Genomic DNA, 72089 nt, shown 5'->3' with positions numbered 1-72089 from the left:
ACAGGGAGAGTAATTCTTACCTTGTACAGTTATTTTATTTGTTGTTTTGAATTCAAGAGACAATGTTTGTGAAAAATATATTTAGTAAATTATAGGTGCATCCTCCATAAATGATAGAAGCATCTGGACCTGAAACTCATGATTTCTTATCTCCTCTCTACCACCCCCATAAACCTGCTCCTTATTTTTTGTTTCTTTCAAGGTTATGGCAACCATCAGTCACCCTGTCTGGAAAACTACATCATCTTTAATGCCTCTTTGTCTTTGCTTTCAGCCCCATCACCACCCATACCTTCAAAATCAAACCAGTTATCAGAACCAATCAATTCCACTTTTACGATGTCTGTCCTGTCTCCACCTCTTCATTTCATTGCATCAACCATAGATAAGACCCTCGCCAACTGTCACTGGAACTATCTTCTCTTTCTTAATTATTTAAGTAAAATTTTGAATAATAATACATATATATCTGATGGGAAATGTTTTAAGATATAAAAGGTTATATAGTGAAAAGTAAATCTCCCTTCCACTATTGTCTCCCAGCCATCTATCTCCAGTTCAGAGGCAGCCACTGTTACAAGTTTCTTGTATATCTTTCCAGAAGCTACAAATCTGCCACACACACACATATTTTTCACACGTGATAGCACACTATGCCCATTGCTCTCAACCTTTTTTTTTTTTACTAACAATATATTTTGGAGATAGTTCTATATTTGTACCCATAAAACATTCATTCTTTTCAATGGCTTCATACTATGCCATTGTATGGATAGCTTAACTTATTTAACCATTCTCTACAGACGTTTAGAGTCTTTCCATATATAAGTATGCAATGTGTGTGTGTGTGTGTAATTTTGAACAAATGTGCACATATTTGTAGTATAAATTCTTTTTTTTAATCAATTAATTTATTTATTTTTGTCTGTGTTGGGTCTTCCTTGCTGCAATCGGGCTTTCTCTAGTTGCTGCGAGCAGGGGCTACTCTTTGCCGTGGTGCGCGGGCTTCTCATTGCGGTGGCTTCTCTTGTTGCAGAGCATGGGCTCTAGGCGCTAGGGCTTCAGTAGTTGTGGCACGCGGGCTCAGTAGTTGTGGCTCACACGCTTATTTGCTCTGCGGCATGTGGGATCTTCCCAGACCAGGGCTCAAACCCGTGTCCCCTGCATTGGCAGGCGGATTCTTAACCACTGTGCCACCAGGGAAGCCCCATAAATTCTTAAAAGTATAAATTTCTGGGTCAACATACAGGGATACTTTAAATATTGATAGATATTAATGTTTTGTGAAGATCTGTTCATCCACCGGCTGTGTGTAAAAGTGACTGTTTCTCTGTACCTTCACCTACTAAATCTATCACCAGACTTCTTGAGCACTGCCAATCAGTTAGATGAAAAAATGGCATCTTCCTGTAGTTTTGAGTATTCTTAAAGTTTCTACTGGGTTGAAACCTTTTCCCTGTACTTTTATTTACTTTGCATTCGGATTGTAGGATGTTCATCACAACTATTTTAATAGCTTCCTCACTGACCTCCCTATCTCCAATTTTTAACCTTTGTAGACTTTCCAGATAACATCTTGAGAATTACATTCTTAAAAACAGTCCTAATCATGTTGCACTCAGCCCCTAAATCACCAGTTCTGAAGTTCTTTGTTTCAGGACCCCTTTACACTCTTAAAAATTACTGAGCTTTTGTTTATGTATATTTACCATATTTGAAATTAAAACTGAGAAAGTTTTAAAATATATTTTAGTTTCCTTAAAATGATAGCAATAAACCAACTGTGTGTTAATATAAGTGACATATTTTATGAAAAATAACTATATTTTCCAAAATAATAAAACTAGAGAGAAAAGTGAAATGCTTTACATTTTTGCAAACCTCATTCGTGTCTGGCTTAATAGAAACAGCTGGATACTCATATCTTCTGCATTCAATCTATTGCAATATGCTATTTCGGTTGAAGTCTATGAAGAAAATCTGGCCTCACAGAGATATATTATTGGAAAAGGGAAAGTATTTTAAAAGCCTTTTGGGATGTGGATATTCTTCTTTGGTATTATACCAATAAGCAACATACACATAGTAGTTTATGAAAGGTTAGTTTCAGTGTGGAATCTGAAGCCATATCAATAAATTCTGTATTCTATTGCATTAAAATTCATTGGTCTATCTTATACCTTGAATAGATGCTCCACCCAAGAATAATTTTATAACATCATGCATTGGTCATGTGGAAAATACTGATTCATTACATTACGCTAATCTTCCAAATGCTGACACATTTCATTATAAAATATCAAAAATCTCATTCATTAATGTCCCATAAATCTTATCATAAAAGTCTTCAAGTATTGCAAACCTGTCAAGGTTATGACAGTAGATACAAGTTTTCCAAAGTTATAATTTCACATGAAAACTTGAAACAAATACTGTCAGTTGTTTTCCTTGAGGTAATAGTCTCATTTCATTCCATTTTGAGGACATGTCTGCCAATTACGCAAGTCTGTATAACCATCATTTGTCAATCATTCTTTCAAGTAAAAATGGTGTTACGTGAAAAAAGCCAGATCTGCTCCCAACTCAAACAATATCACAAGAGCTTTTCCTTGAAATAAACCTCATACTTTGATACGCAGCTCAGTTGCTTTATGCCTTCATCACATTTTGCCACAAAGAATATTAAAAAGATATGTCCTCGAGAGTCGAAATTTAATAAAATTAAAATTAATCATTTTTACTGCTTCATCAAGAACACTTGTTTTACTGGGATTATGTGACAGTAAAGAATATAGATTCAGGGACTTCCCTGGTGGTCCAGTGGCTAAGACTCCACGCTCCCAATGCAGGGGGCTTGGGTTTGATCCCTGGTCAGGGAGCTAGAGAGATCCCACATGCATGCCGCAACTAAGAGTCCATATGCCACAACTAAGAAGTCCGCATGCTGCAAGTAAAGATCCTGCATGCCACAACTAAGACCCAGTGCAACCTAAATAAATAAATAAATAAATAAACAAATAAACAAATAAGAGACAAGGATGGAGCTTTAAAAAAAAAAAAAAATGGAACTTCCCTGGTGGTGCAGTGGTTAAAAATCCACCTGCCAATGCAGGGGACACGGCTTCGAGCCCTGATCCAGGAAGATCCCACGTGCTGCAGAGCAACTAAGCCCATGCACCACAACTACTGAGCCTGCATGCCACAACTACTGAAGCCCGCGTGCCTAGATCCTGTGCTCCACAAGAGAAGCCACTGCAATGAGAAGCCCGCACACCACAACGAAGAGTAGCCCCCGCTCGCCACAGCTAGAGAAAGCCTGCACGCAGCAACAAAGACCCTATGCAGCCAAAAATAAATAAAATTAATTAATTAAAAAAAAAAGAATTATGCTAAGTGAAATAGGCCAGTCACAAAAAGACAAATACTGTATACTTCCACTTATATGAGGTATCTATAGTAGTCCAATTCACAGAAACAGAAAGTAGAAGGGTGATTACCAGGGGCTAGCGGAAATGGGATATAGAGAGTTATTGTTTAATGGGTGTAGAGTTTCAGTTCTGAAAGATGAAAGAGTTCTGGAGGTGGATGATGGTGATGGTGGCACAACAATATGAATATACTTAACACTATTGAACTGTACACTTAAAAATGGTTTAAGATGATAAATTTTTATGGCATGTGCTTTTTACCACCATTTTTTTTTTTTTTTTGGCTGTGCCATGTGGCATGCAGGATCTTACTTCCCGACCAGGGATCGAACCCATGTCCCCTGCAGTGGAAGCACAGAGTCTTAACCACTACCACCATTTTTAAAGGCAAAATATTTATTATTATTAAAATAGTTTTAACCTTATGGACACTCTGAAAAGGTCTCAGGGACTTGCATGGACCACATCTTGAGAACTGTTGCTATAAATCATCTGTGGTCTCCCGATTACCTTCAGAATGAAGTCCACACTCCACAACATGGCCTTCAGGACCATTCGTGATCTGGCCTCATTTCCTTTCTCTGCGTCTACTTCTCTGTGCTTCAACCACACAGACAGTTGCTATTCCCCAAATACAAAATGCACTTTCACACTTCTCTGGCTTTGCTCAAGCAACATTCTAGGGACTACCTTCTTTTTTTTTAAATTTAATTAATTAATTAATTTTTGTGGGGGGGCTGCGTTGGATCTTGGTTGCTGCGTGCGGGCTTTCTCTAGTCGCCACGAGCGGGGGCTACTCTTTGCCGCAGTGCGCGGGCTTCTCATTGCGGTGGCTTCTCTTGTTGCAGAGCATGGGCTCTAGGTGCTAGGGTTTCAGTAGTTGTGGCATGCAGGCTCAGTAGTTGTGGCACACGGGCTTAGTTGCTCCGTGGCACGTGGGATCTTCCCGGACCAGGGCTCGAACCCATGTCCCCTACATTGGCAGGCGGATTCTTAACCACTGAGCCACCAGGGAAGTCCCCTACCTTGTTATTTTATTTAAAATCCTACTCATCCTTTAGGGTCCAGCCCGAATACCTGTCCCCACCAAGTCAGGAAAGATTGCCCTACCTGTGTGCTCTCTGGATATTTTGCTTGTATCTTTACCTTCTCATTTATTTCCTTTGTTTTATAATGTAGTCATTTGTCTATCTGTCTTGCCAGTAGATTGTAGAACTTCCAGAGTAAGAGCCTGTTTCCCTCACAGCATATTCAGCAAGGCACCTTCTTAGGTGAACTTGGGCAAATTAGCTGCCATCCTAACTTCGGTTTCCTCATTTGTAAAGAGGGAATAATGATGCCCATCCTGCAAGTTCCTGGGAAAATTCAATAAGGTCACGTCTATGGATACCTGGCCTAGTGCCAGGCACATTGTAGGCCCTCAATAAATGAGAAGACCTTTGCTTCCCTCAGTATGTGTTGAATGAACAGATGAATCAACAGATTTGATAGGAAGCATTGTAAAATTCACAACAAGGGGATTTAGAGAAACGTTTGTGATCTTGATATTGGTTATTAATAAATAATACTAGGATTATGAAGGCCTAACATTTGCTGTTAGAACACTTGGAGCAAATTCTTTGTTTCAAGGGAAATCTAGTCTTGTCTCCATGGTCCTCTGACTTTCCTCATGCAGATTTGGTCTCATGATTCTTTTTAGGCTTCCATGGAGAACCCTGGGCACTCAAAATTTGGTAGAATGATGTTTTCAGCTGTTGCTGCAAGTCTCACAAAATCTATGAGATATTCAAAATTAAATGAGATATTTTAAATATTCAAAATGAATAATTGTCTCATTCTAGGAATATATGAGAATGCAAGATTCTAAGATTCCTTCAAGTTCCAAAGTATTTAAAACTCAAAAATTTAAGTGGAAGACAACATATCCTTGGATCCCCTCAAATTCAGTGGTTTTAAGAATTAGGAAGAAATGACATATACATATTCAAGAACCAAAGAAATGCAAAATTCAATCAATTAATTAATATGAGTAGAATGTGAGAAGAAGGAAGAATTAGGAAATGTGTATATTTAACATGGGCTTGTTATCATACTCCACTTGAAGTTAATGAGTATTGATTTAACAATTTTAAGGAGGGTTCAGTATTTCTGTGGTCATTCATAACTTCAGTAAATGTCTCCCTTTCTGGTCTGCATTGTTTCTATTTTTTTTTTTTTTCTTTTTTTTTGGCCGTGCAGCATGCGGGATCCTATTACCCTGACCAGGGACTGAACCTGTGTCCCCTGAAGTAGAAGCACGGAGTCTTAACCATCGGATCGCCAGGGAAGTCCCCTGCATCTCCTAAGACTGGGAAGTTTTAGAATTTAATACAGAAAAGTGTAAGAGAATCAAACTATGTTATTACTATTTGTGTGTTAAGAACGAATATATGCACAATTGATATTTTATATACCTTTATGTTAAGAGAAATTGCCTCTAGATTGAAAGAGCCTACCAAATGAATGAAAAGAAGCTCACTTTAAGGCACACATTCTTGAAATCTCAGATTACAGGGACTTCCCTGACGGTCCAGTGTTTAAGACTCCATGCTCCCAATGCAGGGGGCATGGGTTCGATCCCTGGTTGGGGAACTAAGATCCTACATGACACGTGGAGCAGCCTTAAAAAAAAAAGAAAAAAAAAATAGTGGTATGAGCATATGATTAAGAGACATGAAAGTAGATATCAGAAAAAAGTATAGGTAACACGGTTGAGAGTCTGGGGAGTGGAATTAGTGGGTGGGGACTGGGAGACAAAGGATGACTGGGTTTCATAAGCCAGCTCATACTGATATTTTACTTACATGTACATTAAAACCTTTATATTAATTTTAAAAAATTATAAATGATGCTGCAATATATATATCTTTACACTCACTTCTGATTATGCCCTTACCATCAATTCCAAGAAATAAAATTTCAAAGTTGGGGGCATGCATATGTTCAAGGATTTTTGTTTTTTGGGGTTTTTTTTTTTTTTTTTGGCTGTATTGGGTCTTCCTTGCTGTGCGCGGGCTTTCTCTAGTTGCGGCGAGCAGGGGCTATTCTTCGTTGCGGTGCATGGGCTTCTCACTGAGGTGGCTTCTTTTGTTGTAGAGCACGGGCTCTAGCTGCTTGGGCTTCAGTAGTTGTGGCACTTGGACTTAGTTGCTCCACGGCATGTGGGATCTTCCTGGACCAGGAATGGCACCCATGTCCCCTGAATTAGCAGGTGGACTCTTTTCTTTTGTAATCAATTTTTTAAAATTAGTTAATTAATTAATTTATTTTTGGCTCTGTTGGGTCTTCGTTGCTGCATGCAGGCTCTCTTTAGTTGCTGTGAGCGGGGGTTACTCTTCCTTGCAGTGTGTGGACTTCTCATTGCGTTGGCTTCTCTTGTTCATGAGCAGGGGCTCTAGGCGTGAGGGCTTCAGTAGTTGTGGCGCACGGGGGTTTGTTGCTCTGCGGCATGTGGGATCTTCCCAGACCAGGGATCGAACCCGTGTCCCCTGCATTGACAGGCGGATTCTTAACTACTGGCAGGTGGATTCTTAACCACTGCACCACCCAGGAAGTTCCTGTTCAAGGTTTTTGATACTAGCTGCCAAATAACTCTCTAGCAGGGCTAGGCTGATTTGCATTCCCATAAACAGAGGGCTGGCCTGGCCCATCACCTCCCCCACCAGGTTGTCAGCAGCTCCAAATCCAATTTAACAGGTTATTCTTATTTGCCTCTGGGGTCATTCCTGTACCTTCTATTAGAAGCCAAGATTTTGAGCTGGGAAGTTTATTTGGTGAAAGAGAAGCCTGGACCAGCAATTCTATTCTGGCTCTGCTGCTGCCTGACTACATGGTTCTGAACACATTTCTTCCTTTTTCTGACCTCAGTTTTAGCATCTGTAAAATGAGGTGCTTGGACCAGAACAGTACTCCTCACAATTTTTCCACTAAGGCCCTTACTTTGAACATCATGTTTTTATCTACTGAACAAATTGCATTTACTAAGAAATTATTTATTCCCTTTTCTGGTGTGTATTACTCAGAGAAGGGGTGACAGTCAATGAGAATTTCTGAATAGCAGGGTAAAGATACCTCTTGCAGCCTAAGTTAATTAGTAAATTCAAGCCAAGAGAATTTTATTACCCAGCTTGCACAGCCTAGCTGAAGCAAATATATAAACTATGTTGCAATCCTCACAGACTCCCTTTGCCATTTTCAGATTCCCCAGGGTGAATGGGGTGGGATAACTCTCTGAGATCCAATAATTCATTTTTCCCTCCCTATACCCCCACCATTATCAGACTTTACTCTGTGAAGATTGCTCCCCCACCTAAATCAGTTTAACAACTGGCCTTGTGCATATTTGCTGGAGCTAGCCTACAAGCAAAGGCCACTGGAGCAAAAATTAGCATTTTGCCCTATAAGGAAAGAAGGAAGGAAATAAGATTTATTGTGAAGTTAATGAAGCTTAAGTTTCAGGGCCCCACACTTGCAGGGACCCCATGAGAGGTGGGAGTCGCTGGGAGCTGTAGTCTGGAAGTTGAGGAGAGGAAGCAGTTTGCAATGAAGAAGCATTTCTGGAAATTGCCTGAAGATCTCAGAAAAAAGTATCTGAAACTGAGTCTTCAATAATTTGTCTTGATTTCTTTTCTCATTCTAAAGAAATATTCACGTTCATAGTTAATACTGTACTCATAATTTTGTATTCTTTTTCTTGGAGAGGGCCTTCAGAACTGTAGAAGCTCAGGTCCTACAAAACCTGGATCCACTGCATATATAAAAACACATCCCTCCCAAGCTAGATAATAGCTAGTGATCTGGCTTCTTCACGGGAAGCAGAAGAGAAATGGTTCTCTTGTTTCCTTATCTTTGACCAGCATATCCAGGCAGGTAGGCTCCAATACCATAACATGGAGCACACGGGTAAAAAGAGACTCCTGTGTAGTCCCAGATTATTCCAGCTACCTCACTGGGGACACTGAGAGTCTGTGTGAGTGACTGACCATTCAAATAATTTCTCAATTTCTTCTTGACCGTTGCTTTCAAATTTCCCTCCCCCCTGTTGTTTTTCCTTCCCTTCTAATACATTTCAAAAGCAATGTGTTGGCTTTTCTATGCGTGGCACATTTGAAGGCATGCAATAAATAATTGTTAAATGAATAACTTAGAAGAACAAATCCTAGCCTTTCTGGTTCTCAGTCTCTGACAAGAGTGCAAACAAACTATAAAACTACAAAAATATGAGCAGGCGTAGGAAGGAGGAGTGTTTATTCACTGAACCAGTGATTTGCAAACTGAGTGTGCTTTTGAGAGTCTTATTTGAAATGCAGATTCCAGGGCTGTGTCCCTGGAGGTTGGAATCAGTAGTTTGGGAAGGGATTCAGGAGGCCACATTTTGATTAATGGCCCCCGGTGATTCTGATGTAGGCCACTTCTCTTTTTTTTTTTATGTTTAAGACAGTGCCTGCAGTTTTATTTATTCATTTATTTATTTATTTGGCTGTGTCGGGTCTCAGCTGTGGCGTGTGCATGGGCTCCGTAGTTTTGCAGCACGGGGGCTTAGTTGCCCCGCTGGCATGCGGGATCTTAGTTCCCCCACCAGGGAGAGAACCTGTGTCCCCTGCATTGGAAGGTGGATTTTTAACCATTGGACCACCAGGGAAGTCCCTGGGCCACTTCTTGAGAAACACGACGAAAGGGACTGGGTCTGGCTGGGTACAGAATTTAATTATCTCTTGCAACCACTCCCTATGTTGCCAATTCTGGTCCAAGATCTATCTGGAGGTAGTTCCAGGGAAGATTTGGTCCCTTGGGATTGTGGTAATCCTTAATTTCTTTTCTTCAGGCAAATATTCACAGCTGCTATAGTGATAAAAATGCAGATTTGGAAACTCAGACAGATCTGGGTTCCAATTGCGATATCTCTCTGAGCCTCAATTTATCCATAAAATAGGGATACTATTGCTACTCATAATTAATGTGAGGATTAAATACACTGACTTAAGTGAAAGTGTTGTATGCAATGCCTAGTATGGACTAGTTTTTCAGTAAAAGTTTGTTTTTAACCTCATTTTTTTTACCTGAATACCATCAAGGATCAAGTTTCCCCTGAGAACTGAGATACCTGAAATTCTCCCATTTAGATATTTACCTCTTAGGCTTCAGCCTTTAGCCCCTGTTGAAATGTAAATGACCCTGAAATTAGTAGCTAGATGCCCCACTGTTATTTATGACTTAGTCAAAAGTGGTTCATGAATTGTTTTGAGAAAGCGAAGGCAGAAGAACAGCTTGGGAGTGCCATAAAGGGAAAGGAAGGAGGGGAGAGGGTGAGGGAAAGGGGACGAGTGTAGGAAAAAACTGAAGGTACCTGAAAACAAACTTTTCCAACATTATAGTCTTACATGGGGCCAGGGAGCCTGCAGAGGACAATAGTTTTCAGCTAATACTCCTGGTTGTCATGTGAAGAAATGTTCAAGGAGTGCTAGACACTAGGGAATTTTACCTCAGCTGTTGGTGAAAAGGATGTTCTTAGTGTAAAGGTGCAAAAATTTTAACAGCTTTGCTAAGGGAAAGTTTTTCTTTGAGAAAATATCTTGATAATCCTCTTAAAGTAGAAGGTGAAACCCTAGAAGAATGACTGTGGCTGGATAAACCACTTCAAGCAAATTGGGGACTTTGGTTTTGCCCCTGAGAGGGAGAGGAAAGAAGAATGGGATGGGACAGAGAAATGTGGAAATGGCATGAGGTTGGAGACTATGTGGAATGAAAATGGCTGGTATAAATTCCTTAGCAGTGGGGTAGCCAAATAACATTAGAAAAAGGAATGCCTGGTGTTCACACTGAAATTTTTGGTGGTAAAGTAATGAAGGTAATGATGAATAGCTACTGTGCTGGATTTTCCCATATCCATCTTTTTTTTTTTAATATAAATTTATTTATTTATTTTTGGCTGCGTTGGGTCTTTGTTGCTGTGCACAGGCTTTCTCTAGCTGCAGTGAGCGGCAGCTACTCTTCGGTGTAGTGTGCGAGCTACTCTTTGGTACAGTGTGCAGGCTTCTCATTGTGGTGGCTTCTCTTGTTGCAGAGCACGGGCTCTAGGCACGCGGGCTTCAGTAGTTGTGGCATGTGGGCTCAGTAGTTGTGACTCGCGGGCTCTAGAGCGCAGGCTCAGTAGTTGTGGCGCACGGGCTTAGTTGCTCCGTGGCATGTGGGATCTTCCCGGACCAGGGCTCGAACCCGTGTCCCCTGCACTGGCAGGTGGATTCTTAACCACTGTGCCACCAGGGAAGCCCGGCAACTAATTTTTTTTTTTTATAAATTTACTTATTTATTTTTGGCTGCGATGGGTCTTCGTTGCTGCGCGTGGGCTTTCTCTAGTTGCAGCAAGCGGGGTCTACTCTTCATTGTGGTGTGTGGGCTTATTATTGCGGTGGCTTCTCTTGTTGCAGAGCCTGAGCTCTAGGTGCCCGGTCTTCAGTAGTTGCAGCACGTGGGCTCAGTAGTTGTGGCTCGTGGGCTCTAGAGTGCAGGCTCAGGAGTTGTGGTGCGTGGACTTAGTTGCTCTGTGGCACGTGGGATCTTCCTGGAGCAGGGCTTGAACCCGTGTCCCCTGTATTGGCAGGTGGATTCTTAACCACTGCACCACTAGGGAAGCCCTCCCATATCACCCTTAGGATGCTTGCACTCCAACTTTGGCAGAGACTGCTGATGGTCTCCCCAAAATCCAGCCTCCCCTTCTTTAATCTTTATAGAAGCTTTAGCTGAGCATAGAGCTACGTACTATGAGACTACAGTTACCGGCTTCCATTGTAGCTAGGTATGGCCATGTGACTAGGTTCTGACCAATGGAATATGAGCAGAATGAATGAAATGTGCAACTTCCAGGTGTGTCTTTAAAAACAAAGAGTATATTGTCCCTTTTCTACTGAATGTGGATGAAATGGCAGGCTCTAGAGCACCCACCTTAGCCATGCAAAAACCAAAACTTCCATTGTAGCCACAGCAGCTACTTGTTAAACAGAGCTATTAGATACAAGAAACCTGGGTCTTTTATCAACCTTGTGAAGCAAATTGCCTTATCAGCTCTGGACTGTGCTGTCTATACCTTTTTGAGACAAAGAAATTAATTTCTATCATGTTTTAATATTTTCTTTTTGTTACAGCAACCAAACTTACCTCCTTAACTAATATACAAAAATGCATTATGTTTGTTCTTAGGCAGAACTTTTAAAAGCGCATTTATTTTTTCATTATAAAAATAACATACCAACAAGTGAAATAAGTACTTTTGATATGATGAGAATGGTACTCTATTTCCGTGGTCTTCTTCCCCTAAACCTATAACTCCAGTCCAACTGGGAGAAAAACATCAAACAAATCTTACAACTGACTATCCCCCAAACTATCAAGGTCATCAAAAACAAGGAAAGGCTGAGAAACTGTCACAATCAAGAGGAGCCTGAGGAGACATAATGACTAAAACTGTTGTCAGCTCTCCACATCCATGGGTTCCATATCCACAGATTCAACCAACTATGGATCAAATATATTTTTGAAAAATTCCATAAAGTTCCGAAAAGCAAAACTTGAATTTGCTGTGCACTGGCAACAGTTTATATAACATTTACTTTGTATTAGGTATTATGAGTAATCTAGAGATGATTTAAAGTATACAGGAGGATGCGTGTAGGTTACACACAAATACTATGCTATTTTATATAAGGGACTTCAGCATTTTCGGATTTTGGTATCTGCGGGAGTCCTGGAAACAAGGGACAACTGTATGTGGTATCCTGGATAGGATCCTGGAACAGGAAAAGGATATTAGGTAAAAACTAATGTCCTTTTAGGACGGAGTTAAAGTATAAATGATCCTTTAAGTAAAGCATGAATAACACTTCACTTAAAGAAAAGTATGGACTTTAATTCATAATAATGATCTATATTGGTTCGTTAATTGTGACAAAATATGTTAATAATAGGGGAAATTGAGTGTGGCGTATAAGAGAACTCTCTCTTCTATGTTTGCAACTTCTCGGTAATCTAAATCTACTCTAAAATAAAAAGTTTATTGAAAAAGTAATAAAAAAATAACATGCCTCAAAATGCAGTTTAAAAAAAAAATAACATGCAGCGTTTCAGAAAATTTGGAGTACAAATTGAAATTTGAAAAATCTTCCCAAATCCCTTGGTGGTCCAGTGGTTAGGACTCTGTGCTGTCACTGCGGAGGGCCTGTGTTCAATCCTTGGTCGGGGAACTAAAATCCCACAAGCCACGCATGGCGCGGCCAAAAAAAAAAACCAAAAACATCATTCCAAACAACAACAAGGTCCTACTGTATAGCACAGGGAACTATATTCAGTATCCTCTGAGGAACCATAATGGAAAAGAATATAAAAAAGAATGTATATATATGTATAACTGAATCACTTTGCTGTACAGCAGAAATTAACACAAAATTGTAAATCAACTATACTTTAATTAAACAAAAAATTACCCCCAAAATTTTGCTGTATCTGTCTCTGTGTGTTTTGAATGAAAACTACCATACTGTGTACACAATTTTCTGTCTTGATTATTTTACTTAACATTTATCATTGAGCATTTTTTTTGAATGGTTTAGCAAACTGTGGCACATTTATTTACTTATTTATTTATTTATTTATGGCTGCGTTGGTCTTCGTTGCTGGGCGCGGGCTTTCTCTAGTTGCAGCGAGTGGGGGCTACTCTTCGTTGTGGTGCGGGGGCTTCTCATTGCGGTGGCTTCTCTTGTTGCGGAGCACGGGCTCTAGGCACCCGGGCTTCAGTAGTTGTGGCTTGGGGCTCTAGAGCACAGGCTCAGTAGTTGTGGTGCATAGGCTTAGTTGCTCCGCGGCATGTGGGATCTTCCTGGACCAGGGCTTGAATCCGTGTCCCCTGTATTGGCAGGAGGATTTTTAACCACTGAGCCATCAGGGAAGTCCCCATTAAGCATTTTTTAAATTTAAGTATTTATTTATTTATTTAGGCTGCACCAGGTCTTAGTTGCGGTACATGGGATCTTTTAGTTGCGGCATGTGGGATCTAATTCCCTGACCAGGGATCGAACCCAGGCCCCTTGCATTGAGAGTGCAGTCTTACCCACTGAACCACCAGGGAAGTCCTATCATTAAGCATTTTTATGCACATTCATTTTCTAGCCCTTCAAGAGGACTAGAAGCAATGACACTACAATAACATTGAATACCCTTGGAACAAGGAACACTTAGACAAATGACTAATTACAAGGCTGGGACAGAATAAGCCTGCAAATATTTTGTTGTGCCAGAAAGTAAGTAGTGCTCAAAGAATGATGGGACATGTCAAAAGTACACATGAGCCAGCTTGAAGAGGCTCCCACTGGTCAAATCTAGAACAATTTGAAAGTCAACACTCATGATTAGTCAATCATTAGTGACAGTAATGACAACCCAGTGAATAAAATAAAGAAAGCAGTTTTAACAGTTTACTCTTTCTATTTCCCCATACCCTTGACAATACTGGATATTAGCACTATTTTACGTTTTGCCAATCAAAGGATAAAAAGTAGTAGCTCACTATTATTATAGGTTTTGAAATCACTACTTACTAATGAGGAATATTTACTGACCATATGTGTTTATTTCTTCAGGGAATTTTTGATTCATATTCTTTGCCAATATTTCAACTGGTTTATCTGTGTTTTTCTTTTTGATTGTTAGAAACTCTTATATGTTATGAATATTAAGCCTTTGTCTGCTACATATGTTGCAAAATTTTTCTCCCAGTCTTTTGCCTAATTTTAAAATTTTGCTGTAGTATTTTTCAAGGGTAACTGTAACATAATGGTTGAGAGCATGGACCCTGGATCTAGGCTACATGAGTTCTAGTCCGGGGCTCCACAATTATTAGCTGGTCTTGGGCAAAGTATTTAATCTTGTTGTGCCTCAGTTTCCTTATAGTAAAAGGGAAATGATAATAGTGCCTGCATCATAAGATTATTAGGATGCTTAAATGAGTTAAGAGATGTAAAGTGCTTAGAACAGAAACTGTCACATATAAAGTGACAAATAATTGCTGGTTATTATACTTCAGGTGGAAAGATTTTTGTGTGTGTGTGTAGTCAGTCATGGCTTCTTGATTTTCCCTCTTGTGTAGGAAGGTTTTATGTACCCCAAGAATTTAAAAATAAATGTCTTCCAATATTTTCTCATAGTATTTTTATAGCTTGTTTTCTATGTCAAAATCTATAACAATATGCCAGGCATTGTGTTGGTTGCTAGGGATACAAGGATAAGCAAGACTGAAGGTCTGTTCCTTGCTCTCCTGGATCTTACAGTGTAGTGGAGTAATGGACAAAAACCAAGAAACCAATTAATAAAATGGTAAATTAGATAAGCATCATGAAACAAAAACATTATTAACTTTTCTACATATTTATAATCTCTTACCTCCTCCCCAGAAAGGTCTCTTCTCCTTGTAATGTAGTTTATACTTAGCATGAATAAAGCAAATAGATAAACAACAAGGACCTACTGTATAGCACAGGGAACTCTATTCAATATCCTGTGATAAACCATAATGGAAAAGAATATGAAAAAGAATATATATATATATATATATGTAAAACCGATTCACTTTGCTTTACAGCAGAAATTAACACAACATTGTAAGTCAACTATACTTCAATAAAATTAAAAAAATATTTTAAAAAGCAAATAGAAAGAAAAGGGGGGAGAAGGAAATACGTCTAACCCAGCAGCTTTTGGTAGAGTTCATCCCCTTTCCTCCATCTTTTCTGTCCTATATATTATCTCCACTGTTCTATGTTGTAGTGGAGTTTCCTTGTAACCTTTTAAAAAATTTTTTTCATCAAGATGTAATTGACAGGGCTTCCCTGGTGGCGCAGTGGTTGAGAATCTGCCTGCTAATGCAGGGGACACGGGTTCGAGCCCTGGTCTGGGAAGATCCCACATGCCACGGAGCACCTGGGCCCGTGAGCCACAACTACTGAGCCTGCGCGTCTGGAGCCTGTGCCCCGCAACGGGAGGGGCCGCGATAGTGAAAGGCCCGCGCACCGCGATGAAGAGCGGTCCCCGCACCGCGATGAAGAGTGGCCCCCACTTGCCGCAACTAGAGAAAGCCCTCGCACGAACCGAAGACCCAACACAGCCAAAAATAAATAAATAAATAAATAAAGTAGCTATAAAATTTAAAAAAAAAAAAAAAAAAAAAAAGATGTAATTGACATATAACATTATATTAATTTCATGTGTACATAATGATTTGATTTTTGTATATATGGTAAAATGATCACCACAATAAGTCTAGTTAATATGCATCACCAAACTTAGTTAGAATTTTTTTTCTGGTGATAACTTTTACCTTGTAAACTTTCTTCTTTTTTTCTTTTGGCCGCACAGTGTGGCTAGCCACCGCAGTGAAAGTGCCGAGTCCTAACCACTGGACTGCCAGGGAACTCCCCCTACCTTGTAACCTTTCAACAGTGCCTTTGCCACTGTCCCCTAAACAAGCTCTTAGGAGCTTGAAGGCTTTGGTGCAGAGCCAAGAAGAAATTACAAATATTGAAGAAGGATAAGGGCTAAAGAAAGACGTGGACTGGCTCAAAATGGACATCAGTGACCTTTCAAAGCACAACAAGCTGAATTTCAAGGCATTGAAATCCATCTTTTGTTTCTATGATTATGGATTCTGCTCACCCTTCTAACTCACAGATCAGTCCTTGGTCTCCGGTTTGAGGGCTGCTCTCCCTCCATTCAACTTTGCAAACAATCTCATTTCCATGAATTGAAATCTCTTCATACCTAGAAATTGAGCCACTACAGTTTCATCAAAGCAGAAATTCTGACCAGATGGGTTCATTTCTCTTCTTTCAAGGATGGGAGGTACTTTATTCTTTTAAGAACAAGCATTCAGGTGGCCAAGTAGGAGAATGGTATAAAGTTTGAATGAATGGGAATAGTGGTTTGTCACAATGTATCAGGGTGGCTGAGCTATTAAAGATCTAGGCTGGGCTTCCCTGGTGGTGAGGTGGTTAAGAATCTACTTGCCAATGCAGGGGACATGGGCTCAAGCCCTGGTCTGGGAAAATCCCACATGCTGCGGGGCAACTAAGCCCGTGCGCCACAACTACTGAGCTTGCGCTCTAGAGCCCGCGAGCCACAACTACTGAGCCCGCGTGCTGCAACTACTGAAGCCTGTGCGCCTAGAGCCCGTGCTCCACAACAAGAGAAGCCACTGCAATGAGAAGCCTGCACACCGCAATGAAGAGTAGCCCCGCTCGCCGCAATTAGAGAAAGTCCACGTGCAACAACGAAGACCCAACGCAGCCAAAAATAAATTAATTAAATAAATAAATTTTTAAAAAATGAAGATCTAGGCTATGAGTTCCAGTTGTCATCTATATAATGGAGTTCAAATCTACATTCTAGTAAAATCATAGAATACGTCTTTACAGCAGGTCTCATGTGCTGTTCTGTGTGTTTTAAATACTCACTTAATCCTCCTAATTCTAAAAGCAAGTACTGTTATTATCATCCCCATATTACAGATAAGGAAACCTCCCTCAAAGCCCAGAGAGGTTAAGAGACTTGACAAAGCCATATAACTAGAAACTGGCAGACCCAGTATTCAAACAGTCTGGTTCTAGAAAGCTATATACTGCTTAAAAGCTATGCTTACCTCCCAGGAGTGAGTTTTTTCTGTCCTGAAACATTTTTGGTTTTGTCGTTGTTTTTCTTTTATTAAAAAGGAACTGATTTCCTTTAAATGACATATAAAAAAGACATCTAGGGTACACCACTCCTTGAGAATTTTGAGAGGATGAGAAACAAGGGATAGATCAATTTTCTTATGGAGTTGGATAAAGCATCCCAAGAAAAGGTGCTAATGTTTCAGAATTAAGAGTTTTGAGCTTTTTCAAAATCATGGTTTCAGACTTTTAAGGCTGAGGTAATTTTCTGAAAAACTTTTTAACCCGGGAAAGGCAATGGGGTTGAAGAGGCCATTCTCCCCTGAGTGGGCCACAGTGGGAAAGAGAAAGGAGGCAGTGGACAGTGGTGGATGAGTGCCAAAATGATAACTCACAGGGGTTGGGGGCGGGTGATAGATTTAATCCAGTTTTGTGAATTCGCTGTTCAGAATTTTAGCCCATTGCCTCCTGGTGTCATCGCTTGCGTGACTGCCTCGTTTCCTCCCAAATAATTGGAGCCAACTGTAGAAAACAGAAGAAGCAAGCTGTTTGTGAGGTGGATCACCTGGCTGCTTTGGAAGCATCAGATTCTCACCCCCGGGAGGGCTTTGAAGAGGCAGCCGGCACGGCACGTGGTTCATGGTCTAAATTCAGCAGCAGTGAAAAGGCAGTGGGGGAGGGGTGGCAGGTGGGTGATGCAGGACTTGGGGAGGAGCTACAGAGCAACCCCGGGATCTGGCTTCCATAGGCATTCCTAGGAATATCTCTCCATTTGCCCCTTTGGTTTACCTCTTTTCCCCCTCAGCTTTTATCCGCTGTCCAATCGGATTTGTGTTTATCTAAAGTCAACCCCCGCTGTCAGACTCAGCCCCTGTTGTCAGCCATCCACCAGGCCAGATGAATCCTGAGTCGTATTTCCAGCCTTGGTCTGGTTGGGGTGATTCACAAAGAAGCCCCAGGGGAGGAGGAGGATGCACTTGGCAGGGTCTATTAGTGTCTGTGAAGAGGGCTGAGAAGAAACGCTGCAGCCTCAAGTGCGGGGTGGAGCTCCTGCCCCAGGCTTTCCCTCTTGTGAGTAGTGTTCCTTGAATTAACCCCAAGGAGAACGTCTTTTCATCCATTATGGTAGAATGTCAGAGAAGACTTAATTAAGCTCAGTAATAACACATTAGACTTTTCCTTCAGCTAACACAGCCATTGTTTAGCCAAAGACATCATGTACTTAACCTTTATCTCATATCTTCTTACTCCATGAGAATTTTGCAAATGAAGGAGACTCAGAGTCCAGGAGATTTGCATTTTCATTTCTTTCATTTATTGGTGTAAGTTCCTAGAGGGGGAAGGAAACTCATTTACTGAGCACCTAAAATTGGCTAGATCTGGGGGCTATATTCTTTCTTACACTATTCTATTTAATCTATTTAACCCTTACAACAATGTTAGGAGGGAGTTATAGGTCTCCCAGGTTTTTGGGTGAGCAAACGGAAACACTCAGTGAAGTAACTTGCTAGGGACACACAGCTTTAATGCCGAGGTTGGGATTCAAATCCAGATCTATAAAAATTCCACAATGCATACTTTCTTCAACATACTTTGCTTTATTTAACAGTCATGAAACATTCATTAAGCATCTAAGATATGATTTCACGGGTTGAATTCACAGATGAAAGATGCAGTCCCTGACTTCAAAGAACTCACAGCCTTGTGGAGGAAATCTGCAAGTCAGCAGACAATAGAAATGCAATGTAGAGTGATTAAGTACAATGACAGACTAAGAACAAAGTGTTTAGGAACAAAAAAGGAGCAAGTGGCAGGTCCTGCCTGAGGAAGTCTGGGGAAGATGACCTTTAATTAACCAATGTCCATTACATTCCAGGTCATGTGGAGCATGGGGGTGCACAGGAATAACAGCCAAAATTTTGTGGTGGGCACTGCACTAAATATGCATTATCTATCTCATTTAATCCTTACAGCCTTGATCCTGAGTTGAACTTTGAAAGATGGCAAAAGGAAATGGAGGCACTCAGCCTCTTCCTGCCCTCCTCAGCCCATGGTACTACCTCTAGGCTGTTAGGAGAAGATAATGAGAGCCTTGAATAGTGAGACTTAACCTGGAGCAAAGGCCTCATTCTGGGCCTGAGGGCAGGCAGATGAGACAAAGGCTCTTTTGCTGCCCATGCTGCAGTCCTAGCGACTAGCAAGGGAGGGCCAGTGCCCAAAGTGGCTTTCACTACAGTGTCAAAAGTCCAGGAAGCCTATCCCCTTTGTGGTCTGAAGGATATTAAAATTCACTCCAGCTTGCCCCAGATACACCCCTGCCGTGCCTAGCCTGCCTGCCAAAAACCAACCAGCCTTGATGATCTTGCCTGCTTTGCCCTACCCTTCTAGATTGTTCCCTTGTGTTCTCTCGGGAAATGTCACTCAAGCTGTGCTTCCATTGTGTCCTTTACTCAATGAAGTACTCAAAGTAGAGAGGTTATTTTCAAAACTGTCCTCGTCCAACCAGAGTCACCACATAAGAGCCCTAGTTGGGTTCCCAGAACTTGGATGTCACATTGATAATAATAACTAAATCCAATTGAGAATTTACCAGAAGCCAGACTCTGTTAAGAGTATGACCCACTTCACTTAATCCTTAAGCCAACACCAGGTGGCATTATTACCCTTATCATTTTACAAATGAGGAAATTGAAGCTCAGAGAGGTTCAGAAACTTGCCCAAGGACAAATGACCTGAGATGTAGATGGAATGGGAACCTGGAATCTGTTTCATTCCATAGCTGACCTATGCTGCTTTCAGTGTCTGAGATGAAACTAGGAATGTCAACACATAATGCATGAGGCATCTACAGCCAACCTTGAACACTCAAGCCCATGAAAGGAATTTAATTGATTAATACCAACGTAGTATTATTCAGACAGGTAAGGTGATACTTCAATATACCAGGGTCCCTTTTAAGGAGATACTTTAAAATTTGGGGGCTTCCCTGGTGGTGCAGTGGTTAAGAATCCGCCTGCCAATGCAGGGGACACAGGTTCAAGCCCTGGTCGGGGAAGATCCCACATGCCGCGGAGCAACTAAGCCCATGCACCACAACCACTGAGCCTGTGCTCTAGAGCCTGTGAGCCACAACTACTGAGCCCTTGCCCCACAACTACTGAAGCCCGTGCGCGTAGAGCCCGTGCTGCACAACAAGAGGAGCCACTGCAATGAGAAGCCCACGCACCGCAACGAAGAGTAGCTCCTGCTGGCCGCAACTAGAGAAAGCCCATGCACAGCAACGAAGACCCAACACAGCCATAAATAAATAAATAAATAAATAAATAAATAAATAAATAAATAAGTGTAAAATTTGTCCTTTTGTAGTATATAATTTAAAAAAGTGACTTAAACTTAAACAATTTATTTTAGATTAACAGATAATTAAAGGTAGCATTATACAGTTGTTTTTATAAGTCCTCAATAACACTCATAAAGTACTTTTACATTTCCTCACTTAGTAATGCATATTGTTTAATTCACTTTAAATTAATCATGTAAGGGGACTTCCCTGGTGGCGCAGTGGTTAAGAATCCACCTGCCAATGCAGGGGACAGGGTTTGATCCCCAGTCTGGGAAGATCCCACATGCTGGGGAGCAACTAAGTCTGTGCGCTGCAACTACTGAGCCTGCACTCTAGAGCCCGTGAGCCACAACTACTGAGCCTGCGTGCTGCAACTACTGAAGTCTGCACGCCTAGAGCCCGTGCTCCAAAACAAACAAGAGAAGCCACCACAATGAGAAGCCCACGCACCACAACGAAGAGTAGCCCCCGCTTGCCGCAACTAGGGAAAACCCGCGTGCAGCCCGTAGCCAAAAATAAAATAAAAAATTAAATTAATCATGTAAGAAAAATATCATTTGTCCACCAACATGTTTTTTTTTTTTTTTTTTGGCCGAGAGGCATGTGGGATCTTAGTTCCCTGACTATGAATTGAACTCATGCCCCCTGCAGTGGAAGCACGGAGTCCTAACCAACGGACCGCCAGGGAAATCCCTCCACCAACACATTTACAACATTTTAAATGTTATTAACGGTAAATACACACGGTTAAATGTATTTTAACCGTGTGTATTTAAGGTGTGTTGAAATTTAAATGGAAATATAATCATATGTCAAAAAGGACATTCGTAACTTGGTGCTTGGGATTCTTACGGTTTACTTGTTTATGAATTTTTGCATCTTATGTTTCTAAAAAAATCAACTATTTATATTGTGTTTCTAATTAGTCATCTTAAGAGAAAATATTATGTTTCTAAGAGATAAAGAGTGACCTTTTTGGGCTATTATTTGTAAGCACCTTTCAAATAACATTTATGAATATAGGTAGTCTTTATTCCCCCATAAATGAATAACAAGCCCAACTGGATATAGTTGTCCCTATGGGCAGGACACCATAGTGTTTAAGGGTATGGAGATAGACTGCCTAGGTATAAATCTTGGTTCCACCACTAAATAAATGTGTGACTCTAAATAAGTAATCTCTCAGTACTTCAATTTCCTCATCTTTAAAAAAGCAGTGAAATAAGAAAAAAAAAATTACAGGCATATCTGGGAGATATTGTGGGCTTGGTTCCAGACCACTGCAATAAACCCAATACTGCAATAAAGCGAGTCACATGACTTTTTGGTTTCCCAGTGCATATAAAAGTTATATTCACACTAGTCTGTAGTCTATTAAGCGTGCAATAGCATTATGTCTAAAAAAATGTACATACCTTAATTAAAAAATGCTAAAAATGCTAACCATCATCTGACAAGGCAGCGTTGCCACAAACCTTCAATTTGTAAAAAGCATAATAAAGAGAAGCACAATAAAACGAGGTATGCCTTATAAGGTTGTGAAAATTAAATGATTAATGCATGTAAAGCCCATATGCATATAAAGTCCATTTTAGAAAATCCAGAAATTACAGAAAAATAGAGACAAAACCAGAAATCACCCAATCTCAGTAACTTGATGGGCAGTGGCTAATCCTAGTGGTGCTTCTGTACAAATTAGAAAAGTTGGCCCTTCCTCAAGATACTTGACTGCCATTAGCCAGGAAGTTATCTAAATGGGGGTACTGTTTAATAATTACACTGGGACATCAGGCATAAACCAAGTGTCCTGAGCAAAACAGGACATTTGGTTACCTTGTCTGTGGATGAAAGTGTAGGATGTTTTCAATTTGAGGCTATTAATGATTGTGTTGAGATGAACAAATCTGTACATAAAGTTTTTTCTGTATTTAGAATTTAGGCTAGATTCCAGCACCTAGCAGGCACACAGAGAGGATTTGTTGAATAAAAATGAATGAATGAAAAAAAAAAAAAAAAATGAATGAATGAAAGGGGGGAAAGGACTGGAGGGAGAGGCAGACTGAGACGGAAGGAATAGAAAGGAGAGGATGAATTTGCTAAATAGTATGCTACATTATTTTCCAAAAGGGTTATATCAGTAGTGGCTGTTTCAATTTGTGTTAACATATTTTTTTTATTTTTTAAATTTTATTTATTTATTTATTTATTTTTGGCCGTGCTGTGCAGCTTGTGGGATCTTAGTTCCCTGACCAGGATTGAACCCGGGCCCTTGGCAGTGAAAGCACAGAGTCCTAACCACTGGAGCGCCAGGGAAGTCCCCAATTTGTGTTAACTTAGATGAAAAATGGCATCTCATTATTATTTGCATTTCTGTAATTATCAGTGAAGATGAATATTTTCCATATGTTTGTTCATTTATTTTGGCTGTTTTTTATTGCGATTTTATAAAATTATATAAATTCTTTATAAAGATATTAACCACTTATAATTTTTCTTTGCAATTATTTTTTCAGTTTAACTTTTAATTTTTGTCTCTTTTTTTCACATGGTGATTTCCAACCTTCATGCAGGGAAATTTATTGACATTTTGTTTTGTAATTTATTTTTATCATATTAAATCTTAGAAATTTCTCTTCCTGACAAAGATCTGATATTCACTTCTATTTTTTTCTCATTATTTCTTTCAGGATTTGATTTTAAAATATATTTACCTCGTTAATGTACTTACCTGGAATTTGGTAATTTTTTTTTTGTAAAATAGTTATTTTAATATCATTTGTTGACTATTCCTTTCTCATTGATTTCTGATGTCCCCTTATAGTAAAAATTCATATATATGGGATCTGTCTCTGCGCTATCTTCCTCCATTTGGTAATTCTTTAAATTCTAACTTTTTTGTGATGTTTAAAATCAATCCAGGAAAAGAATATGAAAAAGAATATATGTATATGTATAACTGAATCACTTTGTTGTACACCATAAACTAACACAACATTGTAAATCGACTATACTTCAATTAAAAAAGAAATCAATCCAAGTGGTCAATTTAGCTTCAGTCAGAGTGATAACTGCCTTCAAGACTATAGTACCTGCGTGGAGAAAGCCTGGAAGGACACTTAGTTCACTGTGGGGGTGAGAGGTGATCAGGATCAGGTAGAACATCATAATCACTTGAAGCCAAGACTCCCCACCCTCCCCCCATAAACAGATAGAAAAACAAATAAATAAATGTTCTACAAAATACAGCATGTTTTCCCTTAACAAAGGAAAGCCATAACAGAGTGAGACACTTCAGTTAATCCAATGTTTGTTATTGAGAGAGGTGATCTAGATTCTGATTAGATCTGCTGGAATATTTACCCAGGTATTGAGACCAAGCCTCCCCATAGGTTATTTGCTTGGAGGCTCAATAACAATAGAGTGACGGAGTGTGTGCAGCTAGCTGCTTTCCAAAGAGATGGAGGAAGTGGCATTGCCACTGAGACACCTAGTGGTGAGGATCTTTACTGCATCGTTAGAGTTTGCCAGCTGGGCCCATCTAGGAACCCCTTATTACCGGGGAGGGTGGGTTTGGGGAGCTTAGGTGCCCTCTTTTCTGCTCCAAAATAACTTGAGACCTCTATTGTTTACGTGAAGCTACAGAGATAAGTGCTGATAGATCCGGAAACTGAATAGCCTCTTCAAAGTTGGATTTATGAAGCTAAATTAACACAAATTAAGCTGACCAACATGGTAACTCAGGCCCTGGGATAGAGTTGAAGACATAAATTTAGCCAATTCAATTAATATTCATTAGGGAGCAGCAATGTGTTTCATCAAGCATATTATCTCCATCCCCTACCTCCTATGCCTCATAAAAAGTCAAACCAGAGGATAATTATACTTTCTATTTATTGAAATTATAGTTTGAATTGTAAGTTCACCCATATTCAGAATATTACAGGCTGAAGATTGTTCTACATGCCATTCAGCATAATTTTCCACACATTTGAACTATGGAGTTATGTTTAATATCTGAAATTAGTCATTTATGACTAGGGGCATTCTTCAATGGTTCAGAAAAGGGAGATTAATGGATTTGTTAATTCACTCAAAAATATATTGAGTATCCACCACTAGGTTGCAGGGATTTGGTGGTTAAGAGAATCTCAGTCATTGCCCTCATGAGCTTACAGACTAGAGGGTACAATTTAGAAACTCTGTACAATACAGTGGGATGAGTGTTATGAGAGTACAAGTACAGGGTGCCAATCAAATGAAGCAACTTTGTCTTTCTTTGGGGTCACAGATGGCCTTCAGAGAAGGGTAGGTATAAGTCAAGTCCTAAAAGATGGATAGGAGCGAACCAAAAAGTGGTAAGAAGGTAGCTAGGGAAAGATTATTTCAGGTGAGAGCAAGTTAAAAGAACTAAAAGGCAGCCAGTGTGACTGCAACAAAGAACGCAAGAGGGAGAGATGACTGGAGAGAAATGTGATGGCCAGGAAATGGAGGTTCACCTTAGGAATTTAAGAGTTTGTATTTTTCTCCTATGGGCAATACGAAGATAACAAGGGGTTTTAAAGAGAAGAGTAAGAAGCATCAGATTTGCTTTTTTAAAAGATAATTTGATTGCTGCCTGGAAAATAGAAAGAAAGAGGGCAATTGTGACACCATTTTTAGGAAGCTTTTGCAAAGGTCTAGGTGTGAAATCATGTTACCATGACAGCTTGGATTACAGTGGTGGTTTTTCAATCTGTAAAATGGGTAAAACAATACTATCAATCTCAGCATTGTAATGAGGATTCAATATAAAGTACTTGCTACAGTATCTAGCATATAGTAAATGATCAATTAATTTTGGCTATTGTGGGACTTCCCTGGTGGTCCAATGGGTAAGACTCCGCGCTTCCAATGCAAGGGGTCCGAGTTCAATCCCTAGTCGGGGAACTAGATCCCGCATGCATGCTGCAACTAAGAGTTCGCATGCCACCACTAAGAAGCCCACATGCCACAACTAAGACCCGGTGCAGCCAAAATAAATAAATAAATATTTAAAAAATTTTTTGGCTATTGTTATAATGTTGGCTATTATTTGAGGCAGATATTTCTTATCATATTCAAGAATTTTCCTCTGGTACACACACTAAACTTTTAACAATAGGGTGTGAGTGAGTGAATGAGGATTGGATTTTACACTAGAAACATATTCATTACTTGAATCTTTTATAGGTAACGTGTGTAATGTACTACTCATGTAATTTTTTAAAATTAATAACTAAGCATGTAATTGAACCTAAGAGTCAACATCCAGAATGAAAGAGGAAAAGGTACAGCAGAATGGCTAAGAGCCTGAAATTTAGTCAGAGAGATCTGGATTCAAATCCCAACTCTATCATTAGCTGTGTAACTCTGGGAAAGTTACTTAGCTTCTGTAAACCCCAGTTTCCTCATCTGTAAAATGGGAATAATTATAGTATCTAGATCATAGCATTATTTTGAAGATTGAGATAATGGAGTGCCTGGTACAAAGTAAATGGTCACTAAGTGGCAGCTACTCCATTATGTGAAATGGAGGAAATTAGCACATTTCCACTTCCAGATGTGACTGGTATAATCTGAACACTTCTTCACCCAATAAAATAATAAAGTTTTTTTTATAAGAATTATCCTCCTGTTCCAAATTAAAAAAAAATTCAAAAGTCAGTGAGTGTTGAATTTTATCAAATGCCTTTTCCTCATCCAAATGCTTTTTCCTATTTGATTTATTGATGGGATGTATTAGCTTAATACTTTTCCTCTAATCTTAATAACTTTCCTAATATTAAGACATTGCAGGACTTCCCTGGTGGCGCAGTGGTTAAGAATCTGCCTGCTTGGGGGCTTCCCTGGTGGCGCAGTGGTTGGGAGTCTGCCTGCCAATGCAGGGGACATGGGTTCGAGCTCTGGTCTGGGAGGATCCCACGTGCCGCGGAGCAGCTAGGTCCGTGAGCCGCAACTGCTGAGCCTGCGCGACTGGGGCCTGTGCTCCGCAACAAGAGAGGCCGCGATGGTGAGAGGCCCGCGCACCGCGATGAAGAGTGGCCCCCACTTGCCACAACTAGAGAAAGCCCTCACACAGAGACAAAGACCCAACACAGCCAAAAATAAATAAATTAAAAAAAAAAAAAAAAAGAATCTGCCTGCCAATGCAGGGGACACGGGTTCAAGCCCTGGTCCAGGAAGATCCCACATGCCACAGAGAAACTAAACCCATGCACCACAACTACTGAGCCTGCGCTCTAGAGCCCGCGAGCCACAACTACTGAAGCCCGTGTGCCTGGAGACCGTGCTCCGCAAGAACAGAAGCCACTGCAACAAGAAGCCCATGCACCACAACGAAGAGTAGCCCCTGCTCCCTGCAACTAGAGAAAGCCCATGCACAGCAATGAAGACCCAACACAGCCAAAAATAAATAAATAAATAAATTAAATTAATAAATAAATTAGTAAAAAAAAAAAAAGACGTCCCAGTATTCTTCAAAAAACCTTACTTAGTTGTGGTGGATCATTCTTTTAATCTACTGTTAAATTCAAGGACAGACTTTCTTTTAAAAGCCATTACACAAACGAAAAGATGCTCAACGTTGTTAATTTTTAGAGAAATGTGAATCAAAACTATAATGAGGTACCATCTCACACCAGTCAGAATAGCCATCATTAAAAAGTCTACAAATAACAAATGCTGGAGAGAGTGTGGAGAAAATGGAACCCTCTTTGGTGCAGCCACTATGGAAAACAGTATGGAGGTTCCTCCAAACACTAAAAATAGAGTTGCCATATGATCCAGCAATCCCACTCCTGGGCATATATCCGGACAAAATTATAATTTGAAAAGATACATGCACCCCTATGTTCATAGCAGCACTATTCACAATAGTCAAGACGTGGAAACAACCTAAATGTCCATCGACAGATGAATGGATAAAGAATATGTGGTATATACATACAATGGAATATTACTCAGCTATCAAAAAGAATGAAATAATGCCATTTGCGGCAGCATGGATGGACCTAGAGATTATCATACTAAGCGAAATAAGTCAGAAAGAGAAAGACAAATACCATATGATATCACTTATAAGTGGAATCTAACATACAGTACAGGGGGCTTCCCTGGTGGCGCAGTGGTTGAGAATCTGCCTGCTAATGCAGGGGACACGGGTTCGAGCCCTGGTCCGGGAAGATCCCACATGCCACGGAGTAACTAAGCCTGTGTGCCACAGCTACTGAGCCTGCACTCTAGAGCCCATGAGCCACAACTACTAAAGCCCACACACCTAGAGCCCGTGCTCCGCAACAAGAGAAGCCACTGCACTAAGAAGCCCGCACACTGCAACGAAGAGTAGTCCCCACTTACCGCCACTAGAGAAAGCCTGCACACGGCAACAAAGACCCAACACAGCCAAAAATAAATAAATAAAATTTAAAAAAAAGAATAAAATACAGTACAAATCAACATATCTATGAAACAAAAACAGACTCACAGATATAGAGAACAGACTTGTGGTTGCCAAGGCAGGGTGGGTAGAGGAGGGAAGGAATGGGAGTTTGGGATTAGCAGAGGCAAAGTATTATATGTAGGATGGATAAACAACAGGTCCTGCTGTATAGCACAGGGAACTATATTCAATATTCTGTGACAAACCACAATGGAAAAGAATGTGAAAAAGAATATATTATATATATATATGTATATAACTTGAGTCACTTCGTTGTACAGCAGAAATTAATACAACATTGTAAATCAACTATACTTCAATAAGATTTATTAAAAAAATAAAAGTCATTACAAACCTTGCCTCTTCGAGAAGAATACATTATCCAGACTTTTATTACTGAACTCAATTTGTCTTCTGGGCTATAACATTCAAGAGCCTCTGACTTTTTTCGTAACAATAGCTAGTATTTATTGAGCACTTAGCAAGTATACTAAACACTTCACATACTCCTCACAACTTCCCTAAGGAGTGTGGGAGAAAAGTGAAGGACCTTGGGACAAGGCCCTGGAGATGAAACCAGAGCCTGAAAACTGTTACGTTTTCATTCATTCATTCAGCATATTTATTAAGCATCACTGTCCTCATGCCTGTTAGGTACCAAAGGTACAGCCTTAAAGAACTCTGACAGAGGGACTTCCCTGGTGTCACAGTGGTTAAGACTCCGAGCTCCCAATGTAAGGGGCCAGGATTCGATCCCTGGTCAGGGAACTAGATCCCACATGCATGCCGCAACTAAGAGTTCACATGCCACAACTAAGGAGGCCGCCTACTGCAACTAAGAGCCAGCGCAACCAAATACATAAATTAATTTAAAAAAAACACAAAAAACATTGACGGAATCCCAGCCTAACAGAGAAGACAGACAATAAACAAGTGAAGAAATAAACAAGATAAATACTACAAATTGTGAGGAGAGCTCTCATATACATCACATCACATATAGGATGGTGTAACAGAGGGTGGGAGGGCTTTTCTGTGTGACATTCAAGCTGAAATAGAAGAATGAAGAAGTCATAACTCTGCAGAAAGTTGGGGGAAGAACACTTTGGGCTGAGCAAACAGCAAGACCAAATAGCTTGAGGCAAAAAGCATGCAGACAAAGTAACTTGATAAATCCTAAGAAAAGATTAGGGCTCCCTGTGGATGGGGTCTGAGAACTAGAGAGATAAGACTGGGAAAGCAGGGACTTCCCTGGTAGCGCAGTGGTTAAGAATCCACCTGCCATTGCAGGGGACACGGGTTCGATCCCTGGTCCAGGAAGATTCCACATGCCGCAGAGCAACTAAGCCCGTGTGCCACAACTACTGAGCCCACGCACCGCAACTACTGAAGCCCGTACGCTCTAGGGCCCGCATGTCGCAACTACTGAGCCTGCATGCTGCAACTACTGAAGCCCACGTGCCTAGAGCCCGTGGTCTGCAACAAGAGAAGCCACTGCAATGAGAATCCCGTGCACTGCAATGAAGACCCAACACAGCCAAAAAAAAAAAAAAAAAAAAAAAAAAAGAGATATACTTTGGAGGTAGAACTGATTTTTTGATTTCATGCAGAGGATAAATCCCTGTTGTTGTTAACTATATGATGCCATTTATTATGCTGGGGAACACTGGAAGGAACAGGTTAGGTTGATAAAATCATGAGCTCCAGTTTGGACATATTAAATCTGATATGCCAGCTAGACCTCCAAATGTAGGTGTCTAATAAGTAGTTGGATATATAAGTTGGGAACTCAGAGGAGAGCTCTATCCTACCATGGAAATAAAATGTAAAAATTATTAACATTTAGGGATTTCCCTGGTGGTCCAGTGGCTAAGACTTCGTGCTCCCAATGCAGGGGTTCGATCCCTGGTCGCGGAACTAGACCCCACATGCTGCAACTAAGACCTGGTGCAGCCACATATATAAATAAATAAATATTATAAAAACAAGATTATTAACATTTAGATGGTGTTTGAAGTCTTGAAGAGACTATCTAGATAAGAGAACCTAGTTGTTAAAGCGGGCCCAGAACTGAGCTCTGAAATATCTCATCATTTAGGGGTCCTAAGACAGAGAAGTCAGCAAAGGAGACAGGACACTTAGGCAAGAGGAAAATCACGAGGGTATGGTGTCACAGAGGCCAGTAAGAAAAGTGTTTCATGAAAGACACAGTACCACCTATGTTGAATGCTGCTAACACGTAAAAAGAGATAGTATAGAGAACTCTTTATTGAATTTGGCAACATGTGGCTTATTGGTATCCTTCTCAGGTTTAAGAGGAGGGTGAACAGATTGAAGAGGAAACAGAGGTGAGGAAATGGAGACCTCTAGTGTGGACAATTTGTTTTAGTATTGTTGCAAAGAGGAGTGAAGAAATGAGATGACTGGGTAAATGGGAGGGTTTGTTTATTTTTAAGATGGAAATGATTCAGTAGAATTAACTGATGCTACAGCAAGGAAAAATCCTTGAGAAGGTATGGGCGTGGTGGTGTGGGATCCACAGCATTGGGGGTGGGGTTTGCCCTTTGGTAGGGGCAGAGACACATCTTTCATGGTACCAGGAAGGAAGTCAGAGATGATGGGTGCAGATGCAAGTAGGCTTGTAGCTTCTAGTTGGATGAGAATGTTCCTGATTTTTGTTTTCTCAAAGAAATATGAGGAGAAGTCATTAGTTATGGTAGAGTGAGAGAAGAGGGTGTAGGAGTCTGAACAGAGAAAGCATGAAATACACTATCTCTGGAAGTGGGAAAGTGAACTTACTAGAGAAATTCAGTAAGATTGCCAGGGAAAGTCTAATGCTCTTTTGTGGTCTGTGGTCAAAATTTAAAGTGAAAGCCTCAGCCCTTGTTAAAGAAGGTGAATTCTTTGGTCCAACCAGAATTGGGGTTTTACCGGGTGAGTATAATGGGGAAAGAGAAAAACAAGAGTTGTGGCAATCGTAACATCTAAACTGGGTGACACGTTATGAATATAAAAATTTGAGAGTGAAAAAGTCATACACTTAATGGTTTGGCGTTTTGTTTGTTGTTTTTTGCTTTTGGCCACGCAGCATGTGGGATCTTAATTCCCCGACCAGGGATCTAACCCATGCCCCCTAAAGTGGGAGCACGGAGTCTTAACCACTGGACCGCTAGGCGAGTCCCGGTATGGAGGTTTTGACGAAGCCAAAGAACCAAAGTTACTATGTTAGTTGGGATACTTGAAATAGAGGTTTTTTAGGGATGTTATTCCTGGCAATAACAAACAGGAATAACTATATATGATGTGGGTGGGGTGGCTGACATAGGATGGAGGGAAAGATTATTGGAGGTGAGGAGATAAAGGATTAACAGAGTATTGGGTGGTCATCCACACAGATGTTAAATGATGTACAGAAGTAGAAAGAAAGACAATGAGCCATGAGCTAGTATTAACTGAGGGAGGAATGATCCACCCAAAGGTCCATAGATGACACTAACTAGGAGAGGTATTAAGGGAAATGGCTCATGCACTTCAAAGTAGTTGGAGATTTTGAAGTAAGTAGGATGCTGTCCATTTGTTGACTCCATATAGATATATATATTTTTTAAAAAATGAATTTATTAATTTTATTTATTTATTTTTGGCTGTGTTGGGTCCTCATTGCTGTGCGCGGGCTTTCTCTAGTTGTGGCGAGTGGGGTCTACTCTTTGTTGTGGTGTGCGGGCTTCTCACTGCGGTGGCTTCTCTTGTTGTGGAGCACAGGCGCTAGGCGCGCAGGCTTCAGTAGTCGCACGCGGGCTCAGTAGTTGTAGCTCACAGGTTCTAGAGCACAAGCTCAGTAGTTGTGGCACACAGGCTTAGCTGCTCTGCGGCATGTGGGATCTTCCCGAACCAGGGCTCGAACCTGTGTCCCCTGCATTGGCAGGCGGATTCTTTTTTTTTTTGGCAGGCGGATTCTTAACCACTGCGCCACCAGGGAAGCCCCATATATATATATTTTTGAATTTTATTTTATTTTTTATTCAGCAGGTTCTTATTAGTTATCCATTTTATACATATCAGTGTATATATGTCAATCCCATTCTCCCAATTCTAGATATTTTAATATTGTAGTTTTAAAGTATCTTAATCTGTTCATAAAGTGTTTTGAGGTAGAATTAAGAAAAATGTTAAATTCCTCTGTGATTCGTGTTTGTAAATTATTAGTCTATATACACACACAGAAAATCAAGGCCTTTCTCTTTGAACAAAGAGGGCACTCAAGCCTATTGAGACATTTATACTGCTAGACCAAACCAGTACGCCAATGAGGTTCCAAAATGAAATCAGTAAGATTGTGTGTGTGAAATCGGTAAGATTTTATTTCTCTAAGTTTATTGGCCCAGCACAAGGCGGAAGAGATAGCAGGCACTTAATTTATGCTTTTGAGCCGGAGACTGCTGTTCTTTCTGGGGAAGGACACCAGCAGGCTGCTCGTAAGGACAATCAAGAAAGAAAGGAGCCGTCTAACATCTCTCCCCAGGAGCTGATAGGGCCCTGGGTATTTGCTTTCACGGGAAAATTGCTCTGGCGAACCCATTCAAATATCTCCCAGCAAATCACCGTGGCCTACAGCCAACTCCTTTTCCACTCATTGGCCGACTGGAAACTTCAACCACTCCACGCCTCCCGCCTCTCATCGGGAGCCAATAGGAAAGATTAGTTTTTCGTAACTTAGTGTCATCAACTACAGCACTTGCAACTGGCTTCTGGAGCTACCGATCGAGAAGTAGGCGGGGCCGTGCCAGCCGGCCTATATAAGAAGAGGACAAAGGCGGCGCGCCGCCTGTGTCATCCGCCATCTTGTGCGAAGCAAGGTGGCCTCCACGTTCCCCGAACGTCTTCTCCGCTTCTGCCTCGACCGCCCCTTGATCACAGACATGTCTCGGGACCGGTTCCGAAGTCGGGGCGGTGGCGGTGGCGGTTTCCACCGACGCGGAGGGGGAGGCGGCCGCGGCGGCCTCCACGACTTCCGCTCCCCGCCACCCGGCATGGGCCTCAATCAGAACCGCGGACCTATGGGGCCCGGCCCGGGCCAGGGTGGCCCCAAGCCTCCGATCCCGCCACCGCCTCCGCACCAGCAACAGCAGCAGCCACCGCCGCAGCAGCCGCCACCACAGCAGCCGCCGCCGCTTCAGCCGCCGCCGCACCAGCCGCCGCATCCGCAGCCGCCGCATCCGCAGCCGCCGCCGCCGCCACAGGACTCATCTAAGCCTGCCGTCCCTCAGGGACCCGGCCCGGCTCCCGTAGTAGGCAGCGCTCCCCCGGCCTCCGGCTCGGCGCCGCCCGCCACACCCCCGACTTCGGGGGCCCCCACGGGGCCAGGCCCCACCCCGACCCCGCCGCCCGCTGTCACCTCGGCGCCCCCCGGGGCGCCCCCGCCCGCGCCGCCGAGCAGCGGGGTCCCCACCACCCCCCCTCAGGCTGGCGGCCCGCCGCCTCCACCCGTGGGGGGCCCGGGCCCCGGGCCTAAGCAGGGCCCAGGGGCCATCGGCCCCAAAGGCGGCAAAATGCCAGGCGGGCCGAAGCCCGTCGGCGGCCCAGGCCTAAGCACTCCTGGCGGCCACCCCAAGCCGCCGCACCGAGGCGGCGGGGAGCCCCGCGGGGGCCGGCAACACCACACGCCCTACCACCAGCAGCACCACCAAGGGCCGCCGCCCGGCGGGCCCGGGGGCCGCAGCGAGGAGAAGATCTCTGATTCCGAGGTGAGTGTCTCCCTGAGCTACGGGCCGGTTTCCCTAAGATGGCGGTCGGGCTCCCCCCCCCCGCCCTCCATTTTGTTGGAGACCGGAAAGGGCGCCTGCGCGCGTGGGTGGGGGGGCGGGGCCGGCTGCTGGAGTGAGGGGCGGATGGCTCGGGTCTGCCAGCTGCCCCCCCCTCCGGGGTAGGCCTCCCGGCTGGCGGAGAACTGACGGAAGGAGGCGCTGAGAAGCTATGAAGGGCCTTGTTAAAGCTAGCGGATCCTGGGAGCCAGAGTAGGGTGGAGTACAGCGTGAAATGTAGGATTGGAGAGATCGAGGGAGTCCTGGTCTTACACGCGCAGGCCCAGGGCTTGTCGACAACGGAATTTTGGTCGTTTTCTTTGTTTAATATCCCGCCACCATTTTAACTTTTGCCCACTATGATTTTGATTTTGACACTTAGCATAAACGGCTGACGAGGTTCCTGGTATAGAGTTTACTCTATAGAGAGGTCTGTGGCTGTTCTCGAGAGTATTCTGGATGGTTTAGGCTCTTTGATGTTCGGACTGATTACATTGGAAATCCCGTAAATGTAGTAGCATCTTTGACTTTAAATGGAACAGGAGCGCAACGTGACTGTAACATACCCAGTTTGGGAAAAACGAAAATTATTATTGGGTCTTCCTGTTTGCAGGGGAAACTGGTATCTGAAAATTCCTTTCCTTTTTTCACTAGGGGTTTAAAGCCAACTTGTCTCTCTTGAGGAGGCCTGGAGAGAAAACTTACACACAGCGTTGTCGGTTGTTTGTTGGTAATCTACCTGCTGATATCACGGAGGATGAATTCAAAAGATTATTTGCTAAATATGGAGAACCAGGAGAAGTTTTTATCAACAAAGGCAAAGGATTCGGATTTATTAAGCTTGTGAGTTTTTTTGGATTTGTTTGGGGTTTTTTTTTTGGTGAAATTAAAAGGGTCTTTTTTTTCCTACAACAAACATAGTGTTTTTTAAACCAACAAGAATAAATTAATTTTTAAATTTTTCATCATTGACACAAAAGTTGCAGCTGCTGTACAGTGCATAATTGTTGGTATCTAAGAAAGGAAGGGAGTGGGCGGGTAAGGTATTTACCTCCCTCCCCTGAATGGTGTAAGGGAGGGCTGCCTGGAGATAGTTGAGCTGAGAGGTGTCAGAAGAATAGGATCGGGAGTTAGGCTTATGGCAATTTTAGGGTGGGCATTAGCCAGTTTTGAGGTCATTAACGTGACTGTATGTCTTGATGCTTTCAGGAATCTAGAGCGTTAGCTGAAATTGCTAAAGCTGAACTTGATGATACACCCATGAGAGGTAGACAGCTTCGGGTTCGATTTGCCACACATGCTGCTGCCCTTTCTGTTCGAAATCTTTCACCTTATGTTTCCAATGAACTGTTGGAAGAAGCCTTTAGTCAGTTTGGTCCTATTGAAAGGGCTGTTGTAATTGTGGATGATCGTGGAAGATCTACAGGGAAAGGCATTGTTGAATTTGCTTCTAAACCAGCAGCAAGAAAAGCATTTGAAAGATGCAGTGAAGGTGTTTTCTTACTAACAACGTAAGTTTTTATGTTTATTCTAATAACTTTTATTTATTAACTTGTATGAAGAAAATGCAATGAAACTGGAACAAAATTAAGATGGAACCATTTTTGTTGTTAGAACTCCTCGTCCAGTCATTGTGGAACCCCTTGAACAGTTAGATGATGAAGATGGTCTTCCTGAAAAACTTGCACAGAAGAATCCAATGTATCAAAAGTAAGATCCGTTGAACTTTTGGACAGTTTTTAATTTAAGTGTAAACGAGAACTTGCTAGAGTAATTTTTCAGTTTTGCTTAATATATGCAAAGTTCTTTGAAATGGTTGGGCATAATGAAAACCTCAGGCTCAGAAAGCTAGACGTTTTGAAGCAGTTACTCAAATACCTAGTGTTGTTTCTGAGGTAGGTATATTTCACATGCATTCTTGTTTTGTTCTTATAATTGTTAGGATGTGTTGTAGGTATCATCTTTTTTTTTTTTTTTAAATTAATTTATTTTTGGCTGCGTTGGGTCGTTGTCGTTGCTGCACGCGGGGGCTTTCTCTAGTTGCAGAGAGCGGGGGCTACTCTTTGTTGCGGTGCGTGGGCTTCTCATTGCAGTGGCTTCTCTTGTTGCGGAGCACAGGCTCTAGGTGCACAGGCTTCAGTAGTTGTGGCACGCGGGCTCAGTAGTTGTGACTCACGGGCTCTAGGTGCACAGGCTCAGTAGTTGTGGCGCACGGGCTTAGTTGCTCTGCGGCATGTGGGATCTTCCCGGACCAGTGCTTGAACCTGTTTCCCCTGCATTGGCAGGAGGATTCTTAATCTCTACGCCACTAGGGAAGCCCAGTATCTTCATATTTAAGGGTTGAAAAAATATTTCTTGAATCAGAATTTGGCTAGGGAAATGAGTTAGAAAGTGAGGAAGGTAGGATTTTATTGTCAGTGCCCATGTTACTGTTGACTGTGTCGTTCTGCAACATGTATTGTTTTTGCTGTAAAAATACCTTAAGAATCAAGGTGATCTATACTTTTCAGTAATTCTTAGCAGTAACAGGCCAGTGAAGGGACTAGTGTTTTTAGGGGAAATCAAATATATTTCTCGTGTGCACCTATAAATTGGTTCATATTTAAATATTGTCAGGGAGAGAGAAACCCCTCCTCGTTTTGCCCAGCATGGCACATTTGAGTATGAGTATTCTCAGAGGTGGAAGTCCCTGGATGAAATGGAAAAACAGCAGCGGGAACAAGTTGAAAAAAACATGAAAGATGCAAAAGACAAATTGGAAAGTGAAATGGAAGATGCCTATCATGAGCATCAGGCAAATCTTTTGCGTCAAGGTAAAGGACTCTGTGAACATTACCATTAGGGTCGTTTGCCTTTTGAACTTACTAGAATTTCATTAATGTGAACGTATGACAAAATTTTCCAATGTTCAGATCTGATGAGACGCCAGGAAGAATTAAGACGCATGGAAGAACTTCATAATCAAGAAATGCAGAAACGTAAAGAGATGCAATTAAGGTAAAATTTTGTTAAATTAAGTGTTCTGCATTAAATGTACCTAAATTTTGCAGGTGAGTCCGATGATATACAGAGGTGTTGAATACTATGGCAGCGTCAGTTTAATGCTTAAATTGAAATAGAGTGTAAGATTTTTGTTATAAGGCTCACTTACTTTGCTGGAATACCTTTAGGGCTATTCTTAGTCACTGTCCCAGCCTTTGTGTGTATTTGCTGTAACCTAGACTTTGTAATGCTCTTAAACAAACTACTAGTTTTTTTTCAAATTGAATTTTTACAATGTGGATAAAACTTTAGTTTTTACGTTTGATGAATGTTTCTAGGCAAGAGGAGGAACGACGTAGGAGGGAAGAAGAGATGATGATTCGTCAACGTGAGATGGAAGAACAAATGAGACGCCAAAGAGAGGAAAGTTATAGCCGGATGGGCTACATGGATCCGGTAAGTAAACTTCTTTTGCAGTGTAACTGGAGTTTTCTACAAAGTTTGTAGACATCTAGGATGAAATTTTATTCAGTTAAATATAACCTTTCATATTATAGCCATTCTGCCGTTTTTTCTCTTTTTAACCCAAGTGTATTATGATTGATATGCCTTTTCCGTTGAGTTTTATCTTTTCCTTGGGTGGGCCAAAAGATTTCATTGGTTGGGAAGAAGCTTGCTTTATAGGTCTTTTGATAATGGAGTCTTACCTGGTTTCAGAATACTGATTTTTAAAATTACCTTATTTTTTTTCCCTTAAGTTGAAAAACAATTTTTTTTTTAAGCTTTGGAAATTCTTTTGTACTCAAGAATGCTTGGTATGGGTTTAGTACAGGTGTATGAACCGGTTTTTTTTCTTTCAGAGAGAAAGAGACATGAGAATGGGTGGTGGAGGAGCAATGAACATGGGAGGTAAGAATGAAAATTAAATTAGTAATACCATTGAAGAGCAGTATTCTGGTTGAGTTGTAACCAGCATTTTTGTTTCCTAGATCCCTATGGTTCAGGAGGCCAGAAATTTCCACCTCTAGGTGGTGGTGGTGGCATAGGTTATGAAGCTAATCCTGGAGTTCCACCGGCAACAATGAGTGGTTCCATGATGGGAAGTGACATGGTAATGTATCCTGTGGGACATAGTTCAAAAGGAAATTCTCGTTTTCACAACTTACGTGTGTGTGTTTTTTTGTTTTTGTTTTTGTTTTTAAGTAGGTGACTGGACCTCTTTTAGTTCCCCCATCATGTAAATCATAGTATTGAGGAATACTTTGGCAACATAGAAGAACTCAATGTGGTAACCTAAACAGATAAGGTTGCCAACAAAAAGTCAATGCTTTTAGTAATATGTTGGAATTATCTTTGGCAATAAGTAGACTTAGGTGCTTTCCATTATATTGCTTGTGTACTTTTGCACTATAGCTCATGGCAAATCCAAATTCTAAATGTTAGATAACGTAACATTATTCTACATCCACGTGAGAGTAATCAAATGGCAAGCTGTCATTCGTTAAGCTGGTATTTGCCATAAGTGTGAATCAGACTTGTTTGTAGCTTTAGGCATGTTTTAGCAATGTGTAGGACTTTGACCTATATTTGGTGTGACTTCTACCCATGAAAAAGGAATTGTTTAGTCTTCGGACTCGTCGTTTCCCACCTGTTGGGCCTGTCTATAGGTGTACCTTCTAAAATAAACTGACATCTCTGTTTTGCTACAGGGTAGCAAAAGTCAATGATAATTTTAAGCATACTAGTTGTGTGCATTTGATCTGAACCTTCTTGATGCTGTCATATTTTAGCTGTACAGGTAGCCTGTCAGGACACTTTAGAACAACCAAGTGAATTGGTCTGAGTGGCTGTGTTAGGACTTCACAATCCTTAGAAGAACTGAGTATTGGCTGTAGAGGTGGGTTTGGAGAAAAGTACATTGTCACAACTGAATTGAATCTGATTAGTTCACCTACAGGCTTTTGGCAAAGGAGGGAAGCTGCAGCATATAGCTCACTAGATTCATTTTACAAATAAGAACATAAGGATTTAGAATGGGGCCTCATCTATTTAAAATCTACTTAAGGCTTTTGAGAATTAGAATCATAAATAGCCGGTTGGGTTAAATGTAGTGCTGTTAGCTTTCTTCAAATTGAATTTTAAAAATAATGTAGGTAACATTTTGGTTTATATCCTTCCTAATAGGCAGGTGTAGGTATGTATCAAATTTGTAACTGTAATTTGACATGATGTTCCCACAGTTAAGATTCTGTAGTCCATGTGACATGTAGCTCCTGGGTTCTAAGATACTGTAATAACATAGTTGTAAAACCCCCAAATTTCCTTTTTACCTTTTTGAGATAAAACATACAATACAACGCGCTGAAAACCTAAAAATGTTAGGATTTTGAAATAGTTTGAAGGATTAGGATTTAGTCTTTTTATAGTAGCCCTATAGTATTTTGTAGGAAGCATGTTGAAATCATTTATAGGAACAGTTAAACCCTGATGCCGTTTTAGTTTCTGGGGGGTTTTTGTTCTGGTTTTGGGGTTTTGTTTTTGTTTTTGTTTTTCCTAGCAATACTCTGAATAACTGGTCTGTTTTAAATGGAATTTGAAAGATAGTTCAGGCTGCTGTGCTTTTGCATATTTATAGGGTTTTTCTGTTTGGGAACATAGGTTTCTAGGACTAGAAATACCTAAAACTAGATGGAATAATGAAGTCCTGCTTTATTGCAGTCATTTAAGCTTGGTGTTAATGCTGTTTGGGAGACACCCAAAAAAAACACGGAATCATAACTGTCAGTGGACTTTTCACAGACCTAAGGGGAAAGTTGGGCTGTTACGAGGGTGGGCTGTATATTCAGTCAATTTGCAACTATAGAGAACAGTACTGTGAACATAATTGTCTTTGGTTATACAGTGATGGCTCTGAAGGTGGTATACCTGTGAGAATATGGCAACACACTTTTAAATCAAGTTACTGTGCCGGTTAAGTGACTAAATCTATTAGTCTTTTATTCTTTTTCTTTTTGTAGTCTGGTAGCATTTTATTAAAACTTTGAACCTTTTAAGATTTCTGCAACTTAGCAGATGTGTCTTAAGATCTTGAAAAGCACCAGGTTTCTTATGCAGCACATACCACTAACTGGTGAGTAGGTCTTTGTCACTTCATTGAGTGAATTGAATCTGTCTGGTTGGGCTTGTTAGGCTTACATGGAAATTAAATTTCCTGTTCAGACCTTGAAAGTGAGAAGTGTGTAAGCTTTTCAGTGGGTTAATCTGATGTGAAATTTCTTAAAACTCATTTTGGAATGGGTTTTCACATCTGCACTAATTCTTAAATTTTTTAGCACTACAGGGAAGATCTATTCTTTGAAACAGGTGTATGAGAATGGCTCAAGTGGGAACATACCACAAGGCATGTATTATCGTAAACTAATTTTCAAATTACCCTTTTTTCCTTTCTATGTTCCCGGTACCTGTGGATCGACTCATTGGTGATTGTATCGACGAACGTTGACTACGGAACCTTCTAAAATATTTACTTAACACACATGGACATCAACTACATATAATGAACTGTTACTTACTGTTCCAATAGCGTACTGAGCGCTTTGGGCAGGGAGGTGCGGGACCTGTGGGTGGACAGGGTCCTAGAGGAATGGGGCCTGGAACTCCGGCAGGGTATGGTAGAGGGAGAGAGGAGTATGAAGGCCCAAACAAAAAACCCCGATTTTAGATGTGATATCTAGGCTTTCATTCCAGTTTGTTTTTGTCTTTTCTTGTTTAGATACCAATCTTTTAAATTCTTGCATTTTAGTAAGAAAGCTACCTTTTTATGGATGTTAGCAGTTTATTGACCTAATATTTGTAAATGGTCTGTTTGGGCAGATAAAATTATGTAATGCAGTGTTTGAAACAGGGGAATTTTTTTTCCTTTTTTTCCTTCTTTTTTTTTTTTTTTAACTGTATAATGTCCCTCAATTTATGGCAGTGTACCTTGTGCCACTGAATTTCCAAAGTGTACCAATTTTTTTTTTTTACTGTGCTTCAAATAAATAGAAAAAATAGTTAAGATTTTGATCTTCAACTTTGCCATTCATGCTTCTATGCACATTAGGCTAGGTATTCCACTTGGAAAGCATAAGAGTGTCTAGGCCTTTGAATGGCATATGCCATTTCTGGGAAATGTATTTGTAGGCTAAGTATTGCTTTCTACATTTAAGTACCCCCTTGTTTTAAAAAGAAGAAATGCATATTGAAGTAGTTTCATGATTTGATTTGTTTGGCATTATAGGAAGCAAGCCGGTGCTAAGTATTTTTAAATGGCTATGTAAGCAAAGCTGAACTGTAAATCTTCATTCAGGAATGTGTATTAAGATTATGGAATGGGTGTAAGACTATTGGTAGGGGGAGAAAGTGGGTATGACTTAAATGGATCTTTTATGGCCCTATGATCTATCCTTTCCTTGAAAGTTTCTGAAGAACAAGTGGAAAGATCATTTTGTTGCATTCCTCCATTCTTGTTTTTTTAAAGAACGAGTCCCAAGCCCTATGAACGGCTTGTATTGAACTTTCACATTTGAATTAAAGATTGTTAAACATGAAGTCTTTTCATGTATTACTTCAAGTGATTTATAAAGATGGGGTTTAGTCTGAATAATTCAACTCGAAAGTAAGGTATAGTCATCATAAAGTAGGTTTGGCTATGTACACATTTGTACTCTGTAACTTTTACATCTCCTTGTGCTACTTCTGTTGGGCAAAAATCTGTAGGACTATAAAAAAAACCTATTTTCTTTTCTAAGAGCTGGTAGTGACTGTTAATAACAAATAGGGTTGCAGAGAACTATTCTTACTGTGAAATATTTTTAACCTGTTTTTCCATAGTTTCCTTTTGATGTAGCACTAAATCTGGAGAGTTGCTCCTGCTACACAGTACAAATATTCCTTTCTCCCACCATAAAGCTTTGGAGCTTTTCGATGGTGTTGTCAGTTTATCGTCAACTTCATTGAATCTCCTTTCATTAGAGACATTTTGACATACTAATAAAATAGATCCTTACTGTTGTCTGTTAGTACAATGGGAACCTGCTTTCCCATGTTTATATTGTTAGCAGAGGAATAACTTCCTAAAAGTAGTAGGTAAGGTAACTGAATGGTTTGGCTTTGTTCTTAGTTATGTTTCCATTCAAATTTGTACATTATAGAACTCTTACTATGGAATGTGTCTTCCTCCTTTTCACCTCTGTTGGTGTTAATTGGCAAACGTAAAATTCTAAACCAAATCTTTGTTTAAATACTGAAGGCTTAGTATTGTGCCTGAGTACAAAGGGAAACCTGTTGTTGAAACAATTGAGCACTTGTGCATAGGAAACCTGTTAATACTAAAAGTAAAACACTAGTGGGGTATAAAGGCATGCCACCGAATTCTGGTTGTGTGACTGACAGGTACCTGGTGTGCTAATTAAGGGAGAGAATCTCATTAGAAAATGTTCATTATTTCTGTTCACCAAGACACTTGGAAATGAGTAGTTCTACCATAATTATATCAATGAGGAAGTTTTGTCCCAAGTCAAGTTATTAATTGGTGATAATGTATGAGATTTTTCTGTACCGGAAACAAGGGTCTTGATTTGAAAGGAGTCCATTACAATTTGATTGAATTGTATGGTAGGGACTCCACTAATGATAAGAAAATAAGGGGTGTTCATGGGACACCCACAGAGGGTGAACTTGAATGTGTGGGCGGGGGCTGGTGGGGAAATGGAAACATCTGCCTATAAAATTAATGTTTCAGTTTATTTTTCAGATTACATGCCTTTCTTTATAAGGGATGCTGGCACAGACCCCTAAAATAAGCTTTTGGTAGTACTGTACCTTTGAAGAGTGGTGAAGGATGCTAATGGATAATCTCCTGAAAGTTGTGGTTTTGATAGCCTTACTGTGTAGAATTGCTAAACGTTGTTTAGCAAGTAATGTTGCTTAGTTTCAACTAAGTTTTGACTTTAATCACTGAAACAGCAGTGTACCAAGGGTCGTAAGCTACTCAAATAGACTTTCAACAAGTCTTGGAATGTATATGATAGTTTTTAGCCTAATGTGAATTTGAATCATCTTTAAAAGTAGATTCCTAAAAGCTGATTTATGAAACTTGGGGTGGGAAAGGGAAAGTAGTACTTTTGAAGTATTTTAGCCATTTTTCTCATTTAAAGAAACCACCTGCCCCCGTTTCCTCTTCTCCACTTTCTCTCATAATTTTGTTTTAAGAGGAGCACTGATTGTTTTTAAACTTATTACTCCTCTTATAATTCCTAATCTTTAAAAACTGCATTCTCTAAGAGATCCCAGTGTATTTAATAGGTGTTTTAGAAACTTAACCCATTGGCTCAACGTTTAGTGAAACCATAATCCTCTTTACTTAGATAAACTTCTAAGAAATACTATAAGCCCCACCACTCTTTATTAGATGTATTATATCACTGATATAAACAGACAATAATTTGGGAAATTGTAATGTTACGCCTGTGCAATTTTTATAAGTGGCATATTATGGCAGATAAAAATTTAGATACTTGGCTTTTCTTGGGCAAGCCACTAAGTTGTGGCGGAATATTTTCTGGTGTTCTTGGACTGCAATTATGCACTATTAAAGTAGTGGCCTGCTACATAACTGCATTTAGCCAGCATTTCTGCAGTGCGTAACTGTGAGGAACGTAGTACCGCAAATGGCAATGGACATTAGGACCCGGATGTAGTATTCCTGCTTGCTCCGAGATTCTCATTGCCGACTGCATACAGGTAGGTAACAAGCAATATAATCTAACTTGGTGACTTGCTATGTACTTTTATTCCGTGGGCATTCTGACATCATACTTCTGACAATGAAATTACAGTGCAGCACCTAACACCTGTATGATAAAGCTAGCTTATATCAAAACTGCGTGGGTTTGGGTTTAGAGCTGTAATTTGTCAGGCAGAATTCAGTGCTGTTGCAGTTCTCAGATAAAAAGTGCAAACTTGATTATTTGGTATATCTGATTCAGTTGTGTGGTTTTTAGTTGCATTGTAACTGAAGATAACATGAAACACATCAGTGGTGTGGGGGAGGGGACCATACCATACTTGGGAAGTAAGAGTGCTTTTAAGCATCTTGACACAGACTGTACAGCATGTGATAATTAGTTTCTTTTGTAGCAAACTGACCTGCCCATAGGTCAGCAATATCAATTTGAGTGTAATCTTGGTAATTACTCTGCAGGTTGAGTGAATTAAGACTAAAAGAACAGTTTTTTTGTAATGTGATTTAAAAATTTTTTTAAATGGGCTCCATGGGAACACCTTTGTTACTAACTTGGGGCATAGATGGGAATCTAACATGAATAGTTCAAGTTCTGTGATTTGTCTAAATATGTTTATACTCTAAACCTGGGGGAAAGTGGTGTGGCATGTTGACTTGCCTTTTGAATACATGTTGGGAATCATTTCCCAATCATAAGACTTCGTCGTATTCTGTAGGATAACCGCAAATGTTCAGAGTAGCTTTTTGAATTTGGTTCCCTTAGCTTTAGGGATGTGATGTTACAATCCAAACTGTTCGATTATCAAAACAATAAGTCTTCAAAAGCACCTTCCTTTGTTGCTTAGGATTTAAGCTTTGCATCGACTGTTGTTCCAGACCTCAATTCAACTGAACGTTGGTCTATGAACTGGTTTTTAGCTAGCATGCATGAGAAACAGCTTTCGTGTATAATGTTTTCTGCTCTGTAACTGGAAAGTTTGGTTTATTTTGCGTAAATGTTGGTAAAACTCTTCATGACTATGAGAATTTTCTTTCATTGTATCAAGAAAAATGGCTTGTTCTTTGGCAAGCGATTCACAAGGTGGGGACAAATTTGTACTTTAATACGTAGTCCATTCAACCAAATGACTTGACTCTCCTGCTAGATGAAAGAGCAAATGGTGACTAGTTTAGCTCTCTATATTAGTAATGCAATGCATATCAAACATAATGCTCGGTATTAGTGACAAGAGTGTCACTAAATTGGCATGCAACCCTGATGGGGTTTTCCTGTGGCATAATCCATTAAGTCGGTGGCCAGCACTTGCTACCGTGGTTCAGTGATTGTTTAGAAATAAAAGCGCAGGTTTGTTTCTTAACAGTCAATAACAATTTTGAGAGAATGTACTTGTTACAATATATGGACATCATTGGGGTGGGGGGGGTAATTTTGCTTCATTCTGCTTATCTCAAGATGAATAGGCTTTTGCACTTTCGATGAGAAACCTGTGACTTTAGTCAATTCTTACTAGTTTTGATTTGTATGTAGCTGTAATTTGTGAATCTTAGTGCAGAGGGTCTTAAAAAAAATCACTGAGTCAAAAAGCTGGGGATAAATGGGTTTCAGTAATAACTCTATATACTGAGGTGCTCGCATTGTATTTCATAGTCTTTTCTTGTTACAAACCAAAATTATTTTTAATGAAACTGGTCGGAAGTTCAGAGGTGTGATGCCAGAATGCATTTTCGTACTGTTAGGCCCTTGGAACAGATACCGGTGCTTTATGAAAGATGAAAGAAATGCAGTGGGTGCTCTTCACATAAGGTTGCAAAACCTACAAAGAATGCATAATAGTTTCACTTTTCCCCAATAAAGAGATGCGTGTGACTAGTTTTGGACTTTTAACCTTAATGGGGGTTGCATGTTTCCTATTGTTAATCATTGTCAGCTGCAGTGACATGATACACAGTCCTGCATTTACTGCCTTTCCCTTAATGATTTTGGATAGGTTTTAGCCAGGATGTTTGTTCTGGGCCTTTATTTGGTTTTGGCTTTAGCTGATAATGTTTCAGTGCTCTGTCAGCTAGTGCAGTTCTCAAATGGCTGCCTATTAGGGAAAGAATTCAGAGGATTTGGCTGCTCCTAATCATGTGTCATTGCTGCTAGATAATGATTGGCAATTTTTAAGACTCAACTGTGGAAATCTCACAGTTGGTAAACCATCAAACAAAAATGTTGCTTTGGAACACCAGTGCTGAAAAGATTTATTTGGAGGGTGAAAAAGGGGCTGGATGCAGCATAGGATAATCTGGAGAATGGAGGAAGAATGCAAAACGATATAGTATCCCTTATGGATGGTACATGTGCAACAGGGAACTATTTCATATACCCTTGGCAGTCGCTGATAATCAGGGAGGAAGAAAAACCTGGAATTTGAATTAAGGCTGATCTTTCTGGTTTTTGTGCACTGTGGCCCTGCCAGGCATATATAGTGAAGGTGAATGTCTTCTCCCTCAGAAAAACTCAGGTTCCTTGCTGTCCCGATAAGGCATAGCTTCCCTGCCCTAATAACTTAAAACTCAGTGAGGACTTAAGAGGGAAAGAATGAGGCAAATATATAGGATTGCAGGATAACAACTGCATTGTTGTGTACTGTGGAAGGGGGAGGGCACTCTTGGTGGACTCCTGCTGAAGGTGGTCAGTCCACCTGAGAATGGAAGACATGCTTGGTGGGGAGCAGGGTACGTGCTTTTATATGAAAAGAGCCAATGTTAAAACTCACTTGGTAAGGTAAACGTTGTCACATACCTTCACATAAGGGATAGTATATTTTGGGTTGCAGTCAAACTTCATTGTGGTCAGACTGGTGAAAATGCAGTTAGGCTTTTGTATTTTAAAGAAGATACAGTTCTCATTCGAATTCAGGTGTCTACTGCTACCTTACGTCAGAATGATTTTAGGTTTTTCCCCCCATGAAGTTTCTTCCTATTTTTTATGCTGTAACTTGCCCCCAATCTTTGTCTCTGGAATTTACTCTTTAAATTTTGAAATTAACTAGCATTTTCAAATCTTTATGCCCTTGTCTTTCATATTAACTTTTTTTTATTATTCTTTAGGTAAGAATGATTGATGTTGGCTGATATTGGAGTGTTCATTCCGTTGAAGTAAGTTTCCTTGGAAGTCTTAACCTGTAGAGGATTTTGGGTTTGATTTCTATTTAATGATTAAATAATTTAATTTAGCTATGTGGGGTGAAAACTGATTTTTTTTTTTAAGATGTTCACCTCTCCTAAGATAATACCCCCCCCCCTTTTTTTTTTTTTAATGTGTGCATGTGTGTGGGTGTATGTGAGTTGGAAAGAGAAAAGGTTGGGATTATTTATTACAAAGATGTCAGACCAATAGAAGAAAAAGATGAAAGATTTAGATCAGAAAAGAACACTTGAATTAGTGGAGACATGTATTTTCAGTACTTTTAAAATCAAGTTTGGACCAATTCAAAATCCCATTCCTTTTTACATAATAAATTGTGAGGAACAGTTGTCTAGTCATTGGTAGGAGGGAAAACCTGTTTTCAACAGGTTTGTTCAACCTGTTGTTGATGTCAGAATAAAATGTACGTGTTAAAAATTAGTAAAAATGTAATATATGCTGAATGTTATTTTAACACAGTTAATATTTTAATGATAGGTGGATAAGATATTTGTTCTCAAGACATCACACAGCATGAGCTGATCAAGAAGGAAAGCTACAACTTGATAGACTGATGAATTATCTAGGTAAGTTGAGTGATTCTTACTCTATAAACTGCCTTCAAGAGGACTCTTGGGTGGTATAAAAATAACTAGTCATGTGGATATCTCATTTTAATTTCTTCTACATTAAAACTTTCTTACAGGAAATATGTTTTTATAGCACACACTTAAATATTTAAACATTTTTACAGCCTTCTGAGGTGTGGTAGACCTTGTCTGTTTGGCTAAAGCCTCACAAAAACAGGACAAATTTTAAATAAAAATATATATCTGTATTCACCTCTGGGTCCACAAGACCATGTAGAAGAAGGTTCAGAAGATTTGAAGTTCCCTGTTTTTCATCAGATAGTTAAATGGTGGGATTACCTATAGTTGAGAATAGACAGAAAATAAAATAAATATAGATGATGGTCTAGAAGGGTTGGCAATTTTAAAGGGCAACTCAACTCTGCTGTTCTAGCTGGAAAGCAGTCGTAGACAGATGGACATGGCTGTGTTCCAATAAAACTTTTTTACAAAAAGGTGGCTTATAGATGAGGTACCTTACTGTCCCTTCATCTTGTAGAAATTGCATTCGTTCAGGGTATCACTTAGGTATAAAAGGGCTGTCATAATCAGTTTGAAATTAACAAAAACGGGAGAATTGAGGCTATATCTTACACCTAAGAAGAGGGTGCCAATTAATGGAGTGTCTTGAATGTTAGAGATCTGCCTTGTAAGAAAGTTCTTGTAGAAAATGGAAGTAAAATTTAATAAACTCACTGGGTGAGTCTGATATTAAAATCATTTCTGCTGCTTTAAGCGTTAGTTATCTAAAGATCATTAAATACTATTACTACCACATTCCTTGATTAATGTTACTTTGCTGTTAGGAAGTTTACTTGGTTGATGCTGATAAATATTTGAGACCTTGATATGTGATTCTTAGGTCTTTTGGAGTAATCGTTTCCTTTAATTGGCAGGATCAGGTGAACTATGTCCCGAAAACCAGTGAGGAAGAGAGAAAAGAGGAATAAACAACCTGTTGTTTAATAAAGACATTTTAAAATCAGATTGTCCTTCCATTTGTTTTGGTTTTGTTTTTAAGTAGAGGACTCTTCCGTTTTCTAGAATTTTCTATATATGTCAGCAACTTGTGTCTAGGTGACATTTAAAAAGTCATTCCATGTTTTAAGTGTAAAACTACATAATTTAGGACTACTTCTTGAGGCCTTTTTGGCAGAGCTGCTTCAGCGTCTTAATTACTAATCAACCTGATGGCCCTACACTATCGAACTCACCTGATTTAGCCATCAGTATTTTAAAATTGACTTCAGTCTTTGCAAGTTTTATTCTTGAGATTACCATGTGATTAGCAGTTGTTAAAAAGCATTTTGTATATTACAAAAGCATTATCAGATTATGGTTATGGGTAGTCAGACATTACTTCACTAACAAGCAGAGACTGAATTACGTGTTGCCAAATAACCATATTTTGGTTACCCTGAGTAGCAATTTCTTTAAAATGGAGTTGAATTTTATATGCAGTATAATGGGCAAATTCTCAGGATACCTATAAATGTAAGGAAAATACTGCTGGAATTTACTATAAAATCTGCTTACCCCCTCCATTCTTGAAGCTCTCATTAAAACTTGACAAGCTTTTAAAGGGCTCTTTCACACCAAATTAATATGAAGTGCGTATTAAAAGTAATTCGGGGTTTGCTTTTTGGTGTTTTTGTTTTTGTTTTTGTTTTTTGGGGGCCGTGCCGCATGGCCTGCAGGATCTTAGTTTCCCTGACCAGGGATCAGACCTGTGCCCCCTGCAGTGGAAGCACAGAGTCCTAATCACTGGATCACTAGGAAATTCCCTTTAGGTTTTTAAAGTAACTGCAAAGGGAGAGAGTTGAAAGCCACAGCAGTCACTGGTCCCATGGAATTTGCTTTGAAAAGCTGTGTGTAGTCAGTACCAGGGACGAGACCCAAGATCCTGCTCTAAATGTTCATAATCATTTTGATTATCTGTGGTAGGCAAATCTTCAGAGAGGCAAAGGGGAGATCCCAAATCAAGAATCATCTGAGTCCATGTCTTGGTTCAACTGTTACTCCTTTCTGATAGCTAGCTTGCTTAGCATCTTTATGGGTCTCAAGGCAAAAATCTACAGTATGATATATTGGTTAGGAGTTATGGGGTCTTGCTACTGGATTTCAAGTATTCTGAAATTTGCCCAGTTGCATTATCTGGCAAGTTGCCTGAATTGCAGTTTGCTCATCAATAGGATGAACATACTACTTTTTTTCATTGGGGTGTAAAAGATGGGTGTACATAAATGAACTTGCACAGAGACTAAAACAAAAGGAGCATGTGGCATATTTCAAATAAATTTACTAGTCATCAGGGTTCACAGGCAACAGGTCCAGGATTTTTATATTTTATAGAGAATAGGAAATTGTTAATTTTGGTAAGCTTTTAGACTGTGGAGTGAGTCCACAAGGGGAAATTAGTAATAGATCCTTAGGACTGAGGGGATTGGGATTCCTGGGAGAGACCATTTAACTTGGACAAGTTGTATATTGGTTTGGCCAAAAAGTTCAGGTTTTTCCATAACCTCTTAACCTGACGTTATAATAGGATTAAGAATTCCTGCCTAGGGACTTACCTGGTGGTCCAGTGGCTAAGACTCTGCACCCCAAATGCAGGGGGTCCAGCTTCCATCCCTGGTTGGGGAACTAGATCCCACATGCCACAACTAAGAGCTTGCATGCAGCAACTGAAGATCCTGCATGCCACAGCTAAGACCCAGTGCAGCCAAAAAAAAAAAAAAAAAAAAAAATTCCCTGCCTAGCAGGGTTGTATGTTGATTAGTTGGTATTTTAAGTGTGAGGGGGAGTTGGGTGGGGAGCTTAAGCTCAGAACAAGTCCTCAAGATTTTTAACAAATGGTTTATCAGGCATGTAATGTTCTGCATCTAAAGTGGGTTGGGTTCTAAACGTGCTTGAGGTAAGAGGGAATGAAGGGAAAAAGGCTGAGAAGAAATTAAAGATCCAAATAAATAGAAAAACATCTCATGTTCATTGACATGGCATTCCCCAAAATAATTTACTCATTTACCATGTTCCAGCTGACTTCTTGAAATTGTTATGCTGATTCTAAGTTTCATATGGACTCTTACTTCACACCTATACAAAAGTTAACTAAAAAAGAGTGAAATGCCTAAATGTAAGAATGAAATAAAACTTAGAAGATTATTAAATGACACCAAAAACATGAACAACAAAAAGTAGGCAAATTGGATTTACCAAAATTAATCACTGCTTCGAAGGACATCATCAAGAAAGTGAAAACTCATGGAATGGAAGAAAATATTTGTAAATCATAACTGGTTAGGGACTTGTATCCAGAATATGTAAAAAATAAACCCAATTGAGAAATAGGCAAAGAATTTAAATACAAATTTCTGCAAGGAAGATAGATATACAAAAATGCCAATTAAGTACATGAAATGTTGCTTGGCATCATTAGTCAATAAGAAAATGCAGGGAATTCCCTGGTGGTCCAGTGGTTAGGACTCTGAGCTTCCACTGCAGGGGTCCCGGGTTTGATACCTGGTCACGGAACTAAGATCCCAAAAGCTGCTCGGTCTGGCCAAAAACAAAAAAAAGCAAAGCAAAACCCGGAAATACCACTTCAGACTTTAAGCTATAAGATGAATGTCTGAGGATCTAATATATAACATGGTGACTCTAGTTACTAACACTGCTTTATAGAATTGAAATTTGCTAAGAGTAGAACTTAAGTGTTCTCACAAAGAGAAATAGGTGATGAATGCTTTCACAAAGTATCAAATGTATCAAATCACAATGTACACTTTATTTTACGATTGTGTTTGTCAATTATACCTCAAAGCTGGAGGAGGAAAAAGATACCACTTCACAACCACTAGATGTCTAGAATGTGGTGAGAATGTGGAGAAATCAGAGCTCTCGTATACTATTGGGAATGTAAAATTGTGTAGCCACCTTGGAAAACAGTCTAGCAGTTCCTCAGTTACCATATGACCCAGCAAGTCTAATAACCTGAGAGAAACGAAAACATGTTCACACAAAAGTTTGTACGTGAATGTTTGTAGCATCATTATTCATAAAAGCCAAAAGGTGGAAGTAACTGAAAGTCAATCAATGATGAATGGATAAACAAATTGTGGTATATCCATACTATGGAATATTACTCAGCCATAAAAAAGAATGAAGTGATACATGCTACAACTTAGATGAACCTTGAAAACATGCTAAGTGAAGCCAGTCACAAAAGACCACATGTTATATGATTCTATTTGTATGAAATGGCCAGGACAGGGAAGTCTACAAAGTAAATAAATGGTTGCTTAGGACTGGGGGGAAGGGGTTGAGAAAGGGGAGAGTAGTGGGGAATAAGGGTGCAGTTGCTGAAGGATACAGGGTTTCATTTTGAGGTAATGAGAATATTCTAAAATTACTGGTGATGGATTTATGTATCTGAATATACTAAAAACCATTAAATCATATACTTTGGGTGAATTGGATGGTATGTGAATTACATCCCAATAAAACGGTTTTTAAAAAAAGAGACTGTGGTAGTGGTATATATAAGAAGAGGCCAGAGCAATAGGCACAGGTAAGATCATTTGTAGGCCATATTAAGGATTTTGATCTTTATCATAAGAGCTTTTCCTTGTTCTTCGCTAACAGCTTGAGCAAGAGGCACTGAGATGACCCAGATTATTAAAATGTCTCCTAAATTGTCTTACCCCTTGCCCACTGTTGCCCATTTCAGCAGTTTCCATTATCTAATGCTTCATAACACACCACTCCTAAGCTCAATGACTTGGGACAACAAATTATTATGGTGTTGAGGGTTGACTGGGCTCAGCAAGGTGGATGGAGACTGGAGCTGTCGTTTTCTGAAGACTATTGAGGTAGATGTCCCAGATGGCTATTTCACTCACATGTCTGATGCCTCCGCTGAGATGGTTGGAACTTTATATTCTTTCTGTTTCCGGAAGATGATTAGGTATGTCTCAGTTCCTAAAAGGAAAAGGGACTGGTGTATATCTTGAGGGGTGTTGCAGGAGAATGCTGCTCATTGTGCCTTGTGTGGCAATATCCAGAAAAGAGTTGCTTGCATTATTTCTGATGGGAAATTAGTTGTCTTCTTTTCCTTTGTTCTTCTGTTATAATGTGTATTTTTCTCTCTAGCAGCTTTTAAGCTTTTCTCTTTATCTCTTTAAGCTTTTTCTCTGTTTTTCAGCATCTTGGTTATGATGTGCCTTGGGATGGTTTGCTTTGTGTTATTTTGCTTCAGGTTTGTTGAAATTCTTAGATCAATAGGTTTATAGTTTCATTACATTAAAAAAAATTGGCCACTACTTAATGAAATATTTTTCCTGCCTTTTCTTAGACTTCTATTACATGTAAGTTAGATTGCTTGACATTATCCAACAGATCACTGAGGTTCTTTTCATTAGTTTTGTTTCCCTTAGGGCTTCAGCAAACTTAAAGGCATAGAAGTATATTTTGCCATATCCTCAAATTCACTAATCTTTACTTCTGTAGTGTCTAACCTGTACTCCCAATAAGTGAATTTTTCATTTCAGATATTGTCTAAAGCTAATTTCTTCTAGATGCCCCAGGTGTTTAACAAGTTCCTCTATTCTAGATGGTCAGAACATGAATGACTTCCAGACCTGTGTAAGCTCTAGGAACTGTTCTTCTTACAGTTTCTTTGTTCTTCTTTTCAAGAATTGTTTTTGTCTGACCTTGTGGAGTCTCATTCTGTACATGCACAGTTTAGTGTTCTGCCAAGGATTCAAAAGGACTTTAATGCAAATTTCTTTCTCTGCACAGCTTCCTCCTTTCTGTTCCACAAATTCCAGCTGCTTTTTTTTTTTTTTTTTTTTTTTTTCTGGTGGGATCTTAGTTCCCCAACCAGGGATTGAACCCAGGCCCTTGGCAGTGAAAGTGCAGAGTCCTAACCACTGGACTGCCAGGGAATTCCCAATTCTAGCTGCTTCATCCTCATCAAACCAATCTCTGCCTCTTCAATGCAGCAAGACCATCATGCTCTGCTTGGGTTATCCTTCCTATCCTGTGGATTGGATACTGTCTCCAGGCAGATAGCTATGACAACTGTAGACAACTATTACTCTTTTTCTTTTAACTTTTTTTTTTAATATTTATTTATTTGGCTACATTGGGTCTTAGTTGCAGCATGTGGGGTCTTTGTTGCGGCATGAGGGATCTTCCATTGTGGCGTGTGGGCTTCTCTGTAGTTGTGGCACATGGGCTTAGTTGCCCCGTGGCATGTGGGATCTTAGTTCCTCGACCAGGGGTTGAACCCGTGTTCCCTGCATTGGAAGGCAGATTCTTAACCACTGGACCACCAGGGAAGTCCCTGAGATAGGACCTTTAAAGAGGTAATTAAGGTTAAACGAGGTCATATGGTTGGGGCTCTACAACAATATGAATGGTGTCCTTAGAAGAAGAGGAAAGAAGTACAAAGGCCATATGCAAACGCCTTGTGAAGACAGCAAAAAGTCCCATCTGCAAGCCAATGAGAGAGGCCTTAGAAGAAATCAAACTTGCTGATGCCTTGGTCTTGGACGTATGGCTTCCAGAACTATGAGAAAAATTTCTGTTGTTTTAGCCATTCAGTCTGTGGTATTTTGTTATGTCAGCCTTAGCAATCTAATACACAGTCTAAGAACAGTTGTTTCATATACTTTGCATAATTTTCTAGTTGTGTGTAGCAGAGGGGCAAATCTGGTACCAGTTCTCTCCATCTGAGCTGGAAGCTGAATCCAATAAATTTGTTTTATCAGAGGACAGAACAAGTTGGTAAAAGTAAATATTCACAGAAGTATCCATTTTACACTAGAAAACATGCTATATATATGTATATATATATATATACACATATACACACACACACACACATATATATTTTAAAAACAGCTTTGTTGAGGTAAAATTGCTATACAATAAGCTGCACATATTTTAAGTATAAATTTGATACATTTGATGTATGTTTGTACCATGAAATCATTACCATGATCAAGATAATGAACATGGCCATCATCCCCCAATAATTTCCTTGTGCCGCTTAGCAATCGCTGACTCTTGCCCCTCCATAACCCTCCTTTCCTCTACCAATCTACTGATCTGCTTTCTTATCGCTATAGATCAGTTGGTATTTTCTAGAATTTTATATAAATGGCATCATATAGCATGAACTCCTTTTTTGGGGGGGGGGGATCTGGCCTCTTTCACTCAGCATTATTTTGAGATTCCTTCATGTTGTTATTAATATATTCCTTTTTGTTGTTGAAGTATTGCTTTTTATGGATATACCACCATTTAAAAAAATCCATTCACATATGATTGGCATTTGACTCATTTCCAATTTTTGGCTATTATAAATAAATCTGTTATAAATGTTCATGTAGAAGTCTTTATGAGAACATATGCTGTCAGTTTTCTTGGATAATTACCTAAGAGTGGAATGGCTGGGTTGTATGGCACTCCTCACTTTTCTCTCCTGCTTGGTTTCTCTCTGAAGCATATATCACCTAATAAAGTATATAATTTATATAGTGTATGGTCAGGCCACTCAAGATGGCCATTCTCTTGCTCTCTGTACATTCCCTGCACGACCAGTCCCAGCACATCACCTACATCCTATTCACATGACTCTCCAATCCTCTTAATCATAAGGCTTAAACAGTAACTACCTAGGTGCTTGCCCCCACCCCAGCTGCTGGTTTCCCTGGTAACTGATGAGCCCACCTGACATCAATTCCCCCTATAAAAGGTAGCCTTCTTCCTCCCCCATGTAGTGAAGACTGTTGCTGTGTCCTGTCTGCTGCCTGCCATACACAGTGGGGTGTCACTCCAGAACTTTTGCTTCAGACTTGTAAGATTCTGTATCCAATAAACCGTTGATGTCTCTGTCGCTGCCTGTGGGCTCTTTCTTTGGGCTCTTTCTTCAACCTTGTTGCTGGACAACTACAAAGCTTGCAGGCCTGTGGGGTGCAGCCCAACACTTATTAATTCTGTCTGTCAGTCTTCCATCACCAGAAACGAAGCTTCATAAAGGCAGGAAATCTTGGTTTACTGTTGTTTCCCTACCACCTAGAATAGTGTCTTGTCATAATAGGTACTCAAAAATCGTTAACAGAAACACTTGTGTATTGCCTAATACAGGTCAGGCATTTTTTTTTTTTTTTTTCCACACACACACACTGTATTTTATTTTTACAAGGGATAGATAGACTGACACCAAGCATTGTACATGGATGACCACAACAAAAGCAACAATGATTGCAATTACCAAACATGAAACACACTTATACTATGTCATAATATTGACATTCAGTCCAGTAATCCTCCACTGTAACAGCTCCTTTACTTTGCAGTGAAAATTGATTTGTATATTCTTTTCCTCTGAGTCCTTGTGGGATTTTTTTTTTTTAATTCAGACAGAAAGTCACAAAAATTATACTCATCCTCATCAGTTCACTCAGTCCCATGTAATTAATTTCTTTTTTTTCATCTTGATCTTTTGTTAGCACTTTTATGAGTTCATCAGTTTTTCATTAGAGTTCTGAAAATGCTTATTCATTCAGTTCAGCAGTACAGTCAGTTACCAGAAACCTGTACTTGTCAGAGTCTTTTCCATGAATTTCTTGAAGATGAAAGCCTTTTATAGGAACATATTTGCAAAAGCATCAGAGTACACCCAGAACTGTCTGTAAATGACAAAAGACTTAAAAATGACCATGGTTAAAGATTTGATGAAAGTTCATAATAATGCAGTTGACAAGAAAATTAGTTATTTCTGAGATATACATTTTAAAGTAATAACTAGGATTATTACTTATAACATTATACCAGAATCAGGCATATTTTAAATACTTTGCATATGTAAGCATTTATTGAATTATTGAGATGATATATTCTTCTTTTATGAGACTCAGAATATTGGATTTGTAGGTTTTGACTTTGAAGTTTTTGTGAACAGGGTTACTTGTTAGTGATTAGGCAGAAATGGCAAATTAAGGTTTATTCGGCAGACTAACTCCAGGTTGTGTAGTGGCTAGCTATGCCATTGTGTTGTGAAGATTCTGAAGGTTAAGTCTGGGCTTAATATCATGATTGATGATGATATTTTTACCCAGAACAGAGAGTGGAGGCATAGGTGCCCCACTCCTAGAATTTTTTGTTTAGAGTGCACAGTTTACTGAAAAGATGGAATAGTATCACTTTGGCTTAAATGTCTAGTTTATATATATATGTAATGCAATATATTATATATTTTTTTAATTTTTAAGGAATTTGGTGATGTCCAAAAGTCAAGCACTAAACATAATACACAATATAATATTGAATTTCAATGCTGAAAAGCTCTACAAAAGAAAGGATCAATATTTAAAAGTCATCTCGGACTTCCCTGGTGGTGCAGTGGTTAAGAATCCACCTGCCAATGCAGGGGACATGGGTTTGAGCTCTGGTCCAGGAAGATCCCACATGCCGCGGAGCAACTAAGCCCGTGCGCCACAACTACTGAGCCTGCACTCTAGAGCCCACGAGCCACAACTACTGAGCCCGCACGCCTAGAGCCCATGCTCTGCTACAAGAGAAGCCACCACAATGAGAAGCCCGCGAACCGCAACGAAGAGTAGTCCCCGCTCCCCGCAACTAAAGAAAGCCCGGGCGCAGCAACGCAGACTCAAGGCAGCCAAAAATAAAATAAATTAATTAAAAATAAATAAATTTTAAAAAGTCATCTCTATTTAAATCTGTTTTTTCTCCTTCTAGTGTGAATAACCATAGCTGCTTCAACCATAGCTGCTGCGGTTTCTGATTCTGATTGTACAATTATCTTTCATCAGGGGAAAACTGCTTATCAGAGAATTGCACTTGTCAGTTATTCTATTTCACACTATGTATTGCTGAGCAAATTTCATCTACCAGTTTACCAACTTCTACCAAGAAAACTTACCCAATCTGTTCAGAGTAAAACAAAATTCTAGACTCTGTGACCTCTCTTCATATCTATGCATGTAGTTCTTAGAGCATTGGGTTTAATTTTCTACATTTCCATGTTTCTGAAGAAATGTCACTTTAGAACAAATGTTACTTTTGCTTTCCAACTTCTAATTAGATTTCCTCATAAAGACTTACTTTGTTAATTGAGGGATTTATAGATTCTAAAGTATTAGGAACTTTATTTTTCTTTAAGATTAAATAACACGACTAGCTATTTGAAGCAGCACCTGAAACTAATTATTCTACCTCTTTCAGTTGAAATTCTCTATAAAAGGAATAGTGTAGAATGATTCGATTATGTCCCATTGCTGTAGACAACCACTATTTAAACATCATTCATTAATTAACAAAGGCTAGGAAAATTTCAAGACCTAGAGAAAAATGTTACTCTTATAATACTATGTAGAAAGTTATTTCTTTTGAAGAAGAGAACTTTACCTGTCACAGGCATATATATTGAGCCTTCCAACATTCTTGGACATATTACTTTTGAGACTATTATTGCTGTCTTGTTTAGGTAAGGATGCTTTTTTGTAGACAGAGACAGTGTCTTCATTAGAGTCACAGATTAAATTTGTGAAGAGTATCCAGAAATTCCTCCTCTACCCTGAGATGTTTGAAGATCTGTTGTAGGTTGTTTATTTAGTATCTTTTGGTAGATACTAGAAATTCTGGAATACAGTATATAGTCCGAAGTCAGTAAATAGGAAGAGTTTTAACATGTTCATGATTTAGAATAAGACAGTAAGTGAGTTTCTTATTTCGCTCCTAGATAAACATACTCGAGTAATTTCTTTCTCTACTTGCATGGGTGTGTTGTATAAGATCTTTTATATTTTAATGTTGGCATTAAAATGGAATATTTTTGTACAACTAGATAAGAAAGTGAACTTCCTCCTATTTCTCAGAAAATCAGATATGGCTTTGTTCTTAAATATGTTGGAAACATATTTACTTATAATCACATTTTCTTTTATTTCCATCTCAAGAAACTGAACTGATAGAATAAATTTTTGGAAAAGCTTTTAAGATGTGCTCCCTTTATCGTACTTAAGAATTACAATCAGTTTTAAAAGAACTCAGCCTGTTTTATTTATCCAGATCCCCATTTTTCTCTCTGACTAGCCACGTTGATCAGGTTTCTCTTTTCTATTTTTTAGAAGTTAAATTTTTGTACCCTTTGATTGCAGTTGCCTTCAGAGCCCATGGTTAATTCTTTAAGAATATCCTTAGTGATGAACAATCTTTGCCTTTTGACGGTGAAGTTATCTGGAATTTTCTGTGGTGAATAAGGTACATAACTGAGCTGATTATTACTATGTGGCAAGTACTGTGCTAAGCACCTGACATGCATTATCTAAATTTATCTTTGCAGTACTCTGTGATGATAGGTACTAATATTTATCACCCTTTTATAGGCAAGGAAACTAAAGCTTAGTACAGTTAAATTTGCTCAGGCTCAAACAGGTAGAAAGTGGTGGAGTTGGGGGTTGAATGACCCTGGAGCCTGTGCTCTTAGCCACTGTTATGCCCTTACTCCACTTCCCTAAGAGGCTCACCTGATTTCAGCTTTGGTATCTGTGGAAATGCTCATGCTCCTGCCATCAGCCCACATCAAGCAAGGGATATGGGAGTATCTCTTTTCCTGCCTTGAGGGTACCACTTGCCATTTGAAGGCACAACCCAGAAGTGAGGCGAATTAATGTCTCTGGGGGGCAAGCAGTGGCAATTGGTGGCTAAGTGCCTGTTCTTCAGGGGGATGGTCCCAGGGCACGGTCCCAAGAGAGTCCCTGTGGGATTGAGCTCCTCTTGCTCACTGTGGGGTGACCAGTTCATTAACTCCTTTCCTTATTTCGCTTTCCTCACATCTTCACTTCTGCTTCCTGAGATTTCCTCTCAAATCAACTACTTACATCCAATTCCTTGTCTCAGGCGCTGCATTGGGGAAATAAAACCTAAGAAACCCACCAATTCTGTCTCTAAGAAATACGATTTGGATATGAAACAGATGTTCTTGTATTACTTGACAACTGTCCCTAAAATGTATCCCTGAGTGCCTAGAGAGTTCCTAGTGCCAGAGAGTCACTAATTCAGGCAACAGCTTAATTGGGGTATCATGGATGCACAATAAAACCTACATATTTAAAGTGTATAATTTGATCGGTTTTGACCTAAGTGATCACCCATGAAACCACCGCTGCATCGAGATAATGAACATATTCATCATCCTCAAGAGTTCCTCTTGCTTCTTTGTAATCCATCCCTTTCTCCCCACCCAGGAAAACACTGAGATGCTTTGTCTCATTCTATACTAGTTCACATTTCTAGAATTTAATAGAAATGAAATCATACAAAATTTACTTTTTTTGAACCAGCTTCTTTTACTCAACATAATTATTTCAAGATTCATCCATATAATTGTATCAATAGTTTGTTCCTTTTAATTTCTGAGTGGTATTCCATTGTATGGATATACTGTAATTGTTTATCCATTGACCTGTTGATGGGTGTGATGGTTAATTTTATTTGTCAACTTGACTGGGCTAAGGGAAGCCCCAATAGCTAGTAAAACATTATTTTTTGGTGTGTTTGTGAGGGTGTTTCCAGAAGAGATTAGCATTTGAATTGGTAGACTAAGTAAAAAGATCACCCTCACCAACGCAAGTGGGTATCATCCAATCTCTTGAGGGCCTGAATAGAACCCTTTATTCAGAGGATGCAGAGAAAGGGTGAATTTGCTCTCTGCTTCAGTTGGGACATCCATCTTCTCTTGCCCTTGGAGTTCTTCCTGGTTCTTCAAACTCAAATTGGGACTTTCACCATCAGCTCTCCTGGTTCTTAGGAATTTTGGACTTGGACTGAATCACACCACCAGGTTTTATGGTTCTCCAGCTTACAGATGGCAGATGGTGGGTCTTCTTGGCCTCCATAACTATGTGAGTCAATTCCTATAATAAATCTCCTCTTATATATTCATATATATATATGTATATATATATATATCCTATTATGTTTCTCTGGAGAATCCTAATACAATGAGCATTTGGATTGTTTCCAGTTTGGGGCTATTATAATGAAGGTGCTATGAATATTTGTGTACAAGTCTTTGTATGGATGTAGGCTTTCATTTCCTTAAGTAAATACCTAGGAGCAGAATGGCTAGGTCATATGGTAGGTGTATGTTAAACTTTTAAAGAAACTGCCAAACTTTTCCAAAGTGCTTGTACACATTCCCACCAGCAGTATATGAGAGTTCCAGTTGCTCCATATCCTTGCCAACACTTTTAAATTTTGCCAGTTTTTAAATTTTAACCATTCTAGTGGGTTGTATATTGGTATCACGTTGAGTTTTTAATTTGCATTTTCCTAATATCTAATGATGTTGAGTATCTTTTCATGTACTTATTTGTCATCCATACATCTTCTTTGGTGAAGTGTCTGTTTACATCTTTTGCAAACTTTAAAAAATTAGGTTGTCTTCTTATTATTAAATTGTAGGAATTGTTTATATGCTATAGAGGCAAGTCTTTTGTTGGATATGTTTGGCAAATATTATTCTCCAGTCTGTGGCTTGCTTTTTCATTTTCACAACACTCTTTTTGAAGAGCAGAAATTTTAAACTTTGAGTATGCACAATTTGTTGTTTTTTCCTTTTAGAGTTTGTACTTTTTGTGTCCTATTTAAGAAGTCTTTGCCAAACCTATTCATTCAGATTGGTCATTCCAATTTTTTTGTATATGTTCCTATTAAAGTTTTATAGATTGTGATATTTTAAAATTAGATTGTAAAAAAAATAAATTGCAAGTTTTTCTTTTATAGTTACCATGACAGAATCCTTGGTAGTAATATTTACCTTTTCCTTTGTACATATGACTTTCAATCTAATTTATACAGTTGTTATAATTTTCTAAAATGTCAGTATTCTCCATTATTTTTTTAATAGTTTGATATCCTTTATTATCTATCATTCTTAAAGCAAATGACAAATCTACTTTTCAGGGATGAAAACCTGCTATTACTGAGGATATCTTCAAAGTTTACTGCAACTCTGCAAACAGAGATGTTCTACACAATAGCTGCAAACACTGTTTTTTTAAGGTGATTACTCTTTTTTTAAAAAAAATTTATTTATTTATTTATTTTTGGCTGTGTTGGGTCTTTGTTGCTGCACGTGGGCTTTCTCTAGTTGTGGCAAGTGGGGGCTACTCTTGGGCTACTCTTCGTTACAGAGCACGGGCTCTAGGAGCGTGGGCTTCAGTAGTTGTGGCTCACGGGCTCTAGAGCGCAGGCTCAGTAGTTGTGGCGCATGGGCTTAGTTGCTCCGTGGCATATGGGATCTTCCCGGGCCAGGGCTCGAACCCGTGTCCCCTGCATTGGCAGGTGGATTCTTAACCACATAGCCACCAGGGAAGCCCTAAAAATTTTTATTTTATATTATAGTGTAGCTGATTTACAATGTTGTGTTAATTTCAGGTATACAGCAAAGTGATTCCTTTATACATATACATATATCCATTCTTCTTCAGATTCTTTTCCCATATAGGTTATCTTTTTTTAACATATTTATTTATTTATTTGGCTGCACTGGGTCTTAGTTGCAGCACGTGGTATCTTCAGTGTGGCATGCTCGATCTTTAGTTGCAGCATGAGGGCTCTTTTAGATGCAGCATGCGGGCTCTTAGTTGTGGCATGCGGGATCTAGTTCCTTGACCAGGGATCAAACCCAGGCCCCCTGCATTGGGACTGTGGAGTCTTATCCACTGGACCACCAGGGAAGTTCCCCCATATAAGTTATTACAGAATACTGAGTAGAGTTCCCTGTGCTATACAGTAGGTCCTTGTTGATTATTTATTTTAACTATAGTAGTGTATATTTGTTAATCCCAAACTCCTAATTTATCCCTCCCCACCATGTTTCCACCTTGGTAACCAAAAGTTTGTTTTCGAGGACTGTGAGTCTGTTTCTGTTTTGTAAATAAGTTCATTTGTATCATTTTTTTTTAGATTCCACATATAAGTGATATCATATGATATTTGTCTTTCTCTGTCTGACTTACTTCACTTAGTATGATAATCTCTAGGCCCATCCATGTTGCTGCAAATGGCATTATTTCATTCTTTTCTATGGCTGCGTAATATTCCTTTGTATATATGTATCACAGCTTCTTTATCCATTCCTCTGTTGATGGACATCTAGGTTGCTTCCATATCTTGGCTATTGTAAATAGTGCTGCAAGGAACTTTGGGGTGCATGTATCTTTTTGAATTATGGTTTTCTCTGGATATGTGCCCAGGAGTGGGATTGCTCGATCATATGGCAGTTCTACTTTTAGTTTTTTAAGGAACCTACATACTGTTCTCCATAGTGGCTGCACCAATCTACATTCCCACCAAGAGTGCAGGAGGGTTCCCTTTTCTCCACACCCTCTCCAGCATTTATTGTTTGTAGATTTAAAAATTTTTTTTAAATTTAGTTTTGGCTGTGTTGGGTCTTTGTTGCTGCATGGGGGCTTTCTCTAGTTGTAGTGAGCAGGGGCTACACTTCGTTGTGGTGTGCAGGCTTCTCATTGTGGCTTCTCTTGTTGCGGAGCATGGGCCCTAGGTGCGTGGGCTTCAGTAGTTGTGGCACTTGGGCTCAGTAGTTGCAGCACATGGGCTCTAGGGCACACAGGCTTCAGTAGTTGTGGCGTGCAGGCTCAGTAATTGTGACACAAGGGCTTAGTTGCTCCACAGCATGTGGGATCTTCCTGGACCAGGGCTCGAACCCGTGTCCCCTGCATTAGCAGGCGGGGTCTCAACCACTGTGCCACCAGGGAAGTCCCTGTTGGTAGATTTTTTGATGATGGCTATTCTGACTGGAGTGAGGTGATATCTCACTGTAGTTTTGATTTGCATTTCTCTGATAGGTAGCGACGTTGAACATCTTTTCATGTGCCTCTTGGCCATCTGTATGTCTTCTTTACAGAAATGTCTATTTGGGTCACCTGCCCATTTTTTTATTAGGTTGTTTGGTTTTTTGATATAGAGCTTCATGAGCTGTTTGTATATTTTGGAGATTAATCCCTTGTCAGTTGCTTCATTTGCAAATATGTTCTCCCATTCTGTGGGTTGTCTTTTCATCTTGTTTGTGGTTTCCTTTGTTGTGCAAAAGCTTTTAAGTTTAAGTAGGTCCCATTTGTTTATTTTTGTTTTTATTTTCATCACTCTAGGAGGTGGATCCAAAAAGATATTGCTGCGATTTATGCCTATGTTTTCTTCTAAGAGTTTTATAGTGTCTGGCCTTACATTTAAGTCTAATCCATTTTGAGTTTATTTTTGTGTATGGTGTTAGAGAATGTTCTAATTTCATTCATTACTCATTTTGTTTCCCCTTTCTTTGAGCCTAAATTTCCTTTGTACCATCTAGGGTCCTTTTGCTGTCATACTTCCACAGACTGCTTGTAGTGTTTCCTCCTCCACCCTTTTTGTTTTCTTCCCTGGACAAACCTGTTCAACCTTTTAAAAAGTAGCCACTGTGGTCATCTCCTCCTCCTCCTTCTCTCTTGTAGATTTTCTTCCCCATTTAATACCGGTCCTCCTTCCCTCTCCTTCTTCACTCTCCCTCCCTGCCCCTCCCCTCTTCTCTCCCTTCCCCTCCTCCTCCTTCACTGTTGGTCGTCCTTACTTGTCTTATTTGGCACAGCCTTTCCTTCACAGAATGTTCTAGGTGCAGATAGAACCATAAAATGTCATCTAGTCTAAGCCTTTTCTTTTGCTTATGAGGAAACTGAGACACTCAAAATGTATCAGGTTCCAACCATCAAGTTGTTATGTTCAGTGTTTTCATAGGAAGTGCTTCTTCAGCTCACGTTCAGGCAAACTGAATAGACCTGAGAGGACACAACAGATCTGGAAGTTTTTCTCTAACACAGTGATTCCCAAACTTGACTGTGCATGAGAATCTCCTGTGGAACTTCTAAAACTACAGTTTCATTAGCTTTGCCCCAGACTTACTAAGTCAGAATCTCCAGGTATAAGACATGGGAATCCATCTGAATAGCTTATGCCTTGCCAGGTTTGTGAACTAATGCTCCAAGGCAATAAAATATAGAAGAGAGAAAAATTTTACTTGCCTCTGAAGTAAAATTCTTTTTGCTGAAGAATTAAACTAACTTGAGAAGCTAATGGAAAGACAGTAGCAACACTTCGGTTGTGATAAAAAAAATTATCTAATGTGTGTTGAGTCCTTAGATTGATGCATTGGCTAAACACATTATGTTTAATCCTCATAACAACATTATGAGGTAGGTTCTTGTATTATCTTCCTTTTACAGATAAGGAAGGAGAAATCTGGAAAGGTGAAGTAGATTAATCAAGTTCACATAGTAGTCAAGAAACAGGGAAAGAACCTAGGCAGGATGGCCCAGAGTTGGTCAAGAGTTAACTGTTGGGAACTTTTCTAGAGCTTTTGTACCCTACATCTGGAAAACTTTAGAATTTAATTCATCCCTTGAATATATATTAGTAGTCATTAATGTACATTCCACCTCTATAATGGTGTTTATTTGTTTATTTAAAAAAATATTTATTTATTTGGTTGCACCAGGTCTTAGTTGTGGCAGGCAGTCTCCTTATTTGCGGCTTGAGGGCTCTTTAGTTGCAGCATGCGGGCTCCCTAGTTGTGGCACGTGAACTCTTAGTTGCGTCATGCATGTGGGATCTAGTTCCCCGACCAGGGATCGAACCCAGGCCCCCTGCATTGGGAGCGTGGAGTCTTACCCACTGGACCACCAGGGAAGTCCCTCTATAGTGTTGTTTAAATTCTATAACTTATAATGGAGTTTATAGTCTTTAAATAGGCAGATTATATTGATATTTAAAATCTGGTCTAAACGTACGATTTTTTTTAAAGGTAATGAACTCAAATAGTGTCTTTTGTGAATATGAGTTCTGACATACAATCACACTTCTCTCAATCTGAATATACCCAAGTCCAAGTAATCAGTTAATTCCCAAACAGGTTTTATTAGGTTATGTATTAAAACTCTTACTTTTAATTTTCTCACAGGAAAGCCCCTAAGTCTTGCCCTCTGAGCTCTTTAATAATAATTTAAGGTAGTTTTAGCAAGCTTGTTGGTTGGTTTGTAAGCCTCCAGCAAATCAGAAGCAGTAAAGTAGGAAAAGAGCTGCTTTGATTTGGTATGCTGGCCATGAAGAGTACTTGCCATATGTTCGCTCATGCCAAGAGGCAGCTCCTTCTGCAGAGATTTTTTTCTTTCCTACCTAGGTAACTTCTATTGGCACTTAGAAGTTTGCCTCAGGAATTCCCTGGTGGTCCAGTGGTTAGTACTCTGCCCTTCCACTGAAGGGGGCATGGGTTCAATACCTGGTCGGGGAATTAAGAGCCCAGAATCTGGGTGGAGTGGCCAAAAAAGTTTGCCTCAAGTGTCACCATTTTTGTATACCTTCTCCAATCTTTATTTATCAACTCCTACCCCTTGTCCAGCTCCTTGAATCAACTGATTTCTCCTCACAATTCCCCATGGTGCTTTAAACATATTTCTTATAAAGTACATCAAATTTGTTTTATGAATCTGTGTGTGTGACCGTGTGTGTGTTAAAATGTGAACTTTTTGAGAAGGTGACCAGATTATACTCATCTTTTTATCCATAGGGCCTAGGGCAATGGCAGCCCCCCAAAAATATATATTGAAATGGAGTGCAGAACCAGTGGTGAGGACATAAAACTGGAAAGTAGATCAATTAACTCCAGTAACATAGTGATCTGAAGCTGTTTCTGTAGGGGTAGAATGTCCTCTATTGATACATGTTACTTGTCTCTGAAGAAAGGACTCTCTGTATATCATGGCCTGATTATGTTTAGGACCATCTGTTTAAGATGGGGCAATCTCTAACACACTTTTAAAGAATCTATTCCAGGTACTTCCCTGGTGGTCCAGTGGCTAAGATTCCACGCTGCCAATGCAGGAGGCCTGGGTTCGATCCCTGGTCAAGGAACTAGATCCCACATGCCGCGACTAAAGATCCCACATGCTGCAACTAAGAGCCAGTGCAGCCAAATAAATAAATAAATATTTAAAAAATCAAGAATCTATTCCAGGTATCAAAATTAAGAAACCTTCCACTTATGCCAAACCTAAGAACCAGATTTACCCTCCTACCTAAAACAAAAACAAATAACCAAAATCCAGGCAAAATATATGAAGTAATGGTTTTCAAGGCACAAAGGACAATGATTGCTGAGACATGAGAAACGAATGAGGAGAGGTTTATGACTGCCCCAGCCGACCGCTTTGAGAGAGTTTCCAGGCTGTGGTGAAGGAAGGGGGAAAAATCAAATAAAAGAAACTGAGGTAGATAGGACTTTAGTGTGAAATTTTATGTTTAACAGGCTAACAGGGGTTAAGCTGTGTTTCCTGTTTCCTGTGGCTGTGATGTCAGAGGCTAAAATTCCCTTTGGTGTCCTTGTTTTGTCTCTCTTGTTGTCCTGCGTGTCCCTAGAGACTCTTTAGGTAGGGTTGGGCTTGCATTCCTTTTAGCTGTAATCCTGTTATTACACAGGAACCCTATGGAGGTGGTGTAAGGCGTGGGGAGAGGCGATATTCTGCAGTCCTATAATCAGAGGTCTCCATCTTTCAGTGAGCCTGAGTTGGGTATTTTCCTTCCCCCAGGTCAGCCAGGCTTTAGTAAAACCCAAGTCAATTAGGCTTTGGCAAAATGGTTTCTCTTGAGCGCAGGCCTTGTTAGGGAGAACACAGAGATAGGGAAGTATTTCAAAATGGTTACTTATCCCTTCCTTCTGCCGGAAGCACCGGGAGGATTTGTCTCCAGTCTTCACTGTGAGAACTTAGTGGGGATCCTGGAGGTAAAACTTACAAAGTGTGGACCCTTCCCTAGGAGTGGGGTAGTGCGCCCCTGGAATTTGTAACTCAAGCTTGTCTACACTGACTCTCCAGCAAATTGTTAATTACAGTTTAAAGTGTTCCTACTGGAGCTGGCTTCAGCTGCAGGCTTCTCCTCCTGGGATTCTGCTCCCAGTAAACTGTGATTTTCTGTATCTGCCTATCGGTCTCTCCAGTTTGGGGGGCAGCAATTTGCCCGTGACTTCAACTATCTGATAGATGTAAGAAGAGCTGTTGATTTTCAGTTTGTTCAGCTTTTTCTTGTTGTAAAGGCAGGAGTGATGACGTCTAAGCTCTTTACATGTCAGACTGGAAACTGGACATTTGTAGAGAATCTCCCTCAAATATTCAGCAGAGTACAAATCAGTGCATGTGCATGAAGAACCTTCCTGAGGCCAAGATTAAAAAAAAAAATTAGGGGGAATTCCCTGGCAGTCCAGTGGTTAGGGCTCCACACTCTCACTGCAGAGGTCCCATGTGCGATCCCTGGTCGGGGAGCCAAGATCCCACAAGCCACACAGTCAGGCAAAAAAAAAAAAAAAAATAGAATCTGAAAAAGAATAGATAAATGTATATATATAACACTGAATCACTTTGCTGTACCCCTGAAACTAACACAACATTGTAAATCAACTATACTCCAATATAAAATAAAAAGTAAAAAACAAACAAGCCATTAAAATGGATTATAGAACAGTGCTTGGCACTCACATAGGGCTGGGAATAGTGCATGATCTTACCAGCCAGACTAGAAAAACTCATAATTCACCAGACATTGGGAGAATACTTGGGAAGGTTTTGCCTCAGTCTAATTAGCCCTAGACTGAGCACTGCTTCAGAGCTGCCAAACAAATTATGAAAGCAAGAAAAAAAAGAATCAAACGATTTTCAAGTAACAACTGAATAACAGAACAAAGCTCAAGTAGGTTTATAAAAATACAAAAATATCCAGTACTCAACAAGGTAAAATTCACAATTTCTACCATTAAATTGATGATTACTAGGCATGCAAAAAGGAGGAAAACATGACCCATATTGAACAAAACAAAAAACAAAACCAGTGGACACACACACACACACACACACACACACACAGAGCTCACATAGATTATAATCTTAAATCCTAAAAGCAACTCATCCTGGTAGATTCCATTTTCTTTCTTTCACAAAAGAGAAGTGTTAAATGACTTGCTTGAGGTTGCCCCACTAACAGGCACCAGAATTGGGATTCAAACCCCATCCAACTGGCCCCAGAAATGGAGCTTCTTGGACTAAACTGTACTGTTCCCAACCATCTCCATCCTCTGGTCATCTCTGTATGAGAGCTGAAACAAGAAGGCTGAAGGTCCACTTGTTTGACTTCAGCTGGGAATGTGTGTGTCTCACATGTCCGCCTGTCTACAAAGGACCTTGAAAGAGCCCGAGTGTTGATTTTTGAATCACAAATAAATTTTAGCAAGTAGGTGAATTGGCAAATATAGAATCCATGAATAGTCTTTATCTTTATGTCATCCTCATTTTTTTTTTTGACTGCACCTTGTGGCATGTGGGATCTTAGTTCCCTGATGGGGGATAGAACCGGCAACCCCGGCATTGGGAGGGTAGAGTCTTAACCACTGGACCACCAAGGAAGTCCTGAATGTCATCCTCATTTTTGAAGGGAATTTTTCACTGGGTACAGACTCCTACGTTGTCAGTTATTTTCTTCCAACTCTTTGAAGATCATCTAGCTCCTATTGTTCTTATTGCAACACCAGGAGTCAGTTTAACTATTGCTCCTTCTAAGGTAAACTCTTCCCACTCCCAACTTATATTTTTTTCGGCATGTTTCGTTTTCTGCAGTTTCACTACGATGCATTTAGGTGTAGATTTCTTTTTATTAATCCAGTTTGGAATGTATGATTTCTTGAATCCCTGAATTAATGTCCTTCTTCATTAAAAAAAATTCTTAGCAATTCTCTCTTCAGATATTAATTCTGCTGCAGTCTCTCTCTGTGGTTATTAGCCATTTGTGTACCTTCTTTGGAAAAATGTCTACTCAAATCCTTTGTGCATTTTTAAGTTGGGTTGTCTTTTGTTGTTGACTTGCAAGAGGTCTTTTTAAAAATAATTAATTAATTAATTAATTTATTTATTTTTGGCCGCGTTGGGTCTTTGTTGCTGCACGCGGGCTTTCTCTAGTTGCATCGAGTGGGGGCTACTCTTTGCCGCGGTGCACAGGCTTCTCATTGCGGTGGCTTCTCTTGTTGTAGAGCACGGGGTCTAGATGCGTGGACTTCAGTAGTTGTGGCTCACGGGCTCTACAGCACAGGCTCAGTAGTTGTGGCGCACGGGCTTAGTTGCTCCAGGGCATGTGGGATCTTCCCGGACCAGGGATGGAACCTGTGTTCCCTGCATTGGCAGGCGGATTCTTAACCACTGGGCCACCAGGGCAGTCCCTGTAAGAGGTCTTTATATATTCAGGGTACTAACCCTTATTAGATATGGTTTGCAAATATTTTCTCCCATTCTGTGGTTGTCTTTCCCCTGAATTTTTTTTTTAATTAATTAATAGTTTATTTATTTTTGGTTGTGTTGGGTCTTCGTTTCTATGCGAGGGCTTTCTCCAGTTGCGGCAAGTGGGGGCCACTCTTCATCGCGGTGCGCGGGCCTCTCACTATCGCGGCCTCTCTTGTTGCGGAGCACAGGCTCCAGACGCGCAGGCTCAGTAGTTGTGGCTCACGGGCCCAGTTGCTCCGCGGCATGTGGGATCTTCCCCGACCAGGGCTTGAACCTGTGTCCCCTGCATTGGAAGGCGGATTCTCAACCACTGCACCACCAGGGAAGCCCTCCCCTGAATTTTTATCTCTTTTTTTTTGTGCTTTATTCAGCACAGTTTCTTCTGATCTACCTTTTCATATACTAGTTTTTGCTAGGACTTATGTAAGCTGCTGTTATTCATTTATCAGGTTCTTAATTTTACTTATGGTAGTTTTCTGGTCTAGCATTTCTAGTGGGTATTTTACAAAATTTGATGTCGCTTTTCATGAAGCTGAAATTTTAAAATTCAATTTTGTCTCCATGGTCATAGTACTCATATTGTGTTTTGCAGTGTGTGTCTGGCAATCTGACTCTCTGGGGTTTCTGTGGATCTTTTAAAAATTTCTGTTGTTTGTGCCTGTTCTCATTCGTGATGTCCTGTATCATCACAAGTCTAGTTATGCTTGTATGTTGAAAATTGTATTTGAAAAATTACTTGTAAAAATAATTTCTGTCCTAGAAAAGCTTTCTCAAGAAGGATTTTTGTTTACTTTTGCTAGGCACCCAGGGGTACTAAAAAGCTGGGCTTCAGGATATTAATTCCCCTTAATCCACTTTCAGTCTTGACATGATGCTTGGCATCAGGATACTCAAGTTCTGGTTTACTTGTAGTACACCTTTACTCTTAGACTACATCCCTTTGGGATTCCAGCTATAAGGTTAGAGGGTTTATTAAGTTTCCTCACTCTTGGTAGGCTCTGGACTCCAACTTCTGTCCTCGGCTTGGAAAGCTGTCAAAAAATGATTCTTAGCTTCTTTTCGATTAGTGTTTGTCCTCTGGGTTATGAATGGTGTCAAATGTTAAGTTCAGCTTCTCTGGTTTTGGCCTGATATTCTTTAGAAATTGGATACTTTCAGGAAGATTTAACAAAACCACTATATGTAGACTTTTTAGTTGTCTTCAGCTAAAGTGATGGTCCAAATTTACTAATTCACAAATAATAAAAGCTGAAGTCTTAGATGCATGTTTAAATTTTTAAAAACATACACTTTAGGAATTCCCTGGAGGTCCAGTGATTAGGATTCCGTGCTCTCACTGCTGAAGGCTTGGGTTCAATCCCTGGTCGAGGAACTAAGATCCCACAGGCCACGTGGTGTGGAAAAAAAAAAAGGCAACCTAAAAACGTACACGTTAAAAAAATAATTGTTTTGTCTTTGAGTTGTAAATCAATTGCATTGTGGTTAAGGAATATTGCCTGTATGATACAAATTCTTTGAAATTTGTTGAGACTTGATTTGTGGCCTGGTGATCAATTTTCGTAAATGTTCCATGTGTACTTGAGAAGAATTTGTACTCCCTAAATTTGGGGTGCAGCATTCTATTTATATCTTTTTTTTGGGTGATTTTATATTTATTTATATTTATTTTTATTTATTTGGCTGCATCAGGTCTTAGTTGCGGCATGTGGGGTCTTTCATTGCAGTGTGCAGGCTCTTTGTTGCGGTGGGTGGGCTTCTCTAGTCATGGCGCACTGATTCCAGAGCACGCGGACTCCAGGGTGCATGGGCTCAGTAGTTGTGGTGCGCAGGCTTAGTTGCCGTGTGGCATGTGGGGTCTTAGTTCCCCGACCAGGGATCGAACCCATGTCCCCTGCATTGGAAGGCGGATTCTTAACCACTGGACCACCAGGGAAGTCCCTTCTATTTATATCTATAAATCAAACCTGCTAATTGTATTCTTTAAATTTTCTAAGCTTTACTTTTTTGTCTGTTCTTCCTGTCATAATTGAGATAGGTGGGTTTAATTCTCTGAGTATAATGGTGAATTTGTTAATCTTTTCCAGTTAATGTATGTATTTTTTCTTCAAATATTTTAAGGCTATGTAATTTGGAACATATAAGTTTAGAATTGTTCTATGTTTCTGATGCACTGAAATTATCATTACGTAGTAACCTTCTCTATCTTTATTCATGTTTTTTAAAACATAAACCCTATTTTTAGGATATTAACGTAGCTATGCCAGCTTTTTTTATCTTTCATTTTTTAATTGAAGTATAGTTGATTTTAAATGTGTTAATTTCTGCTGTACAGCAAAGTGATTCAGTTATGCATATACATATATATATTCT

The 72089-nt window shown here is 39.8% G+C and overlaps 1 protein-coding gene across 2 annotated transcripts; it reads left to right on the top strand.

Moving 5' to 3' along the window:
* The first annotated feature begins 32764 nt into the window (after positions 1-32764).
* SFPQ (splicing factor proline and glutamine rich) lies at positions 32765-48307 on the top strand. Of its 2 annotated transcripts, XM_057540354.1 has the most exons (13): positions 32765-33698; positions 34410-34598; positions 34965-35266; positions 35370-35465; positions 36372-36568; positions 36668-36752; positions 37076-37193; positions 37598-37646; positions 37727-37848; positions 40321-43520; positions 46618-46665; positions 47192-47280; positions 48219-48307. In XM_057540354.1, exons 1-10 carry the CDS (start codon positions 32874-32876, stop codon positions 40456-40458), a joined length of 2121 nt encoding a protein of 706 aa, XP_057396337.1. In that variant the 5' UTR covers positions 32765-32873; the 3' UTR covers positions 40459-43520; positions 46618-46665; positions 47192-47280; positions 48219-48307. The 2 variants fall into 2 exon arrangements, with proteins under 2 accessions (XP_057396337.1, XP_057396338.1); XM_057540355.1 differs by lacking the exon at positions 40321-43520.
* Positions 48308-72089: the final 23782 nt, after the last annotated feature.

Source organism: Balaenoptera acutorostrata, chromosome 1 (genome assembly GCF_949987535.1).
Source record: "Balaenoptera acutorostrata chromosome 1, mBalAcu1.1, whole genome shotgun sequence".
NCBI lineage: Eukaryota > Metazoa > Chordata > Mammalia > Artiodactyla > Balaenopteridae > Balaenoptera > Balaenoptera acutorostrata.
Note: the sequence above shows the minus strand (reverse complement) of the source record. Positions and strands in the feature narration are given on the sequence as shown.

Bases quoted from the DNA above. Each gene is read 5' to 3' on its own strand.
- SFPQ (XM_057540354.1), top strand. From the start codon at position 32,874: ATGTCTCGGGACCGGTTCCGAAGTCGGGGCGGTGGCGGTGGCGGTTTC. The intron at 33,699-34,409 runs GTGAGTGTCTCC...TTTTTTCACTAG, and splicing joins AGAAGATCTCTGATTCCGAG to GGGTTTAAAGCCAACTTGTC. The intron at 36,753-37,075 runs GTAAAATTTTGT...GAATGTTTCTAG, and splicing joins CGTAAAGAGATGCAATTAAG to GCAAGAGGAGGAACGACGTA.